General features: G+C 42.8%; 2 protein-coding genes and 1 non-coding gene across 7 annotated transcripts; 2 read left to right on the top strand and 1 right to left on the bottom strand.

Annotated features, from left to right (window-relative positions):
- The first annotated feature begins 14,564 nt into the window (after positions 1 to 14,564).
- LOC135511258 (small nucleolar RNA U3) lies at positions 14,565 to 14,773 on the top strand. Its single transcript, XR_010451223.1, has one exon. It is a non-coding gene; the product is annotated as a small nucleolar RNA U3 (small nucleolar RNA).
- Positions 14,774 to 17,445: 2,672 nt separating this feature from the next.
- Positions 17,446 to 60,908, top strand: LOC135510465 (protein inturned-like). Of its 4 annotated transcripts, none has more exons than XM_064931420.1 (17): positions 17,446 to 17,803; positions 22,290 to 22,873; positions 26,156 to 26,241; positions 43,098 to 43,316; positions 48,833 to 48,951; positions 49,387 to 49,476; positions 49,832 to 49,909; positions 50,159 to 50,342; positions 50,974 to 51,027; positions 51,237 to 51,299; positions 51,766 to 52,005; positions 52,268 to 52,482; positions 54,210 to 54,519; positions 54,704 to 54,798; positions 55,000 to 55,189; positions 57,949 to 58,088; positions 59,336 to 60,908. In XM_064931420.1, the coding sequence occupies exons 1-17, from the start codon at positions 17,712 to 17,714 to the stop codon at positions 59,445 to 59,447; spliced, it is 2,871 nt and encodes a 956-aa protein (XP_064787492.1). In that variant the 5' UTR covers positions 17,446 to 17,711; the 3' UTR covers positions 59,448 to 60,908. The 4 variants fall into 4 exon arrangements, with proteins under 4 accessions (XP_064787492.1, XP_064787491.1, XP_064787490.1 ...); XM_064931419.1 differs by having other exon boundaries at positions 57,946 to 58,088; XM_064931418.1 differs by lacking the exon at positions 17,446 to 17,803 and adding an exon at positions 18,635 to 18,903.
- Positions 60,909 to 60,924: 16 nt separating this feature from the next.
- LOC135510466 (INO80 complex subunit B-like) lies at positions 60,925 to 67,813 on the bottom strand. 2 transcript variants are annotated; one of them, XM_064931421.1, is made up of 5 exons: positions 67,271 to 67,813; positions 64,216 to 64,489; positions 63,785 to 63,939; positions 62,104 to 62,282; positions 60,925 to 61,899 (listed from the first exon to the last, which is right to left on the bottom strand). In XM_064931421.1, the coding sequence occupies exons 1-5, from the start codon at positions 67,311 to 67,313 to the stop codon at positions 61,432 to 61,434; spliced, it is 1,119 nt and encodes a 372-aa protein (XP_064787493.1). In that variant the 5' UTR covers positions 67,314 to 67,813; the 3' UTR covers positions 60,925 to 61,431. The 2 variants fall into 2 exon arrangements, with proteins under 2 accessions (XP_064787493.1, XP_064787494.1); XM_064931422.1 differs by having other exon boundaries at positions 60,929 to 61,899; positions 63,797 to 63,939.
- Positions 67,814 to 72,089: the final 4,276 nt, after the last annotated feature.

The raw sequence follows: 72,089 nt of genomic DNA, 5'->3' as shown, positions 1-72,089 counted from the left end.
GTAGGAAGTGCTAACATATCCATATCTTATTTGGAAGGGAAGGGGCGATGACTTCAAATTTGACCCACATTCAGAATTTCACTTCCTGTTTGGAAGATTGCCTGCCCTATGAGTTCTGTTATACTCACAGACAAAATTCAAACAGTTTCAGAAACTTCAGAGTGTTTTCTATCCAATACTAATAATAATATGCATATATTAGCAATCTAGGACAGAGTAGGATGCAGTTCACTATGGGCAACGCAATTCATCCAAAGTGAAAATACTGCCCCCTATCCCCACACAATCCCCCTCCCAGACATTCCTGCTTCATAGACAACAACCCTAAGGGCAATAAAATAGAGTGGGTGTGGGGTCATACTTTTTGAAATGTTCAAGCACACCCCCCCCCCCCCAGTTCAACGGGGTCCCTAGACATCAATCATCATGACAACTTCAAAGGAATAGATGCATTATATACATAAATTCACACTCACTCTAAGGCGTGAGAACAGGAACAGGATGCCCCTATATGGGCATAACCACGTGATAACTTCCCGCCATGATGGGCATGCACACGTCATCCGGACATAGGGTCATAAATCAAATGTTTGACGTGTGCTGTCTACTTTATTCTGTCTCCGGTCCCCCTGTGCAAACACCGGAGCCTCACTGTGGTGATGGTCTGCGCTGCCTGCTGGAGGTGAACATGGGCGGCTTCCCATGTCTCCTCCAAGTGCCGGAACCAGTCGTCCACCGCAGGAGCCTCGGTCTGACTCTGATGCCATGGTGCCAGAACCGGCTAGTACCCCAATACGCACTGAAAGGGGCAGAGGTTAGTGGAGGAGTGGCAGAGCGAGTTCTGCGCCATCTCGGCCCAGGGCACGAACGCCCCCCACTCCCCCGGCCGGTCCTGGCAATAAGACCGCAGAAACCTGCCCACCTGCCCATTACTCTCGGGGTGAAAACCTGAGGTAAGGCTAACCGAGACCCCCAGATGTTCCATGAACGCCCTCCAGACTCTCGAAGTGAACTGGGGACCTCAATCAGGCATTATATCCTCAGGCACCCCGTAGTGCCAGAAGACGTGTGTAAACAAGGCCCCCGCAGTCTCTAGGGCCATAGCGAGACCGGGCAGAGGGAGGACAATGACCAGGATCGTGGTGTTTCCCTGTGAGGGAGGAAGATCGGTTAGAAAATCCACCGACAGGTGTGACCAAGGCCACTGTGGAACGGGTAAGGGATGTAGCTTACCTCTGGGTAGGTGTCTAGGAGCCTTACACTGGGTGCACACTGAGCAGGAGGAAACATAAACCCTCACGTCCTTTGCCAAGGTAGGCCACCAGTACTTCCCACTCAGACAGCGCACAGTCCGACCGATCCCCGGATGACCAGAGGAGGGTGACGTGTGGGCCCAATAGATCAACTGGTCATGGACAGCAGACGGAACGTACAGACGCCCAAACGGGACACTGGAGGGGAGCGGGCTCTGTACGCAATGTCCGCGTCCAGCTCCCACATGACCGGCACTACCAGGCAGGAGGCCGGGAGTATGGGAGTCTGATCCATGGGCCACTCCTCTGTGTCATACAGCCGGGACAGTGCGTCTGCCATAACATTTTGGGAACCTGGTCTGTAGGACAGGGTAAACACAAAACGGGTAAAACAAACAGGCCCACCTTGCCTGACAAGGATTCAGTCTCCTCGCTGCCCAGATGTACTCCAGGTTGTGGTGGTCAGTCCAGACGAGGAAAGGGTGTTTAGCCCCCTCAAGCCAATGTCTCCACGCCTCCAAAGCTTTAACCACAGCCAACAGCTCCTGGTCCCCCACATCATAGTTCCGCTTCGTCGGGCTGAGCTTCTTCGAGAAGAAGGCAAAGGGGCGAAGCTTCAGTGGCGTGCCCGAGCGCTGAGAGAGCACGTCTCCTATCCCAGCCTTAGATTCGTCTACCTCCACTATGAACGTCAAAGAGGGATCCGGATGGGCCAGCCGAGGTAAACAGAGCCCTTAGCTGTGCAAAAGCCCTGTCCGCCTCATCCGACCACTGCAAACGTACAGAACCCCCCTTCAGCAGTGAGGTAATTGGAGCAGCCACCTGACCAAAAACCCCTGATAAATCTCCGGTAGTAATTGGCAAACACTGAAAACCGCTGCACCTCCTTTCCCATGGTGGGAGGCGGGCCAATTACGCATGGCTGAAATGCGGTCACTCTCCATCTCCACCCCTGAGGTGGAAATACTATACCCGAGGAAGGTGGAAGAACAGGCATTTCTCAACCTTGAAGTACAGGTCATGCTCCAACAGTCGTCCAGGTATCCTGCGCACCAAGGACACATGCTGAATGTCATCGATATACACCACTACACCCTGCCCGTGCAGATCCCTGAAAATCTTGTCTACAAAGGCTTGGAAGACTGATGGAGCATTCATCAACCCATACTGCATGACGAGGTACTCATAATGCCCTGAGGTGGTACTGAAAGCCGTCTTCCACTCGCCCCCCTCCCAGATACGCACCAGGTTGTAAGCGCTTCTGGATCCAGTTCAGTGAAGAAGCACACCCTGTGCATTGACTCAATCGCTGTGGCGATGAGAGGTAGCGGGTAACTGTACCTCACCATGATTTGATTGAGACCTCGATAGTAAATGCACGGGAGCAGACCTCCCTCGTTCTTATTCATGAAAAAGTAACTCGAGGAGGTGGGTTAAGTGGAGGGCCGAATGTACCCCTGATACAGAGATTCAGAGACATATGTCTCCATAGCCGCCGTCTCCACTTGCGACAGGGGATACACGTGACTCCTGGGAAGTGCAATATCTACCAGGAGATTTATCGCACAATCTCCCCGTCGATGGGGTGGTATTCTGGGGGGATGAGCACAGTGGAGACCTGGTCTGGACTTTCCACCGTGGTAGCACCAACGGAAACCCCTACACACCTCCCCGAGCACTCTCGCGACCACGCCGTTAGAGCCCTCTGTTGCCATGAAACGGTGGGGTCATGATTAGCCAACCAGGGAAGGCCTAGTACCAGGAGAAATGCAGGACAGTCAATGAGGAAGAGACTGATTCTCTCCTCATGACTCCTCTGTGTCTCCATGGCCAGGGAGATGGTGGCTTCCCTGATTAGCCCGGACCCTAATGGTTGACTATCCAAAGCGTGTACCGGGAAAGGTCTAACCACGGGAACAATGGGAATCCCTAAACTAAGGGCGAACGCTCTGTCGATAGAATTCCCAGCCGGGCTTGAATTGACGAGTGCCAGTCTCCAGTCTCTTCAGACTATACAGGTTTGATTAATGCTGAAAGGAAGTAAAAAATAATGCATTTTAAGTATTAAAATTTAGTAACAGGAACGAAGATCCGGTAGTCTAGTTGCCAACCTTAGTTTGGCAACAAGACTACAGGATGATCAGTTCATGTGCAATCAAGCTGCATAAATATATGATATAAAAAAATCTATATATTTTTTTTAAATAAACATCAGACACTTTCCAATGTCAAGGCTCGTATATAAAAGCACTGAGAGACTTGAAGGAATCTTAGATACTCACAAGTGTATTGTTTCAAGTATTTCACAAGGTTTACAACAAGTAAACAAAACAAGATTCACTGGGATAACAAAATAAACATAGAACTGCGTTCATCCGGCAAACCCTCTTCATTTATTTATTGAACCAAAACTTACACTAAGTAGGTCATAGTGGCTTTTTAGTAACACCATGTGCTTACAGAAGAAGGCCCTGCATGGTAACCATTGATATAGGAACAGATATACACTGAGAGTACAAAACATTAGCAACACCCCCTTTTGCCCTCAGAACAGCCTCAGTTAATTGGGGCATGGACACTACAAGGTGTCGAAAGTGTTCCGCAGGGATGCTAGCCCATGTTGACTCCAATGTTTCCCACAGTTGTGTCAAGTTGTTTGGTTAGGGACCAATCTTGATACACAAAGGAAACTGTTGAGTGTGAAAGAAACAGCAGCGTTGCAGTTCTTGAAACACTCAAACCGGTGCACCTGGCACCTACAACCATACCCCGTTCAAAGGCATTTAAATCTTTTGTCTTGCCATGTGTCAATTGTCTTAAAAACCCTTATTTAACCTGTCTCCCCCCTTTATCTACATTGACTCAAGTGGCATCAATAAGGGGTCATAGCGTTCACCTGGATTCACCTGGTCAGTCTATGTCATGTTTTGTACAATCAATTTCCCATCCCCCTAGTGGTTAGGGGTGTAATTGGTTTTCACCTTGTCAGCTCAGGGATTCAATCCAGCAACCTTTCAGTTACTGGCCCAACGCTCTAACCACTCGGCTACCTGCCGCCCCTAAATCCCAGAGGTTTGTTTGAGTTATCTCTCTGGGTGCATCCCCATTGGCACCCTATTCCCAATACAGTTTGTTTGGTCAAAAGTATTGCACTATATAGGGAACAAGGTGACATTTGGGATGCATACCCGGGATTTCTGATTGAGGTCCTCTGCCTGGCCAGCAGGTAAACAAAAATGGACACTTCTGCCACCTTGTGGACGATTCATGCAATGTACGATACCAACAACTGTCCTTCCTAATCCTACTGGTTCAGAAACCCTCTTTAGAACAGAGGTTATTGGATTGTATATATATATATATATTTACAGGAATAATACAGATCCTGCTTCTGTTGCCTGTTTGAGTGTTTGTTTAATAGCCTACAGATTCCGTAAGCTCGAAGCCTCACACAACCACATGTCAGATAAATAATTTCGCAAATGTGGCTGTTTTAATGGTTTGTTTTACTGCAATAAAGGCTTTACACTTTTTTTTTCATTAGAACAGCCTCTCTGGTATTACTTATGATAGATTTAGTGTTGTTTACACTGTTACAAATTGTCCAAAAAATTATATTCATAATAACAATAATAATAATCGTCCGTTTTCTTGATCTCCTTCTTATTGTTTTTATTATGATTATCATCATTATAATGATAAGTAACGTCATTATCATTATTAGGCTTAGTATGGCAGCTTTGTAAAGCCACCATCGAGATGTAGGCCTAAGAGCGCATCCTGTTTAGTCTTAATACCGTAACTTACCTATATTTCAATAGTTTTATAGGCTACTGTATCAATCAATCATTCATTCGTCCATGTCATCATGTTTTAGTTTTTGCTGTAATAAAGGTTTTACAAAAAAAAATCTAACTTACAACAGACTCTCTGGTAGCCTTATCATTTATTTAGTGCACATTGTTAGCTCCTTACCTTCTATTTCTTGATATCCAGTGTTTCCTACAACTAGTCAAATTTATTCCATTCACACGTTTAGATTTTATTTGTTACGTCCTCTGCATCCGTTTTGCTGTCACATGTGTTACAGTGTTCGGAGTTTCTTATAACCAATTTATTAATGTGATTATGATATGCTAGAGGTCAGGCCCTATTGGTCACGTGTATGCAATGCATACATTATGTCACGTAATGAGAGCAAGGGTTGAGGGAACAGGGAATGTTTTTCCTAAACAAATTAGGTATTTTGGTAAAATACCTATTCAGTCAGAAATGGCTGTAATTATGATGCAGCTTCAGCGACATGGTTGGTCGCTACAGCAGGGTGGAGACCGAGACAATGGGTGCTAGTCACAGTCACTTGCTGTCTTTTTCTTTTTACACAGTCTGAGCCCGGCAAGGCACAATCAAATCCATTGTGGTCGGACACTCTAATAATTTACGTGTCTTAATTATTTCATCAAACAGTGCGCTTGAAGCATCAGACAAGCTTAATGCATATAGTTTGATTAGAACACCTAGGATGATATATGAAAAATACAAGTGTTAACATTTCGCCCAATTGATTGGTCGAAAGAACAGTCACCAATATATTTTCGGGGTCACCAATATTTTTTTGTGGGTCGGGACAGCCCTGTTGTGTTTTCAGTATAGTTAATGAATGTTTTGTTGTTGCCATGTAACAGTGTAGCTAATTATTGGAACTACACAACTTTTTTTAGAAATGTTTGCAAATGTATTGGGAAAAAACTACATACGTTTTTACACCCTTGAGTAAATACTTTGTAGAATTACCTTTGGCAGTGATTACAGCTGTGATTCTTCCAGGGTAAGTCTCTTAAGAGCTTTCCACACCTGGATTGTGCAACATTTGGCCATTATTATTTTCAAAATTCTTCAAGCTCTCACAAATTGGTTGTTGATCATTGCTAGACAACCAATTTCAGGTCTTGTCATAGATTTGCAAGTAGATTTAAGTCAACACTGTAACTCCTGAACATTCACTGTTGGTAAGCAACTCCAGTGTAGATTTGGCCTTGTGTTTAGGTTATTGCCCTGCTGAAAGGTGAATTAATCTCCCAGTGTTTGGTGGAAAGCAGACTGAACCAGGTTTTCCTCTAGGATTTTCCCTGTACTTTAATTTAATTTTTTTATATACGTATGCATATGAGATGAATAATGTAGGGTTTATTTTATTTTTATTTTTTTAACTTTTACTTTTTAAGGTTGCAAGTCAGTTAAGAACAAATTCTTCTTTTCAATGACGGTCTAGGAACAGTGGGTTAACTGCCTATTCAGGGGCAGAACGACAGATTTGTACCTTGTCAGCTCGGGGAATTGAACTTGCAACATTTTGATTACTAGTCCAACACTCTAACCACTAGGCTACCCTGCCGCCCCTAGTTAGCTCCATAATTTTTATTTTCAATCCCGAAGAACTCCCCGGTATTTAACGATTACAAGAATACCCATAACATGATGCAGTCACCACAATGCTTGAAAATATGGAGAGTGGTATTCAGTAATGTGTTGTATTGGATTTGCTCCAAACAAGGTGTATGTTTTGGAATATTTGTATTCTGTACAAGCTTCCTTCTTTTCACTCTGAAGATGGATCAACAACATTGTAGTTACTCCACAATACTAACCTAAATGACAGTTTTCTCCTATCACAGACAATAAACGTTGTAACAGCTTTATAGTCACAATTGTCCTCATGGTTAAATCCCTAAGCTCTTTCCTTCCTCTACGGCAACTGAATTAGGAAGGACGCATGTACAGTTGAGGTTGGAAGTTTACATACACGTTAGCCAAATACATTTAAACTCAGTTTTTCACAATTCCTGACATATAATCCTTGTAAAAATTCCCTGTCTTAGGTCAGTTAAGATCACCACCTTATTTTAAGAATGTGAAATGTCAGAAAAATAGTAGAGAAAATGATTTATTTCAGCTTTTACTTCTTTCATCACATTCCCAGTGGGTCAGATGATTACATACACTCAATTAGTATTTGGTAGCATTGCCTTTAAACTGTTTAACTTGGGTCAAAGTTTCGGGTAGCCTTCCACAACCTTCCCACAATAAGTTGGTTGAATTTCAAATCAAATCAAAATCAAATCAAATTTATTTGTCACATACACATGGTTAGCAGATGTTAATGTGAGTGTAGCGAAATGCTTGTGCTTCTAGTTCCGACAATGCAGTAATAACCAACAAGTAATCTAACTAACAGTTCCTAAACTACTGTCTTATACACAGTGTAAGGGGATAAAGAATATGTACATAAGGATATATGAATGAGTGATGGTACAGAGCAGCATAGGCAAGATACAGTAGATGGTATCGAGTACAGTATATACATATGAGATGAGTATGTAAACAAAGTGGCATAGTTAAAGTGGCTAGTGATACATGTATTACATAAGGATGCAGTCGATGATATAGAGTACAGTATATACGTATGCATATGAGATGAATAATGTAGGGTAAGTAACATTATATAAGGTAGCATTGTTTAAAGTGGCTAGTGATATATTTACATCATTTCCCATCAATTCCCTTTATTAAAGTGGCTGGAGTTGAGTCAGTGTCAGAGTGTTGGCAGCAGCCACTCAATGTTAGTGGTGGCTGTTTAACAGTCTGATGGCCTTGAGATAGAAGCTGTTTTTCAGTCTCTCGGTCCCAGCTTTGATGCACCTGTACTGACCTCGCCTTCTGGATGATAGCGGGGTGAACAGGCAGTGGCTCGGGTGGTTGATGTCCTTGATGATCTTTATGGCCTTCCTGTAACATCGGGTGGTGTAGGTGTCCTGGAGGGCAGGTAGTTTGCCCCGGTGATGCGTTGTGCAGACCTCACTACCCTCTGGAGAGCCTTACGGTTGAGGGCGGAGCAGTTGCCGTACCAGGCGGTGATACAGCCCGCCAGGATGCTCTCGATTGTGCATCTGTAGAAGTTTGTGAGTGCTTTTGGTGACAAGCCAAATTTTTTCAGCCTCCTGAGGTTGAAGAGGCGCTGCTGCGCCTTCTTCACGATGCTGTCTGTGTGAGTGGACCAATTCAGTTTGTCTGTGATGTGTATGCCGAGGAACTTAAAACTTGCTACTCTCTCCACTACTGTTCCATCGATGTGGATAGGTGGTGTTCCCTCTGCTGTTTCCTGAAGTCCACAATCATCTCCTTAGTTTTGTTGACGTTGAGTGTGAGGTTATTTTCCTGACACCACACTCCGAGGGCCCTCACCTCCTCCCTGTAGGCCGTCTCGTCGTTGTTGGTAATCAAGCCTACCACTGTTGTGTCGTCTGCAAACTTGATGATTGAGTTGGAGGCGTGCGTGGCCACGCAGTTGTGGGTGAACAGGGAGTACAGGAGAGGGCTCAGAACGCACCCTTGTGGGGCCCCAGTGTTGAGGATCAGTGGGGAGGAGATGTTGTTACCTACCCTCACCACCTGGGGGCGGCCCGTCAGGAAGTCCAGTACCCAGTTGCACAGGGCGGGGTCGAAACCCAGGGTCTCGAGCTTGATGACGAGCTTGGAGGGTACTATGGTGTTGAATGCCGAGCTGTAGTCGATGAACAGCATTCTCACATAGGTATTCCTCTTGTCCAGATGGGTTAGGGCAGTGTGCAGTGTGGTTGAGATGGCATCGTCTGTGGACCTATTTGAGCGGTAAGCAAATTGGAGTGGGTCTAGGGTGTCAGGTAGGGTGGAGGTGATATGGTCCTTGACTAGTCTCTCAAAGCACTTCATGATGACGGAAGTGAGTGCTACGGGGCGGTAGTTGTTTAGCTCAGTTACTTTAGCTTTCTTGGGAACAGGAACAATGGTGGCCCTCTTGAAGCATGTGGGAACAGCAGACTGGTATAGGGATTGATTGAATATGTAAACACACCAGCCAGCTAGCTGGTCTGCGCATGCTCTGAGGGCGCGGCTGGGGATGCCGTCTGGGCCTGCAGCCCTGCGAGGGTTAACACGTTTAAATGTTTTACTCACCTCGGCTGCAGTGAAGGAGAGACCGCAATTTTTCGTTGCAGGCAGTGTCAGTGGCACTGTATTGTCCTCAAAGCGGGCAAAAAAGTTATTTAGTCTGCCTGGGAGCAAGACATCCTGGTCCGTGACTGGGCTGGATTTCTTCCTGTAGTCCGTGATTGACTGTAGACCCTGCCACATGCCTCTTGTGTCTGAGCCGTTGAATTGGGATTCTACTTTGTCTCTGTACTGACGCTTAGCTTGTTTGATAGCCTTACGGAGGCTATCATTTTGACCCATTCCTCCTGTCAGAGCTGGTGTAACTAAGTCAGGTTTGTAGGCCTCCTTGCTCGCACACGCTTTTTCAGTTCTGCCCACAAATTTTCTATAGGATTGAGGTCAGGACAAAGTGATGGCCACTCCAATACCTTGACTTTGTTGTCCTTAAGCCATTGTGCCACAACTTTGGAAGTATGCTTGGAATCATTGTCCATGTGGAAGACCCAATTGTCAACAAGCTTTAACTTCCTGACTGATGTCTTCAGATGTTGCTTCAATATATCCAAATAATTTTCCTCCCTCATGATGCCATCTATTTTGTGAAGTGCACCAGACCCTCCTGCAGCAAAGCACTCCCACAACATGATGCTGCACCCTGTGCTTCGCGGTTGGGATGGTGTTCTTCGGCTTGCAAGCCTCCTCCTTTTTCCTACAAACACAACTATGGTCATTATGGCCAAACAGTTCTATTTTTGTTTCATCAGACCAGAGGACAAATCTCCAAAACGTACAATCTTTGTCCCCATGTGCAGTTGCAAACCATAGTCTGGCTTTTTTATGGCGGTTTTGGAGACGTTTGCTGAGCGGCCTTGCAGGTTATGTAGATACAGGACTCGTTTTACTGTGGATATAGATACTTGTGTACCTGTTTCCTCCAGCATCTTCACAAGATCCTTTGCGGTTGTTTTGGGATTGATTTGCACTTTTCACAACAAAATATGTTTATCTCTAGGAGACGTCTCCTTCCTGAGCGGTACGACGGCTGCGTGGTCCCGTAGTATTTATATTTGCATACTATTGTTTGTACAGATGAACGTGGTAGATACAGGCATTTGGAAATTGCTCCCAGGGATGAACCAGACTTGTGGAGGTCTACAATTTTTTTTCTGAGGTCTTGGCTGATTTCTTTTGATTTCCCCTTGATGTCAAGCAAAGAGACACTGGGTTTGAAGGTAGGCCTTGAAATACATCCACAGGTACACCTCCAATTGACTCAAATGATGTCAATTAGCCTATCAGAAGCTTCTAAAGCCATGGCATAATTTTCTGGAATTTTCCAAGCTGTTTAAAGGCACAGTCAACTTAGTGTATGTAAACTTCTGACCCACTGGAATTGTAATACAGTGAATTATAAGTGAAATAATCTGTCTGTAAACAATTGTTGGAAAAATTACTTGTGTCATACACAAAGTAGATGTCCTAACCAACTTGCCAAAACTATAGTTTGTTAACAAGAAATTTGTGGAGTGGTTTAAAAACGAGTTTTAATGACTCCAACGTAAGTGTATGTAAACTTCCGACTTCAACTGTACATATCTTTGTAGTGACCGGGTATATTGATATACCATCCAAAGTGTAATTAACAACTTCACCATGCTCAACGGGATATTCAATATGTGCTCTTTTCATTTTTACCCATCAACTAATAGGTGCCCTTCCTTGCGTGGCGTTGGAAAACCTCCCTGGTCTTTGTGGTTGAATCTGTGTTTGAAACTCACTGCTCAACTGAGGGACCATACAGATAATTGTATGTGTACAGAGATTAAGTAGTGATTCAAAAATATTGTTAAACACTATTATTGCACATAGTGAGTCCATGGCAACTTATTACATTTTTACTCCTGAACTTATTGATGCTTGCCCTAACAAAGGGGTTGAATTGACTCAAGACATTTCAGATTTTCATTTTTAATTCATTTGTAAACATTTCTAAAAACATAATTCCACTTTGATATTATGGTTTATTGTGTGTTGGCCAGTGACAAAACAAATCTCTATTTAAACCATTTTAAATTCAGGTTGTAACACAACAAAATGTGGAAAAAGTCAATGGGTGTGAAACATTTCTGAATGCACTGTAACCATCATGTTGGAGTCATGCAATGATGTGGCACGTGGTCCTCCCACTACCCCTCAGGAAACCATGCAGTTTATTAGGATACAGAATAAATCAGTTATGATGAACTTCACAGGGTGGTGAAAGTGCAAGGTGATGAGCTTGATGCTCCTTTCCAATAAATATTGAGGGTCTGGTGACATGATGATCGATGCTTGACTGCCATTTGACAAATAAAAATATTATCTTATCTATAATGTCATCATGTAGACTAGCCTACCCGCTGTATCTGTGAGCTGTTGGCTAGAGCACACTTATCAAGATCAGAGTAGGCACATCTGTTACTTAAAACAAAGACAATTGTGACAAAACTATCAGTAGGGTTGAAAATGCAATGGAAACATCTTGAACTTTCAATTTTTGTTCGGTATATGAAACCTTAAGCGAAAAATTACATTTTGTGTGCACAGTATTCGATTTTAATCCGCAACAAGTCAATTTGGTGGAAACACACTACTGGTGGGAAAATGTGCACATTTTCTTTATGTGGATTTGAGAATAGTCACATCTATCTTATAACATATCAGATAGATATGATAATTTATCACCAAGTAGTTTGAATGTAGTGAACTTCTTTTTCAAAGTAACTTTAGTTAAGTAAACTATATTTTTCTTAAGGTTAGCTTTAGTTTAGCTTTAGTTTAGCTTAACTTCTTCCCGTGTGAAAACTATATTTTCAGAGTACCTTCCCCAACACTGATGATGCCATTCAAACAGTTGCATTTCAAACATTGAGTATATTTGACTTACTATATAGCTAATTTTGTGAGGTTTTGTTGCAGTCTGACAATTTTGACAGACACAGGAGGTATCTAAAATATCACAAAATGTAACTTCAAAGACAGTACAGTATGAAGATAGGTTAAAACGGCTTCTGCAATAGAAGTCCCCGATCACACTTGTAGGTGACCTTTATTTTTTTATATATATCATTTTTTTACAATACAATAACAAAACAAACATAAGACATCACTAGATGTATATTTTCTCTAAAGAAACAAAGTAAAAAAAATACAATAAAAATCCCTACACATGAATTGAGTTTCAAAAGTTAAAGTACCTATAATAAAATAAGGTCAGGGGTTACAATTGTATAAACCTATGATAGAGTTGTAAGAATACAGTGTTTTTTTGTTTTGTTATTGACTAATTCTAGAGATTTTATTAAATATTGGATTTCAAGTAAAAATATATTGCATTTGGGGACAGATTTCAACTATTTGTTTTTGTGTATATAACATTTACCAGAGAGAATAAAGAAATTCAGAACTAATTCAGTTGTTTTGTTTTCATTTGAATAATAACATGTTACATCTTTCACTGTAAATACAAGGGTTTTATTAATTAAATAAAAATTGTAACTACTTAACTCGCTCCAAAATAACTTCACAGAGTCTTCTTTATCACAGAAAAGGCATATGTCATCGAAGACAACAAGTTATTGCAAGAGTGTATTTTGTGCAAGTTAATGTTCAAGTTAATATATTTTACTTTATTTGATATACCAAACTTGGGAGGAAGAAACCAAGCTTTGTTCCTTCCATTCAATTTCAGTACATATGCATTCCAAGAAGAGTTTCCCGCTAGGAGAGTTATTGTTCTTGGAGTGAAATATGTATCTTAAGAATGTATTATTACATTTCTTATCCAGCAGGGAGAAACCTTATAACATAAGTTGTGCATCTATCTTGACATGTTCTCCAAACACAAATGAGATTTAATTAATTGAATAAATCCTGAAGGTTTTTTTTTGTTTTGTTTTTTTGCATATAGTATTACATCATTTCTAATGCATTGGGAAGTTCTATGTTTGTAAAAACTTTCTATAAGAGAGTATATTCCATTCTTTATCAAATAAATCAAGAACAAATATAATATTTATTTCAAACCACTTAGGGAACACCAAAGACTTGTTTTCAACAACAATGTCTTTGTTGTTCCATAAAAGGGCTCTGTGTATGGAGAAGTTGTGGACATAACATAGTTGCCAGGCAAAAGGTACCATATAGATTTAGAGCTAAGCATACATCTTGCTATCCAATTTCCTTTAATGATATTGTTGATATCAATTAAATATAGTACTTCAAGCCCACCATCAAGTCTTTAGTTTGATATTACATACTTCTTAAGTTTGTGTTGTTTATTTTTCCATATAAAGTCTAGGAAAATGTTGTTGATAATCTCTGAGAGAAATTGAGATGTTGACGGACAGAATGATTTTTCGCGATTGCTGACAAACTAATCTCAGGGTTTAACGTTAGTCTCGCGCTGAACTGCGCGTGTGCAGTTGTCAAATCAACGGCACTTCTTCGATATAAAATAGTACTTGACAAAAATGAAAACGTATCAGTTTCACACTTTCACGAGATTGGAGTAAAAATGTGTTCACCTCCTTATGACATTGGCTCTAATCTAAATTGTGCCTTTAGATTTCGAAAAAAATAACAACTAAGGAAGAACTTTTCTCTTCATTCATTGACTTCTCAAACTCTAAACCCCGGCCATTTCAGTTTGGTCAGTTCGCAAGCGTTACCAGAAGTCTTGCGATGTTGCGCCTCTGGGTTTAGAAACTCTGTGGTAACGTGGTCGACCACACGCTCCCGCAAAGTACCTGACAGCATGCACAAACACATGTACGAACGCCATGATAGCAAAGAAGAAGAACATCTACCGTTTCAAGTCGGACACGTTTAATATACATACATACACCTGTTTCAGCTTTTTTTTTTAAACTAACCCAGTGTGAGCTCATGCTTTTCGCTAACAAACTTCAAATGTAATTTCCTCATCTCTTTATGAAAAAGTACTATTGGATAAGGATATTCATTTTGAAGTATACAGCAACCTTATGACTGAGTCATCCGAGCCACATTTTGCTTCACTCCCAACAAGGACCTAACTACCATACTGACTACCAGCATTGTCAACAGTGCTCAGTAACCATTGCACGTATTGTGCGTGCTACCAGATAGCGTTGTGGGTATTTGAAAAATTAGACTTTTATCCTTAATGTAGTGAGTAATTTTGATGTTTTTTCAGAGGAAAAATGACAAAAAGATTTTTTTCAGTGTCTTACTCTATGTGTACTGCTCAGATTTGGTGTTGTCACCATGACTGAAAAGAGTATGCTCGTGGTACAAGACCTGGTGCAAAGGGGTTTATACAGTAACACTATATTTTCAGGGATCTTTTCTATAGTTTTGTAATTGGAAATTGTGTTTATAAATTCAATGGTATCGCTATCCACGATGACGAGATGTGATACTCTTTTCTGAGCGCCAAGCGGGCAGAAGTTGAATAGTTAATTCTTCTGATCACTGCTTTTGATGACGTTCCATGTCTTCTCTGTGGATTTGGAGCAAGTATGATCAGAGGACTAGGGTAGCCTTGTATATTTGAGAAAGTCAAAGAAATGTATTTTTTTTACAAAATATATGAGACTCAAATAAGGTGTAAATCCTACAACAACGCTTGTATAGTATATTCGCAGCTACACAGAGATGTGTCTGCTTAGACTGTAAACTCTCCTTCCAGACTCACATTAGCATCTCCAATACAAAATTAAAGCATCCTTCACTCGTGCTGCCAAACATACCCTCATAAAACGGACTATCCTACCGATCCTTGACTTCGGCGATGTAATTTATAAAATAGCCTCCAACACTTTATTCAGTAAATTGGATGAAGTCTATCACAGTGCCATCCGTTTGGATGTTTTTTTCGCAGCCGATGTGAGTTAGACCTTTAAACCGGTCAGCATTCACTTGGCCGCAGGGCCAGACAGATTACCAGGACCTGTACTGCGAGCATGCGATGACCAACTGGCAAGTGTCTTCACTGACATTTTCAACCTCTCCCTGTCCGAGTCTGTAATATCAACATGTTTTAAGTAGACCTCCAGTCCCTGTGCCCAAGAACAGTAAGGTAACATGCCTAAATGACAACCGACCCATAGAACTCACGTCTGTTGCCCTGAAGTGCTTTGAAAGGCTGGTAATGGCTCACATCAACACCATTATCCCATAAACCCTAGATGCACTCCAATTTGCATACCGCCCTAACAAATCCACAGATGATGCAATCTCTATTTCACTTCACACGGCCCTTTCCCACCTGGACAAAAGGAACACCTATGTGAGAATGCTATTCACTGACTACGGCGCAGCGTTCAACACCAAACACCTCCCTCTGCAACTGGATCCTGGACTTCCTGACGGGCTGTCCCCAGGTGGTAAGGGTAGGTAACAACACATCCGCCACGCTGATCCTCAACACAGGGGCCCCTCAGGAGTGAGTGCTCAGTCCCCTCCTGTACTCCCTGTTCACTCATGACTGCACGGGCCAGGCACAACTCCAACAACATCATTAAGTTTGCCGATGACATGCATTGGGTGGTTGATCTGCTTCTTTTCTGTGGGGGGGGGGGGGAATATGTGCTCTTTTCGATGGATGGATCCCGGACTCTTCGTGGCTATGGGATCTGGGGGGTCGGGGGTGGTCTGCCGGGCATTGGGATGTCAACCCAACTCAGGATGAGGAGGGCTTTTAGCGGGTGGAATAGCTGGGACCAATTGGAGGTTTACTTAGTAGCAATGCAAATATCATGGTACAGCTATATAGACACTCAATCATCATGTTACTTTTTGATGATACGTTTACAAACATATATTTTGATAAATAGAGTTGAAACTTGTGTCTCATTATGGTAAGTGGTGAAATAAGAACAGCCAGTTATAATTGTAATGGCTTAGCAGATAATAAGAAAAGACGATCAGTATTTACCTGGCGAAAAGAGAAGGAATATAATATTTATTGTTTACAGGAAACTCATTCAACAATTTTAGATGAAGTTTTGTGGAAAAGGGACTGGGGTGGGGACAAAATATATTTTGAACATGGGCAAAGAAATTCAAAAGGGGAGATGATATTAGTTAACAGTAATTTTGATCCAAATGTGCAAATTGGCTGAATAGATCAGCAAGGTAGATGGATTATTTTAAATATGTTATTGGGCAATAAACAGATATGGCTTATTAACCTATATGGTCCAAATAATGATGATCCAAGCTTCTTTGAAAATATATTTAAGAATTTATCAACTCTACAAGCAACACTAGACTCGTAAAGGAAATAACACTACAAACGATCACCCTCGGGCACTAAGGAAATCATGAATGTCTTGGATATATTGGAGATAGTGGATATATGGAGACTTAAATACCCTGACCTTGTAAGAGATACATGGCGGAGGCTTAATCATGCTAGTCGTCTTGATTACTTTCTTATGTCATTCTCTCTGGCACCAAAACTTAAAAAGGGGTTGACAGGGGACAGAATGCGGTCAGATCATCACATAATTGGCATATATATTACTCTTACAGAATTTCCACGTGGGCGAGGATATTGGAAATGTAATCAAATCCTACGTCATGACAACTTGCATATAACTTGGAGAGAAGAACTTATAACTGACTTTTTCGACATAACATAGGTACAGCAAATCTCCTTATTGTATGGGACACTTTTAAATGTGCCAATAGACGCCATGCAGTTCAGTACTCTTCTATAAAACAAAAGCAATTTAGATCAAAATAGTCCATATTAACAAAGGAAATGAATAACTCTACCTACATGTAGTGATCACCTCAATTACGTCCACTAACCACCATTGGCTCTGTACGCTATTGTTATATTACTGCTGCTCTTTAATTACTTGTTCCTTTAATTTGTTATTCGTATTTTTTAAACTGCCTTGTTGGTTAGTGGCTTGTAAGTAAGCATTTCACTGTACGGTTGTAATCGACGCATGTGACTAATACTATTGGATTTGATCTATTGAGCAAAAGAGGCGACATTTTACGCCACCTGCCAAGTACACCCGCTAGACCAGAAGCGGTTCAACTCGTGCATGTGTTGCCCTGCTCTCGCTTACGGACTGGAGTCTGGAGAAGTATTCAGGACGGCTTTCTTTTCGTTTTCAAACGCATCGGCAGGCGAACTGCGTATCCTTGACTCAGTGATTGACGTGAGGAGAAGTTTAGAATTTGTGTTAGGATCGACAGCAGCATTAGGTTTTCATTCCGACTAGGGCAAGGATTCTACATTCACCACCGGACCAAGACAGAGGATTTAAACATGTAAACTGCATTTAAAAATGTAGAAAACGCCTGCTGGCAGACGACTGGTCCAAAACGGCACTATTCATCCCAAGCCGTGAGACAGTACTTTTTGTCCGAAATGGAAATGTTTTATCGGAAAGCCTTGATGATCTGTGCTGAACTCACCCTATCCGTTAAAACATGAAACATTAAATTATGTTTAATATTGCTACAGATAGGGGAACGTCCAGGTCGTTCTCTAATAATTTTGAGGATTTTGATTCCATACGCAGGGTGCTTCTATACAGGTCAGTATATTGATACATGCTGTGCTTCGGCAACGACGAAGAGAGTTGATATGAAAATGTCTAGTAAACTATTTGCACTTTCTTTGTGTTTCTTCTCGCATTCATTGCACTTTTGTTTGACTGTTGTTGCTTTGTCCAAAGTCCAAAGCACTCTGAATGCCATATGGGATTTCAAAGGGGATTTAAAGATCTGGTGAAGTTCGTGAGGATGGGGGGGGGGCGATCTTAACATAATTGGTGCTCTTGCCCATCTATTCAGCGGGAGATAGCTTGTTAAAATGTCGCAATATTTTTGATTTAGCTGCGTGTGTGATTTTATTAGATACTTTGCACATTTGAGATACATTTGTATCTCATATTTCCAGAGCGTTTCAGACAAATGTTTCGCTTAGTTTAGGCATAGTCAAGAAGAGTTTAACCGTACTTTACATTTTTGTTACTATTAACGTTGTTACACTGAAACATTTCGGGGCGGCAGGGTAGCCTAGTGGTTAGTGTTGGACTAGTAACCGGAAGGTTGCGAGTTCAAACCCCCAAGCTGACAAGGTACAAATCTGTCGTTCTGCCCCTGAACAGGCAGTTAACCCACTGTTCCCAGGCCGTCATTGAAAATAAGAATGTGTTCTTAACTGACTTGCCAGGTTAAATAAAGGTAAAATTAAAAAAAAAACACTGAAACATTTATTCAGTCAACCACTTTTTATTGCACGCCTGTTGACTGTTTCAACCCTGCTGACGGAAAGCTTCCATGTTGTCAGGGAAACGTGAACATCAGCCAACCACACTGAGACAATTTGCATCACGTGGCATAGTTGAAGAGCCCGTATGCAGACAACATGGCGATAGACTGCCGATGCTCACAAAGTAGAAAGTAGCTCAAACGTATTAGCTTTAAGTTTAGAGTTATGACCGGTATCATCTTGTCGAACACATTTAACGAATGGAATTATGACTACTAAAGATTATAGCAGGACGCTCGAGCCCCATGCAGCTGCGTGTAGGCACCCGAGAAGGGAGGGCGACGACAGGGAGGAACTGCATGACAACGGGAATGATAGTGAATCAACATCATCAAGTTACAGTCAGTCCGACTACTCCGAGTAAGATAACCCTGTACATTATTGTTTCTTGCTTCCAAAAAGAAACCCTATTTTTGAGAGGGCTATGGTATTGAAGGGCTGCCTGACTGTTTGCAAAATACAAATCATATCAAATTTTATTGGTCACATACGCATGGTTAGCAGATGTTAATGCAAATGTAGCGAAATGCTTGTGCTTCTAGTTCAGACAGTGCAGTAATATCTTACAAGTAATCTAACAATTCCCCAACAACTACATAATACACACAAATCTAAAGGGGTGAATGTTTTGTTGACATTGAGTGAGATGTTATTTTCCTGACACCACACTCCGAGTGCCCTCACCTCCTCCCTGTAGGCTGTCTCGTCGTTGTTGGTAATCAAGCCCACTACTGTTGCGTCGTCTGCAAACTTGATGATTGAGTTGGATGCACAGTCATGGGTGAACAGGGAGCACAGGAGGGGACTGAGCACGCACCCTTGTGGGGCCCCAGTGTTGAGGATCAGCGAAGTGGAGATGTTGTTTCCTACCTTCACCACCTGGGGGCGACACATCAGAAAGTCCAGGAACCAATTGCACAGGGTGGGGTTGAAACCCAGGACCCCCAGCTTGATGATGAGCTTGGAGGGTACTGTGGTGTTGAATGCTGAGCTATAGTCAAAGAACAGCATTCTTACATAGGTATTGCTCTTGTCCAGATGGGACAGGGTAGGGTGCAGTGTGTTGGTGATTGCGTCGTCTGTGGACCTGTTGGGGCGGTATGCAAACTGAAGTGGGTCTAGGGTAGCCGGTAAGGTGGAGGTGATAGGATCCTTGACTAGTCTCTCAAAGCACTTCATGATGACAGAAGTGATGGCTTACTGGCTACGGGGCGGTAGTCATTTAGTTCCGTTATCATTGCTATCTCAAGAACAGAATCAATGGTGGCCATCTTGAAGCATGTGGGGACTGCAGACTGGGATAGGGAGCAATTGAATATGTCAGTAAATACACCAACCAGCTGGTCTGCGCATGCTCTTAGGACGCGGCTAGGGATGCCGTCTGGGCCCTTGCGAGTGTTAACACATTTAAATGTTTTACTCACATTAGCCACGGAGAAGGAGAAGGGGGGGGGCAGTCTTTGTTTGCAACCTCAGCTGTCTAGCTGTCTAGTCATCTTCATCAGTTGCCACCTCAACTTTATAACTTGACAACCGAGGCAGCTCACTGGAAGCGACTTGGCAGGTGAAGCAGGATGCACACTGACTGTAAAGTGGTCTAGAGGTGGCTTACTGGCTACTATTATTCTTCACCAATGTGTGGATGGCTTTGCAGTGTCAACATCTGTTTCATTAAGCTCATGGCATGCATTTTTATAATAAAGCAAGGTAGGCCTATGCTATGTTCACCTAACAAAGTCTGTGTAGTATATGGATTCTATGAGATTAATTTAAAAGTTTATCATTTATTACATTTCTATAGCGCTTTTCATAGAATCTCAAAGTGCTTCAAGAGCAAAAAACAAACAAGCAATATATCCTGACAGATCAATCAATAGAGGCCAATTCTTTGAAAGCTGCATGGTTGATGATGGTGATGGAGTCTGCTGATGATCTTGTAGCTACTGGACTTCTCTTCCACTCTGTGTAGCAGACACTTGGCTGATGCTTCATCAGGTCTGGGCGCCAGAAAGATCACCACTCACAGTTCAGAATAGTAGCCAGTCGTCCTCACTACGTGCCCTCTGCCTTAGCACTGCTGTAGTCCTCTTTCTTAGGCTTCAAGCGACTCTTTCAAACAAAGCTAGCCAAGCCAAAACGTGTTAACCTGTCAGTCAATATGGAAATCCGTGGCTCAAAAACAGCAGAGACTGTATATATACAATAAAAACTCTTATGTTATCAAAAACAAAAGAGCTGATTCAAATTCTATAATTAAAAACACCTAAAATATAACTAAATATGTAGCTACACATTTACAGGAGATCTGTGCTTAGGCTGCTTTTAGGGCGCCATGGCAACTATGTTTAAATGTTGTGTTCACCGTATCCAAAGAACCTCTCAGAGTATGAGTACTGATGTAGGATCAGTTTAGCCTTTTAGATCATCATGAATGACACTATATGGACTGGTTGGGACCTGATCCTAGATTAGTACTCCTACTCTGAGATGTTTTGAGGATAAGGGACCAGAGCTCTATCTGCACTGCAGCACTGGTATGAACAGATAGGATAGCAGAGATAGTTATCTGGCCATGTCACCTTTCAAAGAAGGTCGTCATCTGTACTCAATTAATGTAGAACTCAACTGTAAGCCATGGAATGCGTCCAAATGGCACCCTTTTCCCTAGAATCCTATGTGCCCTGATTAAATGGAGTGGACTATGTAGTGAATAGAGTGCCATTGGGGACGCAGTCGTGGTATTGAAACAGAAGAGATGGATGCAAAAGTAAAAGGAATCATAAGTGTAGTTGCACTATTCTGGGCCTAGTATACTACTCTCCTCCTCTTTTTCTATCAAAGTTTGATAGAACTCAAAATGTATTCCAATTTGGAAACTTAACCTTCATAAATAATTATATGCTATTTACCATCCTTAGTGAATTTATGGATGTGTTTTCCAAGAGTCTACCACAGAGGCAGCGCAGCTTCATTTAGAGGGAGACCGACCGGCAGAAAAAAATGCCTGGCTGAATTTTTTAGGTTTTCTTTTTGCCGAGTTAGGGCATTTTCTCTCTCGGGGCGGTGATGTGGGTTTCCCTTTTCCTTGTCTCTGCCTGTCTCAAAAAAAAATGCAATTTCTAGTCTTTCTCCAGGCGTGTTGTTTTCTTTCTCCCCCAAATGCCACACGATAAATTAGAACAGAAATGCACTCCCCTGGGAATGAGTGAGAGAGAATATTAGGGGATAATAAAACGTCTTGTAAATGTAGTTGTTTTGAAGTATTATTAAGTTAAAACAACAATGTATGTCATACAACTTTACACCTGTAGCCTACATGGTGGTTGTCCTCTTGCAAATGTGCCTTTCAGTCATCGCTCTCTCCTTGACTGGAGTTCTACACTGACCCAGAACATAATACAAGATGGGCTATCAGACTTTCTGGCTGTTTGACAGAGTTTCACTTGTTACACTGTAGTGTAATTGTGTTACTAACCCATTTGAATAGCATCATACAAGACTCCTGTTTTAGATGGGGATTGAAGTCGACAAGGGCTAATCTGTCATATTGTGATGAAAGCCAATGTGCTCTAAATTGATTAGAATATATGCACATTTAATCCTCAAGTGAGCCTTACGCTTCTACACTGTAGTTCTTAACCTGACAGTCCCTATCAGATGGGTTCACTGGGCAGGCAAACCATCACTTTTGACTCTGCTCTCAAACAGTTTCACTCAGTCTATGCTTTTTGTCTGTTCATTCCCAGCGACCTAGAGCCAGAATGGCTGGACGACGTCCAGAAGAACGGCGAGCTCTTCTACCTGGAGCTGAGCGAGGGCGAGGAGGAGGCGGCATTAGCTCAGGCCGCCGCCAATAATGGCCTCCCCACCAATCACGTGCACTTCAGTGAGAAGGAGGCGGAGATCATCAGCGAGGAGTGCAGGAAGCATTCTGATGGCACTCCAACCAAAGGAGAGCCCAAGCTGAAAAGACTTGCCAGGATCCTACGGAGGAAGAGGCGGCCATCCCAGCGGAGTGGGCCCGACGGAGGAGCCAAAGACTCGTCATCGCTTCCGACGTCCATCTTGAAAAACCAGGCGGGGCAGAGGGCGGGGCTGGTGGTCCAGCAGCAGCATCTGAAAGAGGTGTGTGTCTACCTGAACCCCAAACGGCTGGGCAGCTGCTCACCTCCTCCCCCGGAGAGAGGGGGTCTACTGGAGGCTCTGCTGGGGGTGGTGCATCGCCCGTCCTGTGACCAGGGAGACCCTGCAGGGGGGAGAGGGGAGAGGATCACTGTCCACGGCCTGGTGCCCAACAGCCCCGCCATCAAGTGTACACAGATACTGATCGGTGAGTGTTCAAAACCTCACTGTGGGGATGTCCGAAATGGTACCCTATTCCCTATATAGCCAAATGATTTTGACCATAATCGACCTGGTCAAAAGTAGTGCTCTTTAAAGGGAATAAGGGTGCCATTTCAGACTCACCTAATGTGCCTGTCATATACACATTGCCAGACTTTTGGATGGGCACTGGCAGAAATCCCAGAAAGACTGCAAGACATTTTTTATTGACATGATATTAAGTACTTATAAAGTTGTTTTACAGCAAACTGTTTCTTATGTTTGTGGAGACTGACGTCGACACAGTTGCTTTGGGCAGACCAAGGAATGCAAAGAAACTCCACATGAGTTAGTGTTTAAAGCCATGCCTTTCATGTAGCCTACCACTCCATGCTAAAACAATTAGCCTAGACTCGTTAAATACCTGAAATAATTGAGGTGAAGTCTTTGTTAAGGAGATAAGAATGGATAGAGGTCTGCACAGGGGCAGGTGAAACTCCTTGATATACAAAAAGAAACAACAGCACGTTTGGCTCGTTTTATATCCGTGGACTATATCTCCAGACTGTGCTCCTCCACTAAAACCATACTATTTGGAAAACAGATGACACAATACTTTTTCGCCGTAACAACCAAAGTTGTTAGGAATTTGACTTGCAGCTCATTAAAAACAGTGAAGCTCATTAAAAACAGGGCCGAAAAGATACACGCATACATACAGTTGAAGTCGGAAGTTTACATACACCTTAGCCAAATACATTTAAACTCAGTTTTTACAAATTCCTAGTAAAAATTCCCTGTCTTTGGTCATTTAGGATCACCACTTTATTTTAAGAATGAATGTGAAATGTCAGAATAATAGAACAGAGAAGGATTTTTTTCAACATTTCTTTCTTTCATCACATTCCCAGTGGGTCAGAAGTTTACATACACTCAATTATTATTTGGTAGCATTGCGTTTAAATTGTTTAACTTCTTGGCGCACCCATCCCGTTAGTGGGATAATTCATTTTCCCGTTAGCGGTTGTTCATTTTCATTGCAGAGCGCCAAATTCAAATGAAATTACTACAAATATTTAATTTTCATGAAATCACAAGTGCAATATAGCAAAACACAGCTTAGCTTGTTGTTAATCCACCTGGCATGTCAGATTTCCCAAAAAAGTTTCGGTGAAAGCTATCCAAACGTTTATGTTAGGACATCTCTCTCAGCAGACAAAACATTACAAACAGCTAGCAGCAAAGTAGATTGGTCACGAAAGTCAGAAAAGCAATAAAATGAATCGCTTACCTTTGATGATCTTCGGATGTTTGCACTCACGAGACTCCCAGTTACGAAAATTCCAAATAGTATCCGTAACTTTTTCAATCGGAGTGAGAGACAAAATGTCTGCTCCAAGCTGCTCACGCGTGCAAAACTCTGCTGGCACCTAGCCATCCAGTGACGCGATGTGATCTTTCTCGCTCATTTTTCAGAATAAAAGCCTGAACCTATGTCTAAAGCCTGTTCACACCATGTGGAAGCCATCGGAAAAGGAAGCTGGTTGATATCCCTTTAAATGCAGGGAAGGCATGCAATGGAACAGAGAGGTTTCAGGAAAAACAGCACTTCCTGGTTGGATTTTCATCAGGTTTTCGCATGCAATATCAGTTCCCTTATACTCACAGAAACTTTAGAGTGTTTTATATCCTAATCTGACAATTATATGCATATTCTAGATTCTGGGCCTGAGAAATAGGCAGTTTCACTTGGGTACGTTTTTCATCTAAACATCAAAATACTGCCCCCTACACTCAAGAGGTTAACTTGGATCAAATGTTTTGGGTAGCCTTTCACAAGCTTCCAACAATAAGTTGGGTGAATTTTGGCCCATTCCTCCTGACAGAGCTGGTGTGACTGAGTCAGGTTTGTAGGCCTCCTTGCCCACAAACGTTGTGTCTGTTCTGCCCACACATTTTGTATAGGATTGAAGTCAGGGCTTTGTGATGGCCACTCTGGCCACTTTGTTGTCCTTAAGCCATTTTTCCACAACTTGGGAAGTATGCTTGGGGTCATTGTCCATTTTGAAGACCCATTTGTGACCAAGCTTTAACTTCCTGACTGATGTCTTGAGAAGTTGCTTCAATATATCCACATGATTTTCCTTTCTCATGATGCCACCTATTTTGTGAAGTGCACCAGTCCCTCCTCCAGCAAAGCACCTCCACAACATGATGCTGCCACCCTGTGAATCACAAATGGGATGGTATTGGTCATTATGGCCAAACTGTTGTATTTTTGTTTCATCAGACCAGAGGACATTTCTCCAAAATGTACGATCTTTGTCCCCATGTGCAGTTGCAAACCTGGCTTTTTTGCAGTTGCAAACCTGGCAGTCAGGCTTTTTTATGGTAGTTTTGGAGCAGTGGCTTCTTCCTTGCTGAGCGGCCTTTCAGGTTATGTCGATATAGGACTCTTTTTACTGGAGCTACTTTCATACCTGTTTCCTCCAGAATCTTCACAAGGTCCTTTGGTGTTGTTCTGGGATTGATTTGGACTTTTCGCACCAAAGTACGTTCACCTCTAGGAGACAGAACGCGTCTCCTTCCTGAGTGGGATGACGGCAGTGTGTTAGCATGGTATTTATACTTGCGTACTGTTGTTTGTACAGATGAATGTGGTACCTTCAGGCATTTGGAAATTGCTCCCAAGGATGAACCAGACTTGTGGAGGTCTACAATTTGTTTTCTGATGTCTTGGCTGATTTCTTTTATTTTTCCCATGATATCATGCAAAGAGGCACTGAGTTTGAAGTTAGGCCTTGAAATACATCCACAGGTACACCTCCAATTGACTCAAATGATGTCAATTAGCCTATTAGAAGCTTCTAAAGCCATGGCATAATTTCCAAGCTGTTTAAAGGCACAGTCAACTTAGTGTATGTAAACTTCTGACCCACTGGAATTGTGATACAGTGAATTACAAGTGAAATAATCTATCCCTAAACAGTTGTTGGAAAAATTACTTGTTATGCACAAAATAGATGTCTTAACCGACTTGCCAAAAATATAGTTTGTTAACAATACATTTGTGGCGTGGTTTAAAATGAGTTTTAATGACTCCAACCTAAGTGTATGTAAACTCCCGACTTCAACGGTACATTCATTTGCTTAGCCTACAGTACAGACTCGATAGAGTGCGTTTGCAGAAATATCACTATTGACGCTTGTTTTTTGCTATCTACGTTAATATCTATCTATTACTGTCTATGCTGCTGTTATGCATTGACTTCCTTTTCCTCCTCCTCAGGTGATGACCTAGTGGCAGTGGACGATGTGGATGTTACCACAGAGAACATTGAGAGGGTTCTGTCCTGCATTCCTGGGCCTACACAGGTGTGTGTGTGTTTCCAAGACCACCCACCCCACTCATTACTGCCATATTAACAGAACAGTAGTTAGAGGGAAGTATGCGCTGTTGTGTGTTGTGTTTGAGGTAAGTGTACTATTAGCTGTAATGCTGCTTCCACAATGCGAAAATATGCCAAAGACCTCCAACAGATTAGATGTTGTTTGTTGAGCCCTATTCACATGATTTGACCTCCATGATCATGTATCTTTCTCAGCTCTTGGTTTTCTTCATGAAAAGACCACATAAAACATACACGACTCTGTGCGCCAAATGGCACCCGGCGCCGATCAAAAGTATTGCCCTATGTAGGGATTAGGGTGCAATTTGGGACGTAGCCTCTGAAACAGCAACAGCAGCCAAAGAAAGGGAAGTCCTCCACATGAACTCAATTACAGACAAACTCCTTTTTTCGAACCAACACGTCTGCTCTGCTCAAAAGTGTTAGAAGCTGGTTTCTACACACTCATGGCAGGCAGGTGCACACAAGGCAGACACACACACTAAGACGCAAGGTAGACACACATACACAGACACACAAGGCAGACTAAGACTGTGTGTCAGGATCATTCCACTGCCCCACACTTTAAAAGTGAGGGCTAGGATGTTAGCATAAACCCAATGGATGCTATACTGTAGCTCTGACCAGTCACACATTCATAAGGCTAGAATGCCTTGAGTTGGCCTGATTCAGAGCTGAGATAAGTGAGCTAAATCATTAATTGACCTCAATGAGAGACGTGCTTGAAATTTCAAGATAGTGTGTGATCTGAAGTACGAATAACAGATACTTATCTTGCTTTGCACAATGAATCAATGAACCAAACCAAGCTAAGTGTACAGTGCCTTCAGAAAGTATTCACACCCTTGGACTTTTTCACATTTTGTTGTGTCACAGTCTAAGTTTTTAATTAATTAAATAGAGATGTTGTGTCACTGCCCTACATCAGAATCACATTATTCAATAAATAAATGAACCAAACCCAGCTAAGTGTACAGTGCCTTCAGAAAGTATTCACAACCTTTGACTTTCTCCAGATTTTGTTGTGCTACAGCCTGAGTTTAAAATATTGTGGTAAACCGTGGGGTGTTGGGTTGAGCGGGCAGAGATTGACATAAGGACGGGGAGGTTTTAGTCCGCAAAAACAACTTTACTAAGACAGAAAATAAACATAACAAAGAAAATCACTTAAGTTTGGCTCGGTCCTTCTCCCCGTTCTCTGTCGCGGTGTGCCACCGTGCTCCTTTTATTTGGCCTCCACGGCTGGTTGGCACTTTCCTCTAATTACCTCCACTTAGAGCTGTCCGTGTCGGGGTGCCCAGCTCCCATATTCCCAGCAGAGGGAGCCAACTTCGCCTCACGTACCTCCCCTCTATTACCATCCCCCGGAGTAGACCTCCGTTCATCGCACCATCTGGGGTAGTTGTACCTTTAAGTCTGTGGGGAGAAGCTATTGTGGCAAAATTAGTAGTACCCTGCTAAACCTCAGGAATGACTTCACCTGCCTCTTGGTTCGGGGGACTGGCCATCCCCTAATAGCAACGGTTTTTTTCTTGGGGTTTCACATTTCCCCTCCCGATCTGATAGCCCAGGTACTCCACCTCGGCATAGCCCAGCTTGCACTTGAGGGGTTCGCGGTCAGACCTGCACCACTTAGCGCATCCACCACGGCCTGTAACCAACAAAGATGCGACTCCCAACTGTCACTGTGCACAATTATGTCGTCCAGATAAGCAGCGGCGTACTCACTGTGCGGCCACAGGACGCGGTCCATGAGTCACTGAAAGGTCGCTGGTGCCCTGTGGAGCCCGAAAGGCAGAACCCGGTAGTGGTATAGCCCCCCACTGCCAGTGGCACCTGCCAGTACCCCTTCGTCAGGTCCAAGGTGCTGACGTATCTCACCATCCCCAAGCGGTCGTTCAGTTCGTCCACACGGGGCATGGGGTAGACATCGAACTTACTGACCTTGATCAGGCTCCGGAAGTCATTACAGAAGCGGACGGTTCCGTACGGTTTCGGAACCAGCACTATGGGGCTAGACGACTCACTGTGTGACTCCTCCAGTACCCCCATTTCTAGCATTGTCGCCACTTCCCGCTGGACCGCCACCCTCTGGGTTTCCGGTATCTGGTATGGCCGTTTACGCACTTTTTCTCCTGTACGGGTGTTGATATGATGTTCCACGAGATCCGTACGCCCCGGCACCTCGGGGAACACGGACGTACTCCGCTGGACCAACTCTCTGAGCTCTTGTCGTTGGGTCGGGCTGAGGTCTTCCCCCATTGCAACTTCGACCGAGGGCGGGCCCTGCTGTGGCCGGATCCATGTTACGCACAGCGTGCGTGCCATTTCTTCAGTAAATTCACATAGTAAAGCTGGAGGGATTTTCTCCGCCCCGGTTGGTGGACCTTATATTTGACGTCGCCAACCCGCTCAACGATGTCGTAGGGCCCATGCCATGAAGCCAGGAATTTACTCTCTGTTGTAGGGATCAGCATCAAGACTTTCTCACCTGGTTGGAATTCTCGTGGTTGGGCTCCCCGGTTGTAGACATGCTCCTGGGCATATTGCGCCTGGGCCATGTGCTCTCTCACCACTGGCCAAATCGCCGTCATCCTCTCCCTCATCTTCTCCACATGTTCTACTATGCTGCGAAGGGGGGAGTCAGCTGCTCTTCCCAGACCTCCTTGGCTAGGTCCAGCAGCCCTAGGGGCCGACGACCATACAGGAGCTCAAAGGGGGAGAACCCTGTGGATGCTTGGGGTACGTCGCGCACTGAAAACATTTGGTGGGGCAGCAGCTAGTCCCAGTTCCTCCCTTCTCTCTCGACGACCTTCTAGGCATCTGTTTTGGGGTTTTGTTGAAGCGTTCCACCAGCCTGTTGTGGGCTGGATGGTACACACTGGTACTCACTTGTTTTATTCGTAACAGATTGCAGACATCTTTCATCACCCAAGACATGAACGCGGTGCCCTGGTCCGTCAGGATTTCCTGCGGAATACCCACCCGGCTAAATAAATGGAAGAGCCCCCATGCGATACCTTTTGCTGCCGCCGTGCGTAGCGGGATTGCCTCAGGATACCGCAATCCACGATGACCAGGATGTATTGGTGTCCCCTCATGGTCTTCACCAACAGACCCACCAGATTCATTTCCACCCGCTTGAATGGCACTCCTATAACGGGAAAGGAAACCAAGGGGTTTCAATAATGCATCCTCGGAGCTGTGATCTGGCACTCCAGGCAACTACAGCAGTAGTCCTCCACGGTGTGCTTGACTCCGGGCCAGTGGAACTTGTTCCCGATCCGCTCCCTGGTTTTCTCCATCCCCAGGTGTGGCCGAAGCAGGTGGGTGAGGGCAAGCTGCAACACAGTCCTAACATACTGGCTGGTATGAGTAACAAGTCTTGTCTCCCCGTTATGCTTTACTACCTGATACAATAAATTATGCTTGATTGCGAAGTGGGGGTAGCGCCAATCACTTATCCCAGGTAACGGTACGCCATCCACCGCAATCACCTGGCCCCTAGCGTTCTGGAGATTGGGGTCTTCTAACTGGGCCGTCCCAAACTGCCTCAAGGATTCTAGTGTCGGGAGGTCCGTCTAGGGCCTCCACCTCCATAAAGGGTAGTCTGAGATCTTCCTCGAATGGTGGCTCGCTTGCCGGAGTGGGGTCGTCTCCGTCCTCTGGGTCCGACTCGGGCCCAGTGGACACCTCTTGTGGCGGGGGTTGGGTTGCACAAGCCACCGTCCTTTTTCATTTTTTCACACCACCCGTGCTCGCCTCCACAGGTTCTGGAAGAGAGGGCAGTCTCGACCGAGGAGAATGGACACAGGTAGGTTAGGGACAGCTCCCTAACGCACATCGGGCACTCCCCCCTTGGGGTGGTTATCCTCCTTGGGTACCTCTTCATGTCCCTTTGTACACAAGACACCGTCACCTCCTCATCCCCCGGTTTCTCCTTCCCCTCTCGTGTGAGCCACTGCGGGTGGGCCAGGGTCACCATGCTGCCGGAGTCCAGCAGAGTGCTGGTGTCGATGCCATCAATTCGTACAGGAACCATCGGAGTGGCCATCTCGGTGTGCGCCCAACAGGAGGTGACGTAACTCGCCATCTGGGTTACCCCAGAGCTGGGGGATGCGGAGGGCATGGCCTCCTCCCTGCCGGGACAGCTCCACGCCCCAGCTCACCGCGTCTCCTCTCCGCACGGGCCTCTCAGCAGGTCCTGGGTGTTCTGGTGAATTTCCACCGTGGTCTGCAATTCCTCCAGGCTCTGGGGGTCCTGCATGCTCACCGTCTTCGTCATCTCTTATGGCAGGTTCTGAAGGTATTTATCCAGGACGAGCTTGTTGAGCATCTGGAGGGACGGTACTTTAGTCAGTAGCCAGCCATTGGTCAGGCGCACCAGGTCGCTCATCTGAGCACAGGGGGAAAGGGTGGGGTCAAAGGCCCAGCCGTGAACCAGTTGTGCACGGTGTGCGAGATTGAACCCATAATGGCTCAATATCTCCCGTTTGAGTCCCTCATAATTTGTGGCCTGGTCAGTCTTCAAATCAAAGTAGGCCTTCTGGGCCCTCCCAGAGAGGTAGGGTGCCAACAGGCTGGCCCACTTGGGCTGGGGCCAATCTTCCCGCTGTGCCGTCCTCTCGAAGGTGCACAAATATGACTCCATGTCATCTTCCTCCCTTAATGGAACCAGGAACTGATTTGGGCCAGACTCCTGAGCCCTCCCAACCTTCAACTGGGCTACCTCCGCTACCAGTCTGCGGTTTTGTTGGTGCTGCTCCTCCAGCGCTTGCTCCTGGAGAGCCTGTTGCTTCTGCTGGCTGAGGATGAACTGAGCAACCAGCTCCTCCATGGTAATCTCCGTACTCTCGACCCCACGGCACCCAAAGCTACTGAGATACCCGCATTCTCCACCATATGTTGTAAACTGTTGGGTTGAGTGGGCAGAGATTGACACAGAGACGGGGAGGTTTTAGTCCGCAAAAACAACTTTACTAAGACAGAAAATAAACATAACAAAGAAAATCACTTAGGTTTGGCTCGGCCCTTCTCCCTGTTCTCTGTCGCGGTGTGCCACCGTGCTCCTTTTATTTGGCCTCCACGGCTGGTTGGCACTTTCCTCTAATTACCTCCACTTAGAGCTGTCCGTGTCGGGGTGCCAAGCTCCCATATTCCCAGCAGAGGGAGCCAACGTCGCCTCACGTACCTCCCCTCTATTACCATCCCCCGGGGTAGACCTCCTGGGATACCACAATATATTAAAACAAGATTTTGTGTCACTGGTCTACACACAATACCCAATAATGTAAAAGTTGAATTATATTTTTTGAAATGTTAACAAATTATTTAAATATTAAAGCTGAAATGTATTCAGTCAATAAGTATTCAACCCCTTTTGTTATGGCAAGCCTAAATAAGTTCAGGAGTAAAAATGTGCTTAACAAGTTACATAACAAGTTGCATGGACTCATTCTGTGTGCAATAATCGTGTTTAACATGATTTTTGAATGACAAAAAAAAGCAGACATTGAACATCCCTTTGAGCATGGTTAAGTTATTAATTCCACTTTTAAGATGATGTCTCTATTACACCCAGTCACTACAAGGATACAGGCGTCCTTCCTAACTCAGTAGCCGGAGAGGAAGGAAACCGTTCAGGGATTTGACCATGAGGCCAATGGTGACTTTAACTTCTTATGGTATAGGGGACGCTTGCATCCCACTTGGCCAAAAGCCAGGGAAAATGCAGCGCGGCAAATTCAAATAAATTTATATAAAAATCTAACTTTCATTAAATCATACATGTAAGATACTAAATTAAAGCTACACTCGTAGCTACACTCGAGCTACACTCATACACAACAGTAAACAAAGAGGGTAGCATATTTCAACCCTGCAGGCGCTACACAAAACACAGAAATAAAATATAAAACATGCCTTACCTTTGACGAGCTTCTTTTGTTGGCACTCCAATATGTCCCATGAACATCATAATTGGTCCTTTTGTTCGATTAATTCCGTCCATATATACAAAATATCCATTTATTTGGCGCGTTTGATCCAGAAAAAAAACAGCTTTCAAATTGTGCAACGTCACTACAGAATATTTCAAAAGTTGCCTGTAAACTTTGCCAAAACATTTCAAACTACTTTTGTAATACAACTTTAGGTATTTTTAAACGTTAATAATCGATCAAATTGAAGACAGGTCTATCTGTGTTCAATACAGGAAGACAACAAACCAAGCTACTTTTCAAGTCTTGCGCAACTCTCAACAGTGTTACGCAGTTCCTAGATGGCCGTACTTCTTCATTGCACAAATGAATAACCTCAACCAAATTCCAAAGGCTGGTGACATCCAGTGGAAGCGGTAGGAACTGAGAACAAGTTCCTAAGAAATATTGTTTCCCAATGAGAACACAGTGAACAGAGAGAAACCTAAGAAAAAAAATACTTCTCAACGGTTAGTCCTCAGGGTTTTGCCTGCTACATAAGTTCTGTTATACTCACAGACATGATTCAAACAGTTTTAGAAACTTCAGTGTTTTCTATCCAAATATCCTAATAATATGCATATCTTATATTCTTGGCATGAGTAGCAGGAAGTTGAAATTGGGCACGCTATTTATCCAAAAGTGAAAATGCTGCCCCCTATAACTTAAGAAGTTAAAACAGAGTTTAATGGCTGTGATAGGAGAATACAGAGGATGGATCAACAACATTGTAGTCAGCCCACAATATTAACTTAAATGACAGAGTGAAAAGAAGGACGCATGTACAGAATAGAAAACGTTCCAAAACATGAATCCTGTTTGCAATAAGGCACTAAAGCAAACCTGCAAAAAATGTGGCAAAGAAATTCACTTTATGTCCTGAATACAAAGTGTTATGTTTGGGGCAAATCCAACACAACACTGAGTACCACTATTCATATTTTCAAGCATGGCGGAGGCTGCATCAAGTTATGGGTATGCTTGTCATCGGCAAGGACTAGGGAGTTTTTTTGGGATGAAAAGAAATGGAATACAGCTAAGCACAGGCAAAATCTCAGAGGGAAACCAGGTTCAGTCTGCTTTTCAACAGACACTGGGAGACAAATTCACCTTTCAGCAAGACATTAACCTGAAACACAAGGCCAAATATACACTAGAGTTGCTTACCAAGACGACATTGAATGTACCTGAGTAGCCTAGTTACAGTTTTGACTTAAATCGGCTTGAAAATCTATGGTAAGACTTGAAAATGGCTGTCTATTAATGAGCAACAACCAACTTGACAGAGCTTGAAGAATACATACATTTTTTTATGTGAAAATATTGTACAATCCAGGTCTGCAAAGACTTTCCCAGAAAGACTCAGCTGTAAATACTGCCAAAGGTGATGCTAGCATGTATTGACTCAGGTGGTTGATTACTTATCTAATCAAGCTATGTTAGTGTTTTATTTTTTATAAATTATAACATTTAAGAAAATGATCTTCCACTTTGTCATTACAGAGTATTTTGTGTTTATTGTTGACAAAAAAAGGACAATTAAATCAATTTTAATCCCACCTTGTAACACAACAAAATGTGGAAAAAGTCTAGGGGTGTGAATACTTGCTGAAGGCACTGTATCTATAATCTCTGTGTGTGACTGTTTTAGGAGGTTTATGTTTGTCCGTATTTAATTTGCTCCCTTGATCAAAGATGTCTTTAAGTCTCTTAAATCCATTGTAGGAGGAATGGTTGAGTGGAATGGCGCTCACCACTGAGCACAGACATCTTCTCCCATTCCATTTGGATTCGATCGGCTGTCAAAACCTATATAGTAGGTAACAATCTCCACCTTTTTACATGAGGAAAACTATCCAATTCTGAGATATGGTGCTTTGATCGCCATACAGGAAACTGCTCAAGCTTTTTGCTCATTCGTCTCCTCACACGGTCAAAACAGGGCCTCGAAGGAGGAATTTGTAAATGACAGTGTGTCTGGGGAGTGATGGCATTTGCAACGAGAGAGGGAGACAGAGACAGAGGTAGAGGTAGAGGTAGTTGTTTGGGATAACCACAGGAAAACAACCATTACGCTGTGGTCACTGAGAGACCAGCTGATTAGAATACTCGGCCAGATAGCAAATTACACTGTAGAGAAGAGAGGAGAAGAAGATAATAGATGAGAGGAGAAGAGAAGAGTGGAGAAAAAACAACAAGGCCTCTCGTCGGTCCGTCGTGGCTTAGGACGGAGCTACTGTAGAACTGGCATACTCCGAGGAAACTTAAACTTTGGTGGTGGTTCTCTCTGTGTGCGTATGTGTGTTTTTCTGTGAGTGTGGCTACACGCGCGGCTGGCCAGCTGTATGTATGTTGGCACTTTTGCGTGTGTGAACGTCCGCCCTCCCAGGTAGAGCATGGTAGACAGTAGCTATTACATGGGCGTAGCAGCAGTTTGTATAAAGGTTTGGACCACCATGCCCTCTGCCTACCCTCATAGTAAAGTATTACTGATGATACTATACTCTCTCTATCAATTCAATTACATTCAAAGGGCTTTATTGGCATGGGAAACATGTGTTTACATTGCCACAGCAAGTGAAATAGACAATAAACAAAAGGGAAATAAACAAGGGAAATATACAATCAAAAATGAATAGTAAACATTACTCACAAAAGTTTCAAAAGAATAGAGACATTTCAAATGTTATTGTTATGTACAGTGTTATTATTGGCTATGTACAGTGTTGTAACAATGTGCAAATACAGTGCCTTCGGGAAGTATTCAGACACCATTACTTTTGCCACAATTTGTTACATTATTCTAAAATTGAATAACAAAAAAAAATCCTCATCAATCTACACACAATACCCCATAATGGCAAAGTGAAAACAGGTTTTTAGAATTTTTGCAAATGTATTCAAACTAAAAATCAGATTCCTTATTTACATAAGTATTCAGACCCCTTGCTATAAGACTCAAATTTGAGCTCAGGAGCATCCTGTTTCCATTGATCATCCAGATCTGGGGAAGGGTGCTCAAGAACACAGTGGCCTCCATAATTTTTAATTGGAAGAAGTTTGGAACCACCAAGTCTCTTCCTGGAGCTGGCCGCCCAGCCAAACTGAGCGGGAGAAGAGCCTTGGTCAGGGAGGTGACCAAGAATCTGATGGTCACTCTAACAGAGCTTTAGAGTTCCTCTGTGGAGATGGGATAACCTTCCAGAAGGACAACCATCTCTGCAGCACTCCACCAGTCAGGCCTTTATGTTAGTGGCCAAACGGAAGCCACTCCTCTGTAAAAGACACATGACAGCCTGCTTGGAGTTTGCCAAAAGGCACCTAAAGACTCTCAGATCATGAGAAACAAGATTCTCTGGTCTTATGAAACTCCAGATTAAACTCTTTGTCCTGAATGCCAAGCGTTACATCTTTTAGGAAACCTGGCACCATCCCTACGGTGAAGCATGATGTTGGCAGCATCATGCTGTGGGGGTGTTTTTCAGGGGCAGGGACTGGGGGACTAGTCAGGATCGAGGCAAAGATGAATGGAGTAAAGTACAGAGAGATCCTTGATGAAAACCTGCTCCAGAGTGCTCGGAACCTCAGACTGAGGCATAGGTTCACCTTTCTACAGGACAATAACGCTAAGCACACAGCCAAGATGATGCAGGAGTGGCTTCAGGACAAGTCTCTGAATGTCCTTCAGTGGCCCAGCCAGAGCCCGGACTTGAACCCGATTGAACATCTCTGGAGAGACCTGGAAATAGCTGTGCAGCAATGTTTCCCAGCCAACCTGACAAATCTTAAGAGGATCTGCAGAGAACAATGGGAGAAACTCCCCAAATACAGATGTGACAAGCTTGTAGCATCATACCCAAGAAGACTCAATGCTGTAATCACTGCCAAAGGTGCTTCAACAAAGTACTGAGTAAAGGGTCTGAATACTTATGTGAATTTGATTTTTCCGTATTTATTTTAAATATATTAGCAAAAAAATGTAAAACCTGTTTTTGCTTTGTCATTTTGGGGTATTGTGTGTACAGTCGTGGCCAAAAGTTGAGAATGACACAAATATACATTTTCACAAAGTTTGCTGCTTCAGTGTCTTTATATATTGTTGTCAAATGTTACTATGGAATACTGAAGTATAATTACAAGCATTTCATAAGTGTGAGGCTTTTATTGACAATTGCATGAAGTTGATGCAAAGAGTCAATATTTGCAGTGTTGACCCTTCTTTTTCAAGACCTCCGCAATCCGCCCTGGCATTTAACTTCTGTGCCACATCCTGACTGATGGCAGCCCATTTTTATATAATGAATGCTTGGAGCTTGTCAGAATTTGTGGGTTTTTGTTTGTCCACCCGCCTCTTGAGGATTGACCACAAGTTCTCATTGGGATTAAGGTCTGGGGAGTTTCCTGTCCATGGACCCAAAATATTGATGTTTTGTTCCCCGAGCTACTTAGTTATCACTTTTGCCTTATGGCAAGGTGCTCCATCATGCTGGAAAAGGCATTGTTCGTCACAACTATTCCTGGATGGTTGGGAGAAGTTGCTCTCGGGGATGTGTTGGTACCATTCTTTATTCATATACTGTGTTCTTAGGCAAAATTGTGAGTGAGCCCATTCCCTTGGCTGAGAAGCAACCCCACACATGAATAGTCTCAGGATGCTTTACTGTTGGCATGACACAGGACTGATGATAGCGCTCACCTTGTCTTCTCCGGACAAGATTTTTTCCAGGACTTTACCCCAGTCCTCAGCAGTCCAATCCCTGTACCTTTTGCAGAATATCAGTCTGTCCCTGATGTTTTTCCTGAAGAGAAGTGGCTTCTTTGCTGCCCTTCTTGACACCAGGCCATCTTCCAAAAGTCTTCGCCTCACTGTGCGTGCAGATGCACTCACACCTGCCCGCTCTCATTTTTGAGAAAGCTCTGTACTGGTGGTGCCCCGATCCCGCAGCTGAATCAACTTTAGGAGATGTCCTGGTGCTTGCTGGACTTTCTTGGGCGCCCTGAAGCCTTCTTCACAACAATTGAACCGCTGTCCTTGAAGTTCTTGATGATCCAATAAGTGGTTGATTTAGGTGCAATCTTACTGGCAGCAATATCCTTGCCTGTGAAGCCCTTTTTGTGCAAAGCAATGATGACGGCATGTGTTTCCTTGCAGGTAACCATGGGTAACAGAGAAAGAGCAATGATTCCAAGCACCACCCTCCTTTTGAAGCTTCCAGTCTCGTATTCAAACTCAATCAGCATGACCGAGTGATCTCCAGCCTTGTCCTCGTCAACACTCACACCTGTGTTAACGAGAGAATCACTGACATGATGTCAACTGGTCCTTTTGTGGCAGGGCTGAAATGTAGTGGAAATGTTTTTTGGGGATTCAGTTCATTTGCATGGCAAAGAGGGACTTTGCAATTAATTGCAATTCATCTGATCACGCTTTATAACATTCTGGAGTATATGCAAATTGCCATCATACAAACTGAGGCAGCTGACTTTGAAAATTAATATTTGTGTCATTTTGAAAACTTTTGGCCATGACTGTTTTAACGATTTAAAACATTTTTGGAATAAGGCTATATCATAACAAAATGTGGAAAAAGTCAAGGTGACTGAATCTGTAGTTTAAGTATGAAAGAGAATAAATAAACAGATAAATGTATTTTTTATTTAAAATGCTGTTTGTGCTCCACTTGTTTCTTGTGGCACAGGTCATACATCTTGCTGCTGTGGTGGCACACTGTGGTATTTCACCTAATAGATATGGGAGTTGATCAAAATGTGATTCTTTGTGAGTGTGTGTAATCTGAGGGAAATATGTGTGTCTATTATAGTCATACATTTGGCAGGTGGTTGGAAACTGCGGTTCGGTTTCCACCTTGTTTTGTGGGCAGTGGCCATATAGCCTGTCTTCTCTTGAGAGCCGGATCTGCCTATGGCAGCCTCTTTCAATAGCAAGGCCATGCTCACTGAGTCTGTACATAGTCAAAGCTTTTCAACGTTTGGGTCAGTCACAGTGATCAGGTATTCTGCTACTGTGTACTCTCTGTTTAGGGAAAATAGCATTTTTCGTTAATTCTTTCCAATGTGTCAAGTTTTTGTTTTCCTTTTTATTTTCTCATGATTTGGTTGGTTCTAATTGTGTTGCTGTCCTGGGGCTTTGTGGGGTCTGTTCGTGTTAATGAACAGAGCTCCAGTACCAGCGGGCTAAAGGGACTCTTCTCTAGGTCCATCTCTCTGTAAGTGATGGCTTTGTTATTGAAGGTTGGAAAATTGCTTCCATTTAGATGCTTGTAGAATTTAATTGCTTTTTCTCTGGATTTTGATCATTAGTGGGAATCATCCTAATTTTCCTCTGCATGCATTATTATTTACGTTGTACCCAAGGATGTTTTTGCAGATTTCTGCATGCTGTCTCAATTTGGTGTTTGTCTCATTTTGTGAATTCCTAGTGGACCTCGGACGTCAGCAATGGGTTCTATAACTGATTCAAGTATTTTTTGACAGATCTTAATTGGGATGTAAAATTTTAGTTTTCTTTTGATGGCGTAGAAGGCCCTCTCAGATCGTTCACAGCTTTGTGGAAGTTAACTGTCGTGCTGATGTTTAGACCGAGGTAGGTATAGTTTTTTGAGTGCTCTTGGGAAACAGAGTCTAGGTGGAATTTGTATTTGTGGTCCTGGCAACTGGAGCTTTTTTGGAACACCATTATTTTTGGCTTACTGAGATTTACTGTCAGGGCCCAGTTCTGACAGAATCTGTGCAGAAGATCTAGGTGCTGCTGTAGGCCCTCCTTGGTTGGGGACAGAAGCACCAGATCATCAGCAAACTGTAGACATTTGACTTCATGGTGCACAAGACACATCTGATTCGTACCTGATTCTGTTATGGAGGCCATAGGGATGGTACAGTCCATCACTCTAAAATGTGATACTGAAATTGTATATGGTTATATTATGTAAAAATAATGGTGCATCACTAATAAATCAAATATTATTTTATAACATGCGCTTTCTGCAGGGTTGGATACGGTCGCTGTCTGCGGTTCTGGAACAATCTTCAGTGCGTCGTAGAATTGGCGCCTTTTCCTATGTTGCTATCCTGTTTGGGCTCGGCGTCCCGCTGGCGGGACAACTTCCGTTGAAACTGGAGGGCGCGCAATTGAAATAAATAATCATAAACATTATGGATATTAAACATTTAGGTACATGCAAGTGTCTTATATCGGTTGAAAGCTTATATTCTTGTTAATCTGACTGCACTGTCCGATTTACAGTAGCCTTTATAGTGAAAGCATGCCATGCGATTGTTTCGAGGACGGCGCCCCATATTAAAATATCTTTCCACCAACACGGGTTTCATAAATTCACAAATGGCAATTAAATATTCACTTACTTTTTGAAAATCTTCCTCTGGTTTGTCATCCAAATGGTCCCAGCTATAACATGTAGTGTTGTTTTGTTAGATAAAATCCTTCCTTATATCCCAAAAAGTCTGTTTAGTTGGCGCCATCGATTTGAGTAATCCACTCGTTCAACATGGAGAGAAAGGAATCCGAAAACCTGTTTCAACAAGTCAAACTACGTTTCTATTAACTCCTCAGATACCCTAAAATGTAATCAAACTATAATATTTCTTACAGAAGTAAGTTCAATAGGAAACCGATTTTAGCAGGTGTGTCTTCATCGCTCACCCAAACACAAATTTCCAAGACTGTCCCTGTTCTAAAACTCATATTTCTTATTCGTTTTGGAAGTTACAGGCCTGAAACGTTGAACATAGACTGCCGACAGCATGTGGAAGCCATAGGAATTGCATCCTGGGAGCTAGAATTCAGAATGCCCCTATACTTTCCATTGTAAGAGTATGGACTCTCAAAATAAAAATTCTGGTTGGTTTTTCTTTCTACCATATCAATTGTGTTATAGTCGCCTACATTATTTTAACATTTCTACAAACTTCAAAGTGTTTTCTTTCCAATGGTACCAATTATATGCATATCCTGGCTTTAGGGCCTGAGCAACATGCAGTTTACTTTGGGCACGTCAGTCAGGCGGAAATTGAGAAGAAAAAAAGGGCCTAGCCCTTGTTCTTAACTGACTTCCCGAATTAAATAAAGGTTAAATTAAAAAAATAGACATCCCTGTGTTTTGAGAGAAATGTCTGAGTTTGACAGGTGTTGTTCACGGTTTGAGCAAGAAAACAAAAACTGATTCGATAAATTGAATGAAGTTGCGCATAGTGCTATCGGAAAGTATTCAGACCCCTTGACTTTGACATTTTTGCAAATGTATTAAAAATATTTAAAAAAACAGAAATACCTTATTTAAATACAGTACCAGTCAAAAGTTTGGACACAGCTACTTATTCAAGGGTTTTTATTTATTTTTACTATTTTCTACTTTGTAGAATAATAGTGAAGACATCAAAACTATGAAATAACACATATGGAATAATCTAGTAACAAAAAAAAAACATTATTAACATTAACATTTTACATTATTTTATATTTGAGATTCTTCAAAGTAGCCACCCTTTGCCTTGATGACAGCTTTGCACACTCTTGGCATTCTCTCAACTAGCCTCACAAGGTAGTCACCTGGATTGCATTTCATTTAACAGGTGTGTATTGTTAAGTAATTTTTTTGAATTTCTTTACATCTTAATGCGTTTGAGCCAATCAGTTGTGTTGTGACAAGATAGGGGTGGTATACAGAAGATAGCCCTATTTGGTAAAAGACTATGTCCATATTATGGCAAGAACCGCTCAAATAAGCAAAGAGAAACAACAGTCCATCATTACTTGAAGACATGGTCATTCAGTTCGGAAAATTTCAAGAACTTTGAAAGATTCTTCAAGTGCAGTCGCAAAAGCCATCAGGCTCGATGACACTGGCTCTCATGAGGGCCGCCTCAGGAAAGGAAGACCCAGAGTTGCCTGTACCAGCTGAGTCACAGGGGTGACTTACTATGCTATACTATACTATCCATGCTAAGAGTCGAGGAAAGACTGACCACATCGCTTCTTGTTTTTGTAAGAAACAATCATGTGTTAGAAATTCCAAATTGTTTGCATAGTCAACTTACACACAGCAAGGACACACACACACTTACCCCACCAGACATGCCACCAGGGGTCGTTTCACAGTCCCCAGGTCTAAAGCAAATTCAAGAAAACGCACAGTATTATACAGAGCCATGATTGCATAGAACTCCCTTCCATCTCATATAGTGCAAGCGAACAGCAAACCTGGTTTCAAAAAACAAATAAAGGAACACCTCTTTCCCCCCAATGTGGCCTACTTTTTGTGTGTACGTACTGACGTGTACGTGTAACTGCTAGACGCACACACACTACATGTTTTTAAACGTATGTAAATTGTAAAGTATTTTGTCTGTAATGTATTTTCCCGTTATGTCGGACCCCAGTAAGACCAGCTGTTGCCATTGGAGTCGGCTAAGGGGGATCCTAACAAAATGAAAAACTACGCAAATCAACAAAGTTGGATTGGTGTAAGCATGGACTTTCTACCATTTTTCTGACACCAGTCCATTAATTTGTAATCCATTAGGGCAGTGAACAGTTCTTGGAGAGATAATCAGACCATTGTCAGTGTTGAAGACTTACACACACATCTGGTCTCTGGTCCTGATTTGTCTTGATTGAAGTCAACCAGAAATCCTTAGCAGACCTCTCAAGTGGTGACAGGTTACTTCCCAGAGCCAGCCCGGTGCGTATGTGCATCTAGTGTGTGTGTGTGTGTGTGTCTACACAATTCTTTTCGGCATTTGTACAGTGTGTTTGAGGCTGCGTGTATGTAGGCCATCGTTTTTAGGGTCTGTGTTGAAATGTGAGAATGACAGACATTAATATTCATCTATAAATTTGTCAAGCATGAATCTCCACCATACTGTTTCTGTATGTGTTTCCATTTGTGTGCCTGTCTGCCTGGGTTGGTTTGTAAAGTGTGTGTGTGTGTGTGTGTGTGTGTGTGTGTGTGTTGTACAGTGTGGAATGAGCTCTGAGAAATACAGAGTTGTGCAGCTCTATGTTCTTCTGTCACTGTTCTGGGGCCTGCCTTGTGGTGGGATCTGTTTATGATTCACACACACACCCATGTCGCTTCACTTTCAGTGGTCAGGAGGAATATAATCTCTCTCTCTGACAATCAACATTATTCTGTTTACGCTCCTTCCTCTTTTCCTAAGTAAATCACATCACTGATGGCTCTGTATACAGGATTTAACTGAACCCTTTCCTGTAGTGCCAGGCCAAACCATGAAATGGGGAGCACATGAGTTAAGCTGCAGCCCTAATGGACAGGATAAAATGCTGTTTATGACCATATTATGATCACAGTGTAGTTCCCATGCTGATTCTTACCAACAGTGATTCTTCAGACTCGTACAAACTCACTGCTGGCTTATGTTCTGTAGCCAAACCCACAACGGGTCTTTTTTAAAGCGTTCAGAAAGGAAAAACTATGTAGAATGTGGTGGAAATATGATGATGATGATCTCTTTGGATAGCTAACTTGCTTTGTCTCTTCTCTCTCTTTCTTTCTTTCTGCCTCTCTTTCTTTTCCTATTCCCCCCACTCTCTCGCCCTCTCTCGCCCTCTCGCCCTCTCTCTCTCTCACCTCTCTCTCTCTCGCTCTCTCTCTCTCTCTCTCTCTCTCCCTCTCTCTCTCTCTCGCCCTCTCTCTCTCTCTCTCTCTCTCTCTCTCTCTCTCTCTCTCTCGCTCTCTCTCTCTCTCTCTCTTTCGCCCTCTCTCTCTTTCGCCCTCTCTCTCTCTCTCTCGCCCTCTCTCTCTCTCGCCCTCTCTCTCTCTCTCGCCCTCTCTCTCTCACCCAGGTGAAACTGACCCTGGTGACAGCCACTGCAGGAGGACCAGGGGAGGGGGGTGTGGACGTGTCCTCTGCCCCCAGGCTCAGGCCCTCTCCCCCGGTCAGCCAGCTGGTGCGTCTGCTGTGGGGCGAGGACACGGTGGAGCTCCAGATGTCTATAGGACACATCCCTCACATCGTCATGTACCTGTCACTCAAACTGGACTCAGACTCCCCCCTGGAAGAGGTCAGTTCAGTAGGTCTCAGAAATGCACCCTATTCCCTATATAGTGCACTGCTTGGTACGAACACATTCGACCAAGAAGCAAAACCCGATATGAAATTTAAAACGTATTGTGCGTCTAACTGTAGTTCAATGTTAGCTAAGTGCTTTCTTCAGACCCAGTGAAAAGCACCTCATGGATGCAGTTCATTTTTATACACTCAATAAATGAGTACTTGACTGCATTGAGTCATTAAATGTAAAAAAAAATATATATATAAAAAAATACCCATGTAGGAAATTCCTTAGCACTTAAAAAGCTTGTTGGCACACTGTGTTTTCTGACACAAAGCAGAAGCTTTAGAGAACAGAACTACCGCTCTGGTAGGCTTTCAGATCCAGGGCCTTTGGCTCTTTATAACAACATCCAAAATGTACAAGCACACACACACACACACATACACAGTGGAAAAATAGAAACAGGGGAAATGTGTGAAGAATAAAGTTAGTTCCTTTTGATAATATCTCCCCTGATGATACAAAACCATTACATTAGTAATGGGATAAATAAATGTCAATAATTGCACAAGGATTGAAGTGATTAACGTTAATTTCACTGACTTCAATACAATATATTAATTGGATTATATGACGCTTTTCCAAGTGCTCAATGTGTTTTACATTGTAGGGAGGGGGGGGGACTCACACCTCACAGATACAGTGGGGCAAAAAAATGAAAATTACAGGCCTCTCTCTTATTTTTAAGTGGGAGAACTTGGCTGACTAAATACTTTTTTGCCCCACTGTACATAATAACTATTTACACTTTTTGGGACAGTTGTCCCTCACACAGAACAAGACTTTTCGTGACATAAAAAGCATGCTCAATTGACAAAGTCTAGCAATGAGCCTAAACTGTGTCTGGGAAACTGTCCCTTTAGCCTTGCGGAAGGCAGCCATGCTGGAGCAGACTCAGCAGAGGTCAGAGGACCTGTAGTGAAGGGCTAGGTTTTCTTGCTCTGTGGGAAAGTAAAGTACACTGAACAAAAGTATAAATGCAACATGTAGTGTTGGTTCCATGTTTCATGAGCTGAAATAAAAGATCCCAGAAATGTTCGATATGCACAGAAAGCTTATTTCCCTCAAATGTTGTGCACAAATGTGCTTGCATCCCTGTTAGTGAGCATTTCTCCTTTGCCAAGATAATCCATCCACCTGACCGGTGTGGCATATCAAGAAGATGATTAAACGGCATGATCATTACACAGGTGCACCTTGTGCTGGGGACAATAAAAGGCCACTCTAAATATGCAATTTTGTTACACAACACAATGTCACAGATGTCTCAAGTTTTGAGGGAGCGTGCAATTGGCATGCTGACTGCAGGAATGTCCACCAGAGCTGTTGCCAAATAATTGAATGTTAAGCCGACTCCAAACTTGTTTTAGAGAATTTGGCTGTACGTCCAACTGGCCTTACATCCACAGACAACGTGTATGTTGTTGTGTGGACGAGCGGTTTGGGAATACAGGTGCATATTTTGGGGGGGGGGGGGGGGGTTCGTATCATTTGATTTACACAACATGCCTACCAGTTTTAAGATGCAAAATATTTTTAAATAATAAAACAAGAAATAAGACAAAAAAAAACTGAACTTGAGCGTGCATAACTATTCACCCAATGTTAATACTTTGTAGAGACACCTTTAGCAGCAATTACAGCTGCAAGTATCTTGGTATGTCTCTTTATGCTTGGCACATCTAGCCACTGGGATTTTTGCCCATTCTTCAAGGCAAAACTGCTCCAGCTCCTTCAACATGGCTGGCTTCCGCTGCTGTACAGAAATCTTTAAGTCATACCACAGATTCTCAATTGGATTGAGGTTTGGGCTTTGACTTGGCCATTCCAAGACATTTTAATATTTAATGTTTCCCCTTAAGCCACTCGTGTTGCTTTAGTAGTATGCTTAGGGTCATTGTCCTGTTGGAAGGTGAACTGCCGTCCCAGTCTCAAATCTCAGGAAGACTGAAACAGGTTGAACAAGAAATTACCTGTATTTAGCGCCATCCATCATTACTTCAATTACAGTTTCCCAGTCCCTGCCGATGGAAAAACATCCCACAGCATGATATTGCCACCACCATGCTTCACTGTGGGGATGGTGTTCTCGGGGTGATGAGAGGTGTTTGGTTTGCGTCAGACATAGCGTTTTCCTTTATGGCCAAAACGCTCAGTCTTAGTCTCATCTGACCAGAGTATGTTCTTCCATCAGTTTGGGGAGTCTCCCACATGACTTTTGGCAAACACCAAATGCGTATGCTCATTTTTTTCTTGAAGCAATGTTTTTTTTTCTGGCCACTCTTCCGTAAAGCCCAGCTCTGTGGAGTGTACGGCTTAAAAAGTGGTCATTTGGACAGATATTCCAATCTCCGCTGTGGAGTTTTGCAGCTCCTTCAGGGTTATCTCTGGTCTCTTGGTTGCGCCTCTGATTAATGCCCTCCTTGCCTGGTCTGTGAGTTTTGGTGGGCGTCCCTCTCTTGGCAGGTTTGTTGTGGTGCCATATTCTTTCCATTTTTTAATAATGGATTTAATGGTGCTCTGTGGGATGTTCAAAGTTTCTGATATGTTTTATACCCCAACCCTGATCTGTACTTCTCCACAACTTTGTCCCTGACCTGTTTGGAGAGCTCCTTGGTCTTCATGGTGCCGCTTGCTTAGTGGTGTTGCAGACAGTGGGGCCTTTCAGAACAGGTGTATATATACTGAGATCATGTGACAGATCACGTGACACTTACATTGCACACAGGTGTACTTTATTTAACTAATTATGTGACTTCTGATGGTAATTGATTGCACTAGATCTTATGTAGGGACTTCATAGCAAACGGGTGAATACATACGCACGCACCACTTTTTTTTCTTCAACTTTTCTGTTTTTTTATAATTTTTTGAAACGTTTTTTTTTTTTTTCATTTCACTTCACCAATTTTTACTATTTTGTGTTTGTCCAGTACAAGAAATCCAAATTAAAAATCAATTTAAATTACAGGTTGTAATCCAACAAAATAGGAAAAACGCCAAGTGGATGAATACTTTTGCAAGGCACTGTGTGAATTGTAACTTTTTCAGTATAGTAGCCACACTTAATTTCAGACGCTCTCTATTTTCTCTCTTTCTCTATCTCAAATTCAAGTTCAAATTCAGATTGGTTCAGTTCAAATCAAATCAAATTTATTTATATAGCCCTTCGTACATCAGCTAATATCTCAAAGTGCTGTACAGAAACCCAGCCTAAAACCCCAAACAGCAAGCAATGCAGGTGTAGAAGCACGGTGGTTAGGAAAAACTCCCTAGAAAGGCCAAAACCTAGGAAGAAACCTAGAGAGGAACCAGGCTATGTGGGGTGGCCAGTCCTCTTCTGGCTGTGCCGGGTAGAGATTATAACAGAACATGGCCAAGATGTTCAAATGTTCATAAATGACCAGCATGGTCGAATAATAATAAGGCAGAACAGTTGAAACTGGAGCAGCAGCACGGCCAGGTGGACGGCCAGTTCATTTCAGTAGTAGTAATAATAGTACATTTGAAGTCAGAAGTTTACATACATCTTAGCCAAATACATTTAAACTCAGTTTTTCACAATTCCTGACATTTAATCCTAGTAAAAAGTCCCTGTCTTAGGTCAGTTAGGTTCACCACTTTATTTTAAGATTGTGAAATGTCAGAATAATAGTGGAGAGAATAATTTATTTCAGCTTTTATTTCTTTCATCACATTCCCAGTGGGTCAGAAGTTTACATACACTCAATTAGTATTTGGTAGCATTGCCTTTAAATTGGGATAACTTGGGTATAATGTTTCGGGTAGCCTTCCACAAGATTCCCACAGTAAGTTGGGTGAATTTTGGCCCATTCATCCTGACAGAGCTGGTGTAACTGAGTCAAATTTGTAGGCCTTCTGGCTCACACACGCTTTATCAGTTCTGCCCACTTTTCTATAGGATTGAGGTCAGGGCTTTGTGATGGCCACTCCAATACCTTGACTTGGTTGTCCTTAAGCCATTTTGCCACAACTTTGGAAGTATGCTTGGGGTCATTGTCCATTTGGAAGACCCATTTGCGACCAAGCATTAACTTCCTGACTGATGTCTTGAGATGTTGCTTCAATATATCCACATCATTTTCCTTTCTCTCATGATGCCATCTATTTTGTGAAGTGCACCAGTCCCTCCTGCAGCAAAGCACCCCCAATAAATCTGATGTCTTGGCAGCTTTATTTTGATTTTCCCATAATGTCAAGCAAAGATGCACTGAGTTTGAAGGTAGGCCTTGAAATACATCCACAGGTCCACCTCCAATTGACTCAAATGATGTCAATTAGCCTATCAGAAGCTTCTAAAGCCATGACATCATTTTCTGGAATTTTCCAAGCATTTTAAAAGCACAGTCAACTTTAGTGTATGTGAACTTTTGACCCACTGGAATTTTGATACAGTGAATTATAAGTGAAATAATCTGTCTGTAAACAATTGTTGGAAAAATGACTTGTGTCATGCACATAGTAGATGTCCTAACCGACTTGCCAAAACTATAGTTTGTTAACAAGAAATTTGTGGCATGGTTGAAAAACAAGTTTTAAAGACTCCAACTTAAGTGTATGTAAACTTCCAACTTCAACAGTACATACTGTGTAATCATGTATACAGGTACAACACTACTGTTGTTGTATGGTGGAATCTTCGGTTGATTACATTTAGTTAAATAAAAACAGAATGGCTAGTAAATCAACAACAACACGTACATGGATGATTGTTACACTATGTATTACTGCCAGTTATATAGAATGTCAACTCTTCATGGGATTAATTCTCTCTCTCTCTCTCTACACCAGTACTCTCTCTCTCAGAACTTGGAATTCGAAAACACATCAGCTTGTCCGCCGATTGTAGAGTAGGAGAAATGACAGAAGTTGTTGTGTGTCGCCTGGGTGTGTGCATTTTGATATCTGTGTTTCTGTGGGTACACACACAGTGTGAGTGTTTTTTTATATTTATTTTCATGGAAAAAGGAAGACTTGACAGGTGAAAGCAATATGCTGGAAGCTGATTGTTAGGTCAGAACATTAAGATGCATCTTGAAGACTGTGCTGGATAGAAATGTTTATTACTAGGAAACCAATCATAGTTTCAGTGCCTGAGGTGTATATACTACAAAGCAGGATGGAGGAGTTAGCCAGTTAACTTTGTCTGTGGTACAAGTGTTGGTGTTGTTGACCCAGAGGTGAATGTCTGGCATTTTAAGGATTCTCCCAGCTTTTGTCCTTGTTTCCAGGACTATGAGGCCCTACTCCTCATCCCCCCCCTCAGCCCCTGTCCAAAGTGGTCGGCCCAATCTCCCCCCGGCCCTCTCCTGAAGTAGTCGGCTCCACACCCTTCATAACAGACAGCATGTTGTGGAGAGTACTATTATCACAGACAATACAGGGGAGCCTGTCCCCGTGCTCTGTCTTCTCTAACAGTCTGTCTGTCTGTACTTTCTCAGCAAGAGATCCTGTACCAGTACCCTGTTTCTGAGGCGTCCAGCCAGCTGAAGGGTGTCCGAGGGATCTTCCTCACTTTGTGTGACATGCTGGAGAATGTCACCGGGGGACAGATAGTCAGGTAAACAAAGTCTGTATAATCATATACATATTGTGGGAGCTCAGTAAGAATTCCAAGGAAATAAGAAAATGTCCACTTCCTGTTTGACGTGGCCTCCAGAAATACTGAAGAAGTTTATTGGGAACAGCAAATAGAGGGTTAGGTTAGTCAGGTAAGACTGCCACGGAGGTAGTGAATATACAAAGCCCCAATTAAATATACAAACTATTAAAAATGGAAATTCCTGCCATGGTTATATTTCTTCTATCTTTTCTCCTGCACCGGTTCTTCCTCTCGCTTTCCTCTCCTCCTCTCCCCCTCTTTCTTTTCCTTGCTCTAACCTTCTGCCTTCTCCTCCCCCTCCTCTCCTCTTCTGTCTTATTTCCCCTCTTTTTTTGTCTGCACTCTACCCCTCTTCTCTTTCTTTCTCCTCCTCCCCTCCATCCCCCTCATCAGCTCGTCTCTCCTGCTCCGTAAACAGCTGGTCCATGTGGGCTACTGGAAGGAGAGCAACAACCTTCTGGTGATCGGCCTGCCTGCTGAGAGGTACCGACCAGTGGAGGATGGCTCATAATAATGTCTGGAATGGAGTAAATGGAATGGCATCAAACACATGGAAACCATGTGTTTGATGTATTTGAAACCATTTCACTTATTCGGCTCCAGCCATTACCAAGAGCCCGTCCTCCCCAATTAAGGTGCCACCAACCTCCTGTGGTATCAACACATCAAAGTCATCCGAAGTCAATCATAACATCAAATACATACTTCCATATTCAATACACCGTCTCACTCAATCACATGTCAGCTAAATGTTATAGCTTTTCTTGACCATGTGCCCTAATAATATGTTTGATCTCCTCCTCATTGACTGTGTGTTATGTTCTCTTGTTTTCTTCAGGGTTCCTCTGCTCTCTCTGCAGACGGTAGTGGGAGGTGTGGTCAGGACTCTCAACATGATGTATGGCTCTCTGGGCAGGTCTGTTGATGGTCTCCAGTCCTGGTCATTGACTAGGGATGCATCCTAAATTTGGCCAAAAGTAGTGCACTAAGTAGGGAATAGGGTGCCATTTCGGACGCTGGTTTGATTTCCCGGTTCAAGCAGTTCCAGTCTTTCTGGCTTCCCATTTGATGCTGTTATATTACATCAAACCTAAATAGGCTTATTTCCCTCCACCTCTTCCCATCCTCCATCTCTCCCTCCATCTTTTCATCCTCTCCTCCTCAGTGCATTTTGCCAGGTGGACCACGCCTCCAGACTGGACCATTTCTTCTGCCTGTTCTTCCAGCAGCTGATCCACCCCTCCAGGTTGAGTGGCAGCTCCGTGGCCACGCCCCCTGACGTCTCGGAGACTCTCTTCCTGGACGGACTGCCGGCGGTCCGATGGCTCACCCTGCCTCCTGAGATAAAGGTCTGCATGGGCCACAGCTTCGGGCCTTGATGTGATGAAGCACTTCCTGTTCATTTGTGTCTTTACCATTTGGTGTTTGTGCTTTCTCATGCTTTAACTACCTTTCTTGTCCTATGACAAGACTCGCATGTCAGTGATAAATTTTGGAATTTGCTCTTGCTATAATATTACTGGGCTTTTTTGCAATCTTGATCAGGGATGGGCAACTACAGTCCTCTGGGGCTCGAGTGGTGTCACTCTTTCCCCCATCCCTAGCAAAACACAGCTGATTAAACTAATTGCATTCTAAACTGAAGATCATGATTAGTTGATTATTGGAGTCAGCTGGGACTGGGGCAAAAGTGTGACACCAATCAGGCCCTGAGGACTGGAGTTGCCCATCCATGATCTTGGATGTCTTTATTGATTTATGTCTCGTCTTTGCTGCCCTCTGCTGTCTGGCGGTAAAAATTGCAAGGGATCCTGCCAACCAGTTTTCTGCTCAGACTCTTTTCCAATGCGAGATGCTCCAGAGCATGGTTGACTCTGCAGCCATTGTTAATGCAGAAATAAGTCACTACATCTGTGCTGTAGAATTACAATTGTATGTCAGAATTCTATTGATCGTCTCTGATCGTCTGCCTATTCACAGATGGATGTTGACACTGTTCTCTCAGACTTTGAATCGTCAGATTTTGGAGAAATGGTAAGTCAAATCGTTACATTGGAGAGGCACCAGCTGTCTCCTTCCCTCTGTTGGGCCTAGTAGTGAGAGGAGAGGGTGAGTCTATTTCTGGACCTGCCTGTGGATATTTAATGAGACAGTGAGTGAGTGAGAGAGAGAGCAGCAGGCTACTTAATCATTCATGTCTGACCTTCTGAAACTGATAATGAAGATAGTCCTCTCTCTCTCAGTCAGAGGACTTCTATGGCATGAGGCGTCTCTACGTGACACTGGGCTCCTGTCTGTTCTACAAGGTGGGTGTCACACACACACACACACCTGACACCTGTCTGCTGGATCGCTGTCCTTTCTACACACACTTGAAACATGGGCCCACGGTGAAGCCCTTGGATGGATAGGAAGAAAGAGCCAGTTAAATGTGATTATATAGATAGCATAACATTACCCAGGATAACACGCTGTACTTCTTCATTCCCTGGATGTCACACCATCAGCCTAACAACTAATGCTGGCATATGAATGATGTGTAGAAGAAGTAGGTCCAGTCTCCATCCCCATCACCTTAAGTGTAGAGAAGGTGTGGCTCTTTAATAAGATCAGGCAACCTGTGTTACTAAAAATATGAACACTGTTTTATATTTATTGTGTGATCTGTGTGTGTGCGCGTGCGTGCTTTCTTTTGTTCCTGTGTGTGTGTTCTCTGTTTGTCTACGTGTGTGTGTTTGTTCTTGTGGGTGTGTGTTCCCTGTCTCTCTACAGGGCTACCTGATAGCCAACCACCTCCCCAAGGAGGACCTGCTGGATGTTTGTCTGTACTGCCAGCACTACTGTCTCCTCCCCCTGGCAGCAGAGCAGCGCGTGGGCCAGCTGGTCATCTGGAGAGAGGTGTTCCCACGACATCGCACCCAGAACCCCCAGACACAGACCAATAACAACCACTGTACCAGGCCTGGCTACTGCCAGCCACAGGGACGCTACTTCCTGCTCATAGTGGGACTGGTAAGATCGTAGTATTAAATAGAACACTAAAGGATGGCCATCTTGGTCTGGAAAGCTTTCATTCTAGAAACACATTATTTTCTTCTGCATTACTAAAAAGAAGAAATGCATCTTAATCCAATTAGACTGTCTTGATCCCTGACCAAGATGGCTGCCATTATCAACTTAGATGCCTATCAACCTTTTCCATCTATGAGTGAGTTGACCCTTTTCCTCCCAGACACTTCTGTGAACCCACACATTCTCTCTCCTTCTCCCCCAGAGGCATTTCATGCAGTGCGTCCTCCTGGAGGCAGGGGGCTGTGCGTCCCCTGCCCTGGGGGCCCCGGGACCTGACTGTGTGTACGTGGACCAGGTCAAGGCCACCCTCCTACAGCTGGAGGGGCTGGACGTAGGGATGGAGGAACGCCTGGCCGCCCCGCCCGCACCCTGCCTCTCTTGTGCTGACTGGTTCCTCCCCTCCTCTGCCCGGGACAGGTTAGTTTTAGTTTAGTAGTTAAGTTTAGTTTAAGTTAAATACTTTACGACAAATTAACCTTAGTTTAGTAGTAAAACACACATACACATTTAGGATCTTAATTTGAGCCAGTTTGCTACACCTGGAAAATAAGTTTGCAGCAACAGGAAATGTGAATTATAATTCATGTAAATGTTTGTAGGGGTCGATACCTTTTTCGTAAGGGAAAATCAAGTCTGAAATTTCAAAGTGGAAATTACAAACTTCAGAAGCCTTTTTAAACCTTGAATACAGTGCTTTCAGAAAGTATTCAGACCCCTTCACTTTTTCCACATTACATTTAAGCCTTATTCTAAAATTGATTAAATACTTTTTCCCCCTCATCAAACTACACACAATACCCCATAATGACAAAGCAAAAACTTGTTTTTAGACATTTTGCAAATGTATTAAACATAAAAAACAGATACCTTATTTACATAGCTATTCAGACCCTTTGCTATGAGCACAGGTGCATCCTGTTTCCATTGATCATCCATGAGATGTTTGTACAACTTGATTGTAGTCCACCTGTGGTAAACCCACAGTTGACAGTGCATGTCTGAGCCGAGCCAAGCCATGAGGTCGAAGGAATTTTCCGTAGCGCTCCAAGACCGGATTGTGTCGAGGCACAGATCTGGGGAAGGGTACCAAAAAACACAGTGGCCTCCATCATTCTTAAATGGATTAAGTTTGGAACCACCAAGAAACAGAGCTATCGGGGGAGAATGGCCTTGGTCAGGGAGGTGACCAAGAACCCGATGGTCACTCTAACAGAGCTCCAGAGTTCCTCTGAGGAGATGGGAGAACCTTCTAGAAGGACAACCATCTCTGCAGTACTCCACTAATCAGGCCTTAATAGTAGTGGCCAGACAGTAGCCACTCCGCTTGGAGTTTGCCAGAAGGCACCTAAAGGACTGACCATGAGAAAAAAGATTCTCTAGTCTGATGAAACCAAAATTGAACTATTTGGCCAGAATTCCAAGTGTCACATCTGGAGGAAAACAGGCACCGCTCATCACCTGGCCAATACTATCCCTATGGTGAAGCATTGTTGTGGCAGCATCATGCTGTGGGGATGTTTTTCAGCGGCAGGGACTGGCAGACTGGTCAGGATCGAGGGAAAGATGAACCGAGAAAATTACAGAGATCCTTGATGAAACCCTGCTCCGGAGCGCTCAGGCCCTCAAACTGGGGCGAAGGTTCACCTTCCAACAGGACAACGGCCCTAAGCACACAGCACGCAGGAGTGGCAGCAACGCTTCTCATCCAACCTTGAGAGGATCTGCAAAGAGGAATGGGAGAAACTCCCCAAATACAGGTGTGCCAAGCTTGTAGCGTCATACCCAAGAAGACTCGAGGCTGTAATCGCTGCCATAGGTGCTTCAACAAAGTACTGAGTAAGGGGTCTGAATACTTATGTAAATGTGATATTTCAGTAGTTTTTCTTTGCAAAATAAATGTAAAAAACGTGTTTTGGATTTGGCATTATCGAGTATTGTGTTTAGATTGTAACGTAAACAAATGTGACAAAAGTGATTGGGTCTGAATACTTTCCAAATGCATTGTACACTATAAGTTTTACACTTCCTGCATTGCAGGGAAGTTATACTGCAAAAGGTTGATCAAATTAAGATCCGACATTGGTATAAAATCCTCCAGGATGAGACAAAATGGTCAGAATACTTACTTCCATTGTGGTCCTCAGGTTGGACACCATGGCTGCATCGTCCCCTGTCCTCAGTAAGCTGGCTGGGGCTGTGAAGCCACCGTCCTCCGCCCAGGGAGGGGGGAAGGGAGTGGGCAGGAGCCTCTTCGGAGGGGGTGCCCGGAGACCTAGCCCCCAGAGGAGTCAGTCGGACAGTGGGAGCGAGGGACAGCCGGAGGGGGGTGTAGGAGGGCAGACAGGGCTCAGTCCACACTCCACCCCGGACTCAGCCCGGAAGCTGGACGGGCGGAGAGACTCGCTGGGTTCGGGTGGATCTGATGGGAGTGGAGCCAGTGGAAGTATTTTCAAGGTATCGTCATAACCTTCCCCCTTGCTAAGGTTCCATCAGCTGTATTGACTTTGATACCTTACATTTGTTAGACACGCATACACAACTAGGAGAAAAGAGAGTTTTTAGTGAGCACAGTATGCGTGGGAATCTATGGCTTTTGTCATTTACCAATGGACCTTTTGTTGTCTATTTGTTCCCCTAGATTCCCAAGATGAAGCACCCTAACCCATTCTACCTGGGCACCCTGAAGAAGAGTCTGACAGAGAGAGAGACAGAGGAGATGTACCACACCATTAAGTGAGTGAAACAGGCCAGCAATGTTAGAAGTTAGACCATTATTACAACAAGGATAAACTAACGCCCCATTCTATTCCATTCTCTATCATTCTATTCCATTCCATTATTTTCTATTCCATCCTTTCTATTCCATTCGTTTCTATTTCATCCATTCTCTACTATTCTATCCCATTCCACTCTCTCTCTGTGCTGTGTTCCCAGGTTGACATCTGGGGCAGAGAACACTCTGTTCCACTATGTGCTGATGGAGACAGTACAGGGCATCTTCATAGCTCCTACACACAGGGAGCTGGCCCAGCTCAGCGGCTCCATCCACCCTCAGCTCATACGTAACTTCCACCACTGCTGCCTCTCCATACGGGCCACCTTCCAGCAGAGTCTACCGTCCAGGGTGAGATACGAAAACACACACACGCGGGTGTGTACATGCACGCACATACCCAGACACACTCTTGCTCTCTCTCTCTCTCTCTCTCTCTCTCTCTCACTCACTCACTCACTCACTCACTCACTCACTCACTCACTCACTCACTCACTCACTCACTCACTCACTCACTCACTCACAACACATTCTCATATGTAACAATGTGTCTGAGTTGTAATAGCCTTGTCGCGAACTAGGCTTCCCTAAAATGGGAAGCCTGGGGATGTTCCATGGCAGAAATCATCTAGAGAGGGGTCGGAACCCGTTGTAAATCAGTGACGCCTTGCAACACGTCAAACCAATCAAATTAGTGACGAAGGGACAACATTTTCTCTGTTATTTTGAGATGTGCTAAAGCTGCAGGAAGAGGGGAGAAATGGCCTACAATGCTGACCTGAGGGAAAGCATGAGGGACAATAAATAGCTAGCCACAATGCAGTTTGTTTTGATAAAGTCAGCAAACCTTGTAAGCTACCTAGATATAACTAACTAGCTAGTTACATTTCTCTCAACATTATAAAGCCTACACATTTTTTTTAATAAAAACAGCATTTTATTGACCTAAAAGGTTAGCTGTATTAGCCCAGTCGCTAGCTTATCCAGGGTCAGTGATACCATGTGCTGTTTCTATGGGAACAACTGCAATCATTTTGCATGTAACCTTCTTAAATGAATGAATGACCGCAGTGCCGAGGCGCCACAACAGCCTGGGTTTTGATCCCAGGCTGTTTCACAACCGGCTGTGACCAGGAGCCCCATAGGATGGCCCAGCGCAGTCCGGAGCACTGGAGGGTTTCGCCGGTGGGGATTTTCTTGGCACATCGTTCTCTAGCGACTCCTTGTGACAGGGCAGGGCGCCTGCAAGCTGAATCCGGACATCAGTCGAACAGTGTTTCCTCTGACACATTGTTGCGGCTGTACGCTAACTCAACTGAGCTGCTATCTAGTTAACTTTTCACACTGTTAAACTAAGTTAATTCAATGTCAACAGCTAGCTAACTTCCTATTAGATTGCTGCGGGTTAAGCGAGCAGGTTGATAAGAAGCACACCTGTTCAGGGCCTGGTTAGTACTGGGATGGGAGACCGCATGGGAATACCAGGTGCCGTAAGCCAGAAATATATACATATACATACATACATACATACATACATACATACATACATACATACATACATACATACATACATACATACATACATACATACATACATACATACATACATACATACATACATACATACATACATACATACATACATACATACATACATACATACATACATACATACATACATGCATGCATGCATGCATGCATGCATGCATACATATATATATACATATATACAAAAATAAAATACAATGCTACCTGTAATGCGCATCCACTATACTAGCGTTGGCCAACCTTGCTCCACTGATCCCTGATCCACTGGGTGAGCAGACTTCTATTCGAACCCAGCAATAGCACACTTGATTATCAACTCATTAGATTTGATATGTTGAATCAGGTGTGTTATTGCTGGGCTGAAACAGAACCCTGCACACCCAGCAGACCTCTAGCAGGATTGCCCTGCTCCAATTCTAATAGGTTTATACATTGTGTGTGATTTTTAACTGTATTTTGTGTACAACATTTTCTAACATATAGGATATACCCTTAGTCTCTTGGGATATTCATTGGGACCTCTATTAATCTGCAAACATGCTTTCACAGCTTCCCATATCTGTGGAAAGAAACAGGCTTCAGAATACTCCAATTAGACAGCACTGAATATTATGTTGCTATTATCTCTCTCCTCAAAGTTGTCCTCTCTAGAGACTGGAACAGGGGAATATTTTCATAATGTCCTCCCACAAAATTACCTGCCCCATCCAGTAGCCTTTACTGACAACTGATTACATCAAGATAGAGGTCTAATAGGAATTTAGCTAGCTGATGACATTTGATTAACTTAGCTAAACAGTGTGCAAAGTTAGCTAGATGACAGCTCAGTCGAGTTAGCCTGCAAAGTGGCCTACTATAGCAGGCTAGCTAGCTAATAATACATTGTTTTTAACATTTAAAAAATGTATTTACTTACTTGAACAGGTTCTCCTCTTGCATGTTTTTTTGGTTCTTACAAAAACAAAATAATGGACAATCTTTACGATATTTTCGGTTGTAGCACGCTGCAGTCTAAGGCACTGCATCTCAGTGCTAGAGGCGTCACTACAGATCCTGGTTCGATCCCGGTTTAGAAGGTGCTAGGACGTTTGACTTTACCAGCGTAATCCACTCTCAATTTCAATATATATAAATCGCACACTGTCGGCCACACTTGATAACTTAAAAAATAGCACTTGAAACTAGCATAGGGAACAACTACCCAGACGGAAAACAGTGATGCACAGAACCCACAGCACCCCTTCTATGGGTGTGTGGGGGAGGGTTCTTGAAATCTAACATCCTATCAAAATCTTGCAGTTGAGGAATAACAGGGCATTATCTGTGTCATATTTTGATGCTTGTTAAATTGTTTAAAAAAAGAAATGCCAATAAATATATTGTACAAAAAAAAAACATCTTGCAGTTGGGTGCCAGCAAACAATTCAAACCGTTTTTGCAATACAAAATTCCAAGGGATGTATGACAATGCGAGACTAGGGTTGTAATAACAAAGGTAGTGTTTATGTATAAAATCATAGTCTTCTCTGTCTATATAAATGTGTTTTTATCTCTGTTAGCAGGGTAGGCGGGGTACAGACAGACCCCAGAGGACCCATGGGCTGGGCCCAGTGAAGGAACACGGGGTTCTGTTCCAGTGTAAACCTGAGAACTGGACCGACCAGAGGAAGCCTGCTCCCACCATGACCTACTGGGTGATAGGGTATGCAAAATACTAAATGGTTCCCTATGTAGTGCACTATTTAAAATGTGTGAGGAGTCAATACTGTCGTCTCTAAAGGCATCGTATTCTATATAGTGCACACTAGGACGCTCTGCTCATATGTAGTGTACAGTATATGGTGAATAGTGTACGTAAGAGAACAAAGTGTTTCTAGTCAATCTTAAATGGCACCCTATTCCCTATGTAGTGCCCAATTTAGAGACCGAGCCAATATACTATATGAGGAAACACTTTGTCTTCTCACGTACCCTATTCTCTATATGCTGTAGACTAGATTTGACCAGAGCGGCTCAGTGTACTATAGGGTGCCAATTAAGACTAAGCCAACTGTGTCTGTGCTTACATAGTGTGGCAGCCCACCCAACGCCACTGTATATGATTGAGTCTCCTATTATGATATTTATTTAGCCTCTGTTGCTATACAGGGTCAGTGTTATGAATTATGGCTTTGTGTGCGTTGGCAGCATTATGAGTGATGTCTGTAATGAATGTAGGGTTTGTAGTGTAGGGATGGTGGTCTGTCCTTGTAGATACGACTGATGGCACTTTGGTTCTGTCTCGGTCTGTTGATTTTGGATGCCCTCGTGTGTGTGTGTGTGTGTGTGTGTGTGTGTGTGTGTGTGTGTGACGACAGGTGGCCCTCGGGGAGTGGTCTGTCTGAGTGGTAAAGAAGGGAAGTAAAACTGTCTGGGTGGTAGAGTAAAGAAGAGAAGTAAAACTGTCTGGGTGGTAAAGAAGGGAAGTAAAACACTGGAGTTAACTTTGAGTGAGAGGCTTGGAGTAGCAGACCACCATGTAACAGGGTTTTAGGTTTCAGTGGCAGTTAGACACATACTGGGCAGAGAGATCTTCATTTATCAAGGTCGTCCTGTAATGCCTACTCTCCTGACCTCTCGGGCTTTTTGTTCAATTTTTTTAATCACTTCGCAATTATACGTCCTGCCTACCTATGCTCCTCTGCCTTGGGTGCGGCCCAATTATATCTCCTTTCTCCTGAAGTGTGCACTCGTTCACTATTCCCCACAAAATTAAAAGCATTGGATTGGTGGAGGCATGGGCTAGAGAGCGTTTCCATATACCAGTCAATTCCTTTAAAATCCATGAAGGGAAGTGAACAAGTGCACACTTCAGGAGAATGTAGATATTATTAGGATGCCCCAGAAACCCACTCTGCCATTTTCCTCCTCTTTCTCACTTTGAAGCTCTGTTGTCTCTCTGTGTTCCAGCCGGATGCTTCTAGAACCCGTCCCTCAGGAATTCTATGTGTGTTTTCATGACTCCGTGGCAGAGGTTCCCGTGGAGATGGCCTTCCGCCTATCTTTCGGCCTGGCCTTGTGACAAGCCGTCTGCCAACAGTCTCTTAATGAACTCTGATAACACTACTACCTACAGACAGCGGTGCACAACCCTGGGTTCTTTTCATTAGGCATCAAATGGGAGAAAACTGATAGAAACAGGGAGGGGCTACTTGAACTCCAATAAGAACCGCTTGTTTGTTTCCCGTCACAAAATATTTTATAACAGTACACCCTAATGAACACGACCCTAGTCTTCAACGTTTCATAGTCGACCTCAACTCCTGCTTACTGTCTGTCTGAGATATTGCGGGAACTAAGACTTGTCTTGTTCCAGACAGACATTGATCACCTGACAGCAGATAAAAGGAAAGACCAAGGTTGTTCTCTGTTAGACTTGGACCAGCTCCAGTGGAACAGCAGGGGACAACGCTGTGGAACATTCAGATAGAAATATATTAAATAGAAAAAACACGCCTCTGATATGTAGAATATTTTTGTAAGGAATCACGTCAGCTCTATTAATTGCATTTCTATCTGTAACGTCTCACTACACTTGCCTACTGAACGAAGCACTGGGTTTACTGGATGCAACAATTTTGTGTCCGAAATGGCACCCTACTCCATATTGAGTGCACAGCTTTTGAATCTGGTCAAAAGTAGTGCTCTATGTAGGGAATAGTGTGCCATGTAGGACACGCCTCTAAACTCAATAATACCTCAGAAAACAGGCTGCAGGGAAAGCATTTTGCTGCTGTTCTGACCGTAGAAATAGAATCTCATTCTAGTTCAGTGGTTCTGACATTGCTGTTCACTTAAAGGTGCTACACATAGGATTTTTACTTTTGCATTTTAATTTCTGAAAATGTCCATAATATATCTGCAGTAATAGTGGAATGACAGTGTTTCACAGTACTACTTACCCACCAGTGTTATGATTGGCTGTGATATTCGCCTATTGATTTTGACCCGCCAGAGCAGCATCTGACTTTGGCTGTGTTATCTAGTGGAAATCACTCTGTCATTTCCCGGTTGCAAAAATTCTACACTGTTCGCTCAATTTCAGTTAGTGTGAAAACAAGCACTGGATAGTGTAGGGAATCATTGTACAATCTAAATTGCTGTGAAATATCTTGCAATTCACCGAGCATAAGGCTGCATTCAAAACAAAACTCCCCCTCATCCCATTTCCCCATAACATGGCGGAGAATTGCACTTGAGCCTTTACTTTGGGGTTTGGTCCACCAGCTGAAATTGCAGTGCAAAAATCCTATGTGTAGCACCTTTTAAGTGTGCCTGACCAAATAATGTGACTGTTCTTGCTTGCTAGCCCCTCCACATTGGCATGGCAACCGCCTTTAAGTGGAGTTAAATTCCTATATGTTGTTGATTGTGGGGGGTTATTGTATTTAAGATGTACAGTATTTTGCATAGAATAATAATAATTTGTGATACAATTGCACCTTTGAGTCTGTTGATTAAAATACATGTTAACATGATGTCATACAGTGCTTTACAGCTTTACAGCTTCCTAAATGAATACAAAAGCATTCATGATATATTTACACAAATGAAAGTCCTTCATGATGAACAGGCAAAAGAGCACTGTAATTTTAGGAAAAAGCTGATTTACTTCAGCTGATTCATTTCACAAAACAAGGTTACCTTGTTAAATTCTTATACAATCTACATCACGTGGATTTCCACAAACAGAGGATCTAGAAATTAAATACAAACTGGCTAATGTGGCTGTAGCCTCCATTATTATGATGCATGTTATCAGGGCTAAATTTGACTGACTGACTGATGCATTGATTTGAACAACATTCATCTCTTTTGTAAGTACACATAATTATGTCATTAGTTTGCCACCAGAAATGCAGAGGAAATGACCAATTACTGGACATATCAAGACAAAAAAGAAAGCATTTTTATAATCTGCTAAATAAAAAATATCCACCTTGTCCTTTGATTTAGCCCTAGAGTCTGTACGGCCAGCAAGCCAAAATCTTCCAAAGAGGTCAAGTTCAAGTGGTGCTCTCCACAACAAGGACCAGATTCTTCTTGTAGCACTCCAGACTACAGAGCGGGATCCCCGTCTTGGAGCACGAGTACCTCTTCAGATTACTGCACCCGTTTACTCCGCACCCTACCGGTGCCGGTGGAGGGGGGCACGGAGGAGCAGGGGTGGGGGCTAGCACCCCCTTGGGAAAGGAAATCCCCATTCCCTGGGCCGAGTCGCAGTAGCGGACCATGGGACACTGGGCCTGCTTGGACTTGCGTTCCCTCATGCTCTTGATCTTGGCCTTCGAGGTCTTGGTGAGCCTCTCAATGGTCTGGTTCTTGTTCTCCTCTGCCTTCTTGGCAGCCTGCAGGCGCCTCTTGCGGGCACGCTCCTCCCTCTTCTGCATCATCTCAGCGGTCATCTCCTTCTCCTTGTAGCCCATGGGCAGCTCCAGGAGAGGCTGGTTCTGTTGCTTATGCAGGAGGGCTTTCTGTAAGACAGAAGCACACACACACACAGTCAGGCACAGTAGGATGTAGACCTAAATCTATAGGGTTAGGGCATTTCTGTAACCTTCTAAGTTTATAACCACTAGCAATTTCTCAGGTCATATCGTAACCTTAAATCACATGGTGGAGGGAAAACTCAGAACTCTACATGTCAGACTAGCCTAGGCCTGTCCGGACCCTGTTACCTGTCTGGCTGTGAGCAGTGACTCATCGACCTCCTTCTTCAGCTCTCCGTTGTCGTCCAGCTCTCCTTTCTCCAGGGCGTCCAGCCACTTCTCCTCCTCGTCCACCGGCCCCCCCAGTCCCCCCAGGGAGTCAGAGTCCATGTCTGGCAGAGGAGACGGGTCCAGGTTACTGTCCTCATCTAGAGACAATAAACAGACAAGTGCATGGTCAAGATATTAAAATGACATGGCTGCAATCCAAATTTTTACAAATTAATTAAAAATAAAACTGAAATGTCTTCAGTCAATAAGTATTCAACTCCTTTGTTAAAGCAAGCCTAAATAAGTAAAAATGTGCTTAAAAAGTATCACAATAAGTTGCATGGACTTATTGGACTGTGTGTGCAATAACAGTGTTTTAACATGATTTTTGAATGACTACCTCATCTCTGTACCCCACACATAGAATTATCTGTAAGGTCCCTCAGTCCAGCAGTGAATTTCAAACAGATTCAACCACAAAGACCAGGGAGGTTTTACAATGCCTCACTAAGAAGGGCACCCATTGGTAGATCGGTAAAAAAAAAAATCTAAGCAGACATTGAATATCCCTTTGAGCATGGCAAAGTTATTCATTATACTTTGGATGGTGTATCAATACACTAAGTCAATACAAATATACAGGTGTCCTTCCTAACTGAGTTGCCAGAAAGGAAGGAAACCGCTCAGGGATTTCACCTTGAGGCCAATGGTTAATTTAAAACAGTTACAGAGTTTAATGGCTGTGATAGGAGAAAACTGAGGCTGGATCAACAATGTTGTAATTACTCCACAATACTAACCTAATTGACAGAATGAAAAGAAGGAAGCCTGTACAGAATAAAGAATATTCCAAAACATGCATCTTGTTTGCAAAAAAAGTAACACTGAAAAAATGTGGCAAAGTAATTAACTTTTTGTCCTGAATGCAATATTATGTTTTTGGGCAAATACAATACAACAAATTACTGAGTACCACTCTCCATGTTTTCTAGCGTAGTGGTGGTTGCATCATGTTATGGATATGCTTGTAATCTCTAAGAACTGGGGAGTTTTTCAGGATTAAAAAAAAGAAATGGAATGGAGCTAAGCACAGACAAAATCCTAGAGGAAAACCTGGTTCAGTCTGCTTTCCTGCAGACACTGGGAGATTAATTCACCTTTCAGAAGGACAATAACCTAAAACACAAAATCTACACTGGAGTTGCTTACCAAGTAGACAGTGAATGTTCCTGAGTGGTCGAGTTACAGTTTAGACTTAAATCTGCTTGAAAATTTATGGCACGATTCAGTGGTTGTCTAGCAATGATCAACAACCAATTTGACCTTGAAGAATTCAGAAAATAACACAGGTGTCGAAAGCTCTTAGACACTTAACCAGAAAGACTCACAATAATCACTGCCAAATGTGTTTCTAACATTTATTGACTCAGGGGTATGAATACTTATGTTTCTTAAAACATGTTTTCACTTTGTCATTATTGTGTAGATGGGTGAGATTTTTTTAAATTTAATATATTTTGATACGGCTGTAACACAACAAAATGTGGAATAAGTCAAGTGGTATGAACTCTTTCTAAAGGCCCTGTGTGTAGTAAATCAATCAGTTTAAACAGGAAATGACTTTTATAATGATTGGACATGATGAGAGTAAGAGACAGACCTTGGCACTCACCAAGCCAGGCCCGGTACTGCTCGAGTGGGACGCCCTCAGAAGGCTCCTCATCGTCATCATCATCCGAGTCGTCATCATCGTCCACGATCATCAGAGGAGACGGGGAGCGGGCTACACCAGGGACCACACTGAATGTTGGCACACTGGTTCATTAAGAAAAAGGTGAGATAACGAGAATGGGGTTAGAATTTAAGGTCACGTGAACGCTGGACCTATATTTTGCATCAGAAGTCAATAGCAACTGATCAGGGCCAGGGTGAGTTTCTCCAAAATATAAAGAATATCTTTAGCACTAAGACCATGTTAAAACCATTGGTAGGCAATGGGCAAACCATGATCTTTATGTTTTCTGAGAAACTCACCCTTGTTAAGCTCAGTGGACTCTGTCACTCTTAAAATAGAAGCCAGCGAGGTCTCACCTTTTGGTCCCCAGCGTTTGGCCTCCCAGTTTGATCTTGAGTCGAAGCTGTGTGGGGGGCTTGAGTCGGAGCTGCGTGGGGGGCTTGAGTCGGAGCTGCGTGGGGGGCTTGAGTCGGAGCTGCGTGGGGGGCTTGATCAGGATGCCAGAAGATGACTCCAGGGCCTCGGAGTAGGAGCTGTGCCCGTCGTCACGGTGATGCTTCTTCTTGTGCTTCTTATGCTTCTTGTGTTTCCTCCTATGGAGGCTGTGTAACCCCAGGTGGTCTCCATCACCTGTATTCACAGATACCCAATAAAGATGTAGACAAAATAGATACAAAGACAATCAGGCCTATTTAGAGGTGTTGTTCATAGGTTGGTGGCATCTTAATCGGGGAGAACAGGCTCGAGGTAATGGCTCGAGCAGAAAAGGTGGAATGGTATCAAATACATCAAACACATGGTTTCACTCCATTCCAGCCATTATTATGAGCCCTCAGCAGCCTCCACTGGTGTTATAGGCTCGGTTGGTAGTGCAAGGCGCTTGCAACACCAAGGATCGTGCGTTTGATTTCTGCTGGGGCCACCCATCAAAAAAATGTATGCATGGTTGTCCACAACTTATGATGTAAAAAAAAAGAGTGCTCTGTTCTTTCGACCAGTCTGCTCAAAATTTTAAAACATGTCTTTTTTTCATACATAGACACACCCTATGTGTTTGAATAAATCAACTATATGCACTGAGCTTGTCTGATGCTTTAAGCGCAGTGTGTGATGAAATAACTAAGACACACAAATGACTCAAGGGAGAGTCCAATGGCCAAAAATACCTAATTTGTTTAGGAACATCATTCCCTATTCCCTCAACCCCTACTCTCTTTATGTAAAACATGTATGCACTGCATGAACTTGACTAATAGGGCCTGACCTATCTAATAGGGCCTATCATAATCACATTAATAAATTCGTTATAACCAACTCCAAACACCGTAACACACCACGGGTATCAAACAGGTGCTTTTAGATCACAATATTATTATTTTTTCTTACCATTTGGAACAGTGTAAATTACACTAAATAAAGTATAAATGTACCAGTCAATATCTATGAAGCATTTATTAAAGCAGACTATAAACAGTTACATGCATTTGTGAATTGCGGTTTATTTATTGTTTCGCTCCTTTTTTTATTTAATTTTAAAACTAAAATGCTAAATTGCATTTCAAAGCGTGAATGACTTGTATGATGACATGAGCGAACGATTCATTGATTGATACAGTAGCCTATTTATTGAAATAAGCCTAAGTAAGTTACAGTACTAAGACTAAAGAGGACAAGAAACCAACTAATGATAATGACATTACCTATTATAATGATGATCATAACAATAATTGTAATAGGATAAGAAGAAGAAGAAGATCAAGAAAAGGGAGGGCATAGGAGCGAGAGCTGCGTGCATATTATGTGAGACAAGCAGGTGCTGTTAGATTATAAAATTAGTTTTCTGCTCGTTTGGAACAGTGTAAACAACATGATATAAATGATAAGTAAAATCAGAGACCTCGACCGCAGAGTGAAGGAAAAGCAGTTCAACAAGTGCTCAGCATATGTGGGAACTCCTTCAAGACTGTTGGAAAAGCATTCCAGCTGACTACTTCATGAAGCTGGTTGAGAGAATGCGAAGCTGTCATCAAGGCAAAGGGTGGCTACTTTGAAGAATCTCAAATATAATATTTATTTTGATTTGTTTAACACTTTTTTGGTTACAACATGATTCCATGTTATTTCAAGTTTTGATGCCTTCACTATTATTCTATAATGTAGAAAATAATAAAAATAAAGAAAAACCCTGGAATGAGTAGTTGTGTCCAAACTTTTGACTGGTACTGTGGGTCATATAGGGAAAGGCGCCAATTCAACAGTGCACTGAACATTAAGTTTCAGAACCGCTGACAGCAAACGTGATGCAACGCAGGACAAAAGCGCATTTGTTACGCCATCATTCTTACATAATATAACAATTTACAATTTCAGTAGCACATGTCTAAAAGGCTCTACCTGGTCAGTCCAACATCTGCAGTGGCTGTACAGCATTTACTGCGATGCGGCCTCCGTAGAAGTCAGAGCAAATATACTTTTTGCACTTCGTGGAGCAGAGGTGTTGGGAAGGATGTTGTCAAGGAAGTGAGTTTGTGTTTATACAGGACCTCCTGACCCCACCTACCGTCAACCAATAATTTCAATGAGGAGCAATACGGAGCTCTCCACATGGTTACAACATATGAGAGGCACAGAGCAATGCAGTACAGAGCTTGATTTTACCTCTGCATGCCTCCGAGGGCTCCGCAATTGCGTCACACTCTCCAAACGAAGCCTCTGATCACATCACAGATCAAGCATGCATTGGCTTTAAAAGCCCCTGCATGGTCAATCCGAAATCTGCATTGGCCGTGCAACATTTACGGTGATATGGCCCCTGCAGAAGTCAGGACATTCATACTTCTTGCGCTTCGCGGAGCAGAACTGTTGTGAAGGAAGTGAATTTGTGTTTATACCTCCCCGTAATTGCGTCACACCATCAATATGGCGCCTCCGACCACATTTTCGGATCAAGCATAAATGTTCTCTTAGAGTGATGGACTGTGCCATCCCCATGACCTCCGCAATGGATTAGTCCACTGAGTTAGGTGTCTTGTGCACCATGGAGTTTATTTGAGAATGCTTGACTAAGGACATCTCAGTTTATTGACCAGTCGACTAAGCAGGGTCAGCCCTACCGCATGACTGTTAGTGGCTTTGGATAAAAGTGTCTGCTAAATGGCATATATTATTATAATAATAACATGTATGACTCAAAATAATGACAAGTGGCTTCTGGCTGTTCCTAATGGCTTCTTATGGCAAGTGAATATGATGGTGTCAAATCTTCAATTCACAAACATCCAACCAGGCATTTGTATCCAAATGATTACAGGTTAGATCAGTAACAGAGAGAGGGGGTGGGGACTAAAAGAAAAACAGCCATGCTTGCGTCATGGGAGCATAACATCAACAGTAAACATTTAAAAAACTCACCTAAAAGAAACCTTGGGTGGATCATGTCTTTCCTTTTCCCCATTAAAACGACTATGTAAATCAAAACAAGCAAAAGGTGTTCTGCAAGTTTACATCACAGCAAGGTCGCTGGCCTTGATCAAGCGATATGCGGAAAAGTCGTCTTATCAAACGCGATAGCTTCTCGACGCACGAGCAACCTACTCGAGAGTTTTCACACGATTTGATAGCCTGGCAAATTGAAAATCGTCTACTTTGCTAGCTAACGCAGTTGCAAGCACGTTTGATGTGACAAATAACAACTGACTAGCTAGATGGAATGATTAGCTATCTACTGTAGCTAACATTAGCCTTTAGATAAATTCGTTGCTCACAAATCAATGATTCACGATGCGGATGCAGCTGCTTTCCTTCGGTTAAGTTGCTAGTTATTTGTACAAACGGAACAGCAATGACTGAGTTATTATTTGAAAATACACAAGCCCGAGAAATCAAAACAAATATCTAGCTAGCTACGTGCTAGCAGCAATGGAATTATTTTCCTCGCGGGTTTCAATACGATTATTTACGTGTATTCGGGTACGCTGCCGCCACCCACCGGTGCGGCGGTGGAAGTACTGTCTCGCCTTGACTGTTACGTTGATCTGGTTCAGTATTAATAAGTTATCGGATATCATTTGTTACGATTTTATTATCAGGGATTCTTTAAAAAAAAATTGCATCATGCAGTTAGTTGATATACGTATAATTACTTGTACAGTAATCTCAAAATGATATACTTATTTTGACCCCTGGGTAATGTAGGGCTTGAAAGTAAACATTTTACTGTAAGATCTACACCTGTTGTCTTCGGGGCATGTGACAAATAACATTTGATTTGGTTTGACTTCAGTGGACTATTGCAGTGAAAACTACATTATCCAGTGGCCACTGTACGTTTAAGTGTCAAAGGTCAGTTATGAAACAAACGTGGTTGTATACATAAATCTGTTGTTCCTCTGCTCAAATGTATTCCTATTATATGATTTTTGTGCACTATATTTCAGGTTTAATCCGTGCATTGTTTTCTTTATTTTAAATTATATATATTTGTGTTGTTGGGAGGGTAGAGCCGCTTTAATATTGCAGATAGATTGCGGCTTCATATATATATTTTATATATATTTTCCTTTATTTATTTCCCCTAACCCTACCATCCCGCCACTAATTGGAGTAAACTAATAGTGAGCAACTCTTAGGCTTCTATTTCCAGCTTATACATATTATATACATTTTACGGACACAGAATATTTTAAAAAGTTATCTTTTGTTTGTTCTTAGTCCCATCCTTCAGCTCGACTCAACCCCGTCCATCTATCTCTGAACACCATCCAGTTTATATTTCTATTTGCCATATATTTTTCAACTGTCCTGTGATGTTTCACAAAAGTGCTGAACCTTTCTATTCTCATAGATTCTACATATTGTAAATTAAATATAAACATTTTTGCTAAGAGTTGTCTTATATTGTTGATCGATTGACTATGACTATTTAAATCACCCAGCAGTGCTATTTGCAGAGTTAGCTCCAAATAAATGTTGCAATTCTTCAGCCATTCCCGATCTTGCAACCAAAAACAAGCTACATATGGACAGTACCAAAACAAATGATCTAATGATTATGTCTCTTTGCAGCAAAATCTGCAGAGCTGGGATGGTTGTATCCCAATATATATATATATATATATAAAACATTCCTAAAACCCGGAAATAAGTTACCTCTGGTTCGTTCAGCCATTCCTATGTCAAGAATGAATGGGGAAGAAAACGGGTTTTGGGATAAATGCTGAAAATAAGGTCTGAGGTTAACACAGGTTTAGGAGATTTTATATGTTTTCTTCTATGAGATCATATCAGTCAGTTAACATGATCTTTATGCATTATGTGCTTTCTTTGTCTTTTTATTATTACATAAATTCTAGTGTCATTTGCTGATGAAGATTATCTCATCAGTGAAGGCTCATCAGAGGAGGAAGGGGAGGACCATGCTCCTCAGTGAATTTCATAAAAATTGAAACTGTCAAAGATTTTAAAAGTTATCCTTTTTCGATAAAACTATACTAAATATATTCACGTCACCAAATAACTGATTGAAACACACTATTTTGCAAAGAAGGTCAACAGCACTCTGTAGGGTAGCACCATGGTGTAGCCAGAGGACAGCTAGCTTCCATCCTCCTCTGGGTACATTGGCTTCCTTACAAAACCTAGGAGGCTCATGATTCTCACCCCCTTCCATAGACTTACATAGTAATTATGACAACTTCCGGAGGACGTCCTCAAGCCTGTCAGAGCTCTTGCAGCATGAACTGACATGTTGCCCACCCAATCAAGGGATCAGATAATTAATCTAGTACAGAAAGCATAAACTACAGCTAGCTAACACTGCGGTGTATAAAATGTGGTGAGTAGTTGACTCAAAGATGAACTATACTGACTATGAGGTTACTTGAGCTAATATGGTGACAACGATGTAAACTGTTTGTAGAGGTTTGGCTTGGAAAGGTTTTCTCGCCTGGTCACATGCAGCTGATTTGTTGTGCATTGAAGTCCACAAGCAGCATAAGATGAGGGACACAAACCAGCCTGCACATGTCCTCTATTATTATTGTTATTGTTCAGCGTTTGGTTATTTTGACCCTTGATTATTGTTGTTACTTGTTGTCCCGTTGACAACATTGATTTTTATAATTTTTCTAATGTTAATATTGCAAATCTCCAAAGTAAGCTTTTGCAATATTTACATTGTTACCTCATGCCATTAAAACAAATTGAATTGAAATGATTACAACATTGCTGTTATGAGAGTGAACTCTGTTTACCCATGATCGGGTGTATTCATTTTGCCGATTATGTTGAAAAACGTTTCTTAAACGGAAGCAAATGGAACAAAACGGAGATAAACATACCTGTTTGCAACTGTTGTACTAATGATTACACCCTATATCAGCTCGATGCAGGCAAGAGTGCCTTACATTTGTCTCTCGGCCTGTGTGCGCACCAACATTGTAAACTTTCATTCATAGGCTAGGTTGCAGCAACCTCATGGTGGATATAGGGAAAATTTGAGTATCATGTAGTACCCTAAACCTATCGCTGTTACATTGAACTGGGTGAATGGAATATGAATGAGAGTCATCCGATATGCTGTAATAGAAATAAAACCAGGCTCATGAAAAGAAAATGGTCCTCTAACTGTATCTCACAGAACAAAACTCTCCTCAGCCTGTGTTCACCACAGACCTTGTTTCTGGCGTTTATCGAAAACCCCTACAAAAACGCCATTCAATTTCCCATAGGCTTTGTCCAACCAACCATGGCAGAGTTAGTGCCTACAAAAATACTCCATTACTATTGCTCTCTATTCGTGCTGCCTTTATTGCAAGATAATCCACTCCAGTGCTGCTGTGACCAGGAGCAGGACAACATATTAACCTATTAACTACTTCGGAGTTTAGTTCACAACCTACTACTGTACTTGTCTTGCCAGTAACATACAAGGTACTTTATCAACGTGCCAAGTATATCACACTCAAACTAAACATAGTATAATATATCTCATCATTATACCATAATCACGTTTTTCTGAAGATGATTGACATGGGATGGGTGAACAGTATTTACTATGTCTTTATGTCTTGTTGTAACTTGACCCAACAATCAACATTAGTAGACAGCATGTAAATACCCTATCTGCCCATATGTCCCTACCTCTTCAAACAGTATCTTAGATAATTATCCTCCTCACGTCAACCTGTCCACCCCCCCTCCCAGCTACATTATTGAGGGAAAATGTACTTTCTATGCCTGTGATATGTGGTTGTCCCGCCTAGCTATCTTAAGATGAATGCACTAACTGTAAGTCGCTCTGGATAAGAGCTTCTGCTAAATGACTCAAATGTAAATGATGTCAAATGTGTCATCATGCAGCATGATGTCATGTGTTGCTGTTAACAATCATACACTGTCACATTGTATATCTCTATTCCTCAGGAATGTTGACATACCACAGGAAAGACTGCTCTGTCAGTGTTAATTGTTCGAAACCTACCTGTGTGTTGATTTTACAGGAGCCATGAACAACGCTCGGTTTTTGACAGCTGTAAGTGCAGCTCGGAAGCCCTCCATCATCCGAATGTTGAGTAAGTCATGGTTCTTTGTCAGTTTTCAGGTTTGATCCATAGTTCAATGTATTTCATTTTATTCAGTTCCTAAAGTGTTGGGGTAAAATAATTTGGTTCAGTGTAAGCCACAATACAATTTCATTATATGAGACTTGAGAAACCAACCTGTCTATCCCTCTTCCACCCCTAAGCTGAGCTCCAGCAGAGGTCTCCCCCTCCATGATCTCCCTGGCCGGAGGGGCTCCCAACACCTTCCCCTTCCAGTCCTGCTCCATCCAGGTGAAGAATGGGGACAGAATGGTGACACGATCACCTTCGACGAGACCATGATGAAGAGGGCTCTACAGTACACTGCCTCCAGCGGGGAACACTGGGTGTGTACTTAATAACACCCAATTCCCTATATGCTGCACTACTTTTGACCAGGATATTGTTTATTATGATTTATAAACTGGGTGGTTCGAGCTTTGAATGCTGTTTGGCTGAAAACTGTGGTATATTAGACCATATACCACGGGTATGACAAAACATTTATTTTTGATGCTCTTATTACGTTGGTAACCAGTTTATAATAGGAATAAGGCATCTCGGGGGTTTATACCTAAGAACAGCCCTTAAGCCCTTAGCCGTGGTATATTGGCCATATACCACACCCCCCTTAAGTATTTTAGCCCACG

Source organism: Oncorhynchus masou, chromosome 23 (assembly GCF_036934945.1).
Source record: "Oncorhynchus masou masou isolate Uvic2021 chromosome 23, UVic_Omas_1.1, whole genome shotgun sequence".
In the NCBI taxonomy this organism is placed as follows: domain Eukaryota; kingdom Metazoa; phylum Chordata; class Actinopteri; order Salmoniformes; family Salmonidae; genus Oncorhynchus; species Oncorhynchus masou.
This window is presented reverse-complemented; position numbering and strand designations above follow the sequence as displayed.

What these genes read in the sequence shown, in the direction of transcription:
- LOC135510465 (XM_064931417.1), top strand. Translation starts at nt 18,752, where the DNA reads ATGACTACTAAAGATTATAGCAGGACGCTCGAGCCCCATGCAGCTGCG. An exon ending in ATCGGCCTGCCTGCTGAGAG is followed by an intron (nt 49,477 to 49,831) that starts GTACCGACCAGT and finishes TGTTTTCTTCAG; the next exon opens with GGTTCCTCTGCTCTCTCTGC. An exon ending in ATGTATGGCTCTCTGGGCAG is followed by an intron (nt 49,910 to 50,158) that starts GTCTGTTGATGG and finishes TCTCCTCCTCAG; the next exon opens with TGCATTTTGCCAGGTGGACC.
- LOC135510466 (XM_064931421.1), bottom strand. Translation starts at nt 67,313, where the DNA reads ATGGGGAAAAGGAAAGACATGATCCACCCAAGGTTTCTTTTAG. An exon ending in CCACCCAAGGTTTCTTTTAG is followed by an intron (nt 64,490 to 67,270) that starts GTGAGTTTTTTA and finishes CTGTGAATACAG; the next exon opens with GTGATGGAGACCACCTGGGG. An exon ending in CTGGCTTGGTGAGTGCCAAG is followed by an intron (nt 62,283 to 63,784) that starts GTCTGTCTCTTA and finishes TATTGTCTCTAG; the next exon opens with ATGAGGACAGTAACCTGGAC.